General features: G+C 40.1%; 1 protein-coding gene across 1 annotated transcript; it reads left to right on the top strand.

Annotated features, from left to right (window-relative positions):
- Positions 1 to 34,020: 34,020 nt before the first annotated feature.
- On the top strand, positions 34,021 to 44,968 carry RRM2 (ribonucleotide reductase regulatory subunit M2). The gene is made up of 10 exons (XM_036751365.1): positions 34,021 to 34,229; positions 34,572 to 34,646; positions 35,046 to 35,189; positions 35,885 to 36,001; positions 36,332 to 36,465; positions 39,065 to 39,159; positions 39,813 to 39,946; positions 43,808 to 43,912; positions 44,027 to 44,140; positions 44,235 to 44,968. The coding sequence occupies exons 1-10, from the start codon at positions 34,131 to 34,133 to the stop codon at positions 44,385 to 44,387; spliced, it is 1,170 nt and encodes a 389-aa protein (XP_036607260.1). The 5' UTR covers positions 34,021 to 34,130; the 3' UTR covers positions 44,388 to 44,968.
- The last annotated feature ends 27,121 nt before the right edge of the window (positions 44,969 to 72,089 follow it).

Raw genomic sequence — 72,089 nt, 5'->3', positions numbered from 1 at the left:
CTTTTCTAAAGACCACCCTGAATCATTCACCTCTCTGTGTGCCCCTCCATATGCTTTTCTGATATGACTTCTAGATGGTAGTTTTGTTTTATTTTTGAAGTTTTATTGATGCCTCCTCCCCCTTTTTTTACATCATAGTCATTTCTGAATACATCCTTTCCTGTATTCACCTTCCCCTAAACCAAGGACATCTTTGTAACAAACATAGAAAAAGCTACCCCAAGGAAGCCATTGATAAGAAGAAAGTCTCCATATCCACCAAAATATATATAGCAGCACTTTTTGTGATAGCCAAGAACTGCAAACCAAGCAGATGCTCATCAATTGGGGAATGGCTAAACAAATTGTAATATATGAATGTAATAGAAAGTCATTGTGCTCTAAGAAATGATGTATGTGCTAAATACAGAGAAGCATGGAAAGATCCATATGAACTGATGCAGAGTGAGGTAAGCAGAGCCAAGAAAACAAAATAAACAGTAACTACAACAACGTAAATGGAAAAAACAATGATATACCAAAATGATAAATCGAGATTTTAAATTATAAAGAAAAGTATAGTTATTAATTATAATTTATATAGTTATAATTAATGACTATTATAATTATGGTCAAAATTATAAATCAATTTAACAAAATTATAAATAAACTATAGACCAAGTATGACTTTAATGAAGAGATATGACAAGATACCCCCAACCTACCTCTTTGTTGAGGTGGAAAGTCCACAAATGTTACATATTGCACATACTTTCCAACTTCTCAATGTATCAATCAGGAATGCTGACTCTTTAAAAAAGACTATTTCTTATATGGGATGGCTCTCTGGGTGGGGACAGGGATGTAAGAAATAGAAAACATCAATTAAAAACTTGTTAAAACAAACAAACAAACAAACATAGCTAGACCCTGAACTCACTTTTCCAGAGAGAGAGGCTCCCCCTTAGGGTTTTTAGTGGTTAGGGTAATTTGCTAATGCTACCTGTTCTAGGCCACATTTCAGTGGTTAACTGCCAGTGATTAGCACCCCAGTTTCATTTAACCAATTAACATAAATCGACTTTTCTTTCTTTTTTTTTTTTTTGAGGGGGAAGGCAGGGCAATTGGGGTTAGTGACTTGTCCAAGATCACATAGCTAGTAAGTGTGTCAAGTGTCTGAGGCCACATTTGAACTCAGGTCCTCCTGATTCCAGGGCAGGTGCTCTACTCAACTGTGCCACTTAGTTGCCCCCATAAATTAACTTTTATAAAGGGTTGCTTACTGTGCCTGACACATAGTAGACACTGAATAAATGTTTATTGATTGATTGAAGATATAAGCAGAATAGAAATTGCTAAGTATTTTTCTCCCTAACATCTGGTGGCACACTCTTCCCTATACCGTCTTGGTCCATGCGGAGAATTGCCTCAAACTTCAAGCAACTTCTACATAGCATTTACCCCACCAAATTCATGTACAAATTTGCCATAGTCAGTGGATGGATGAGCAGCAGTAGCTTTCTTTTTTGGCTCCTTTCAATTTATGATGGGTGGAACAGGTTGTTTGGAACTTTGCTACTCACTATCTGGCTTCTGGCCGATTCTGGCATGGACGCCAACTTCTATGCTACTGCTGGCTCCCTCTTCTGGCCTTTCAAAGTTAACAAAGTAGTGTTTCTTCACGTAAAAATAGGAAAGACTAGATGTAATAGAGACAGTAACAGCAGGGTCCTGGTAGGGAGATAAGGGCCTAAGGTTTCTTTTCCTGTGGAGAGCTTCTGGCATATCTCTCACAGGAATAGCAGTTGGTAGAGAATGAAGGCCAAGTGATTCACTTTGGCTGGTTAGTACCTTTTGAATGTACCCCAGTTCTGGCTCCATGGCCAATCAAAAGGATTCTTCTTTACTATGTATGTAGTGAATAGATCAGAACCAGTTACAGAACACAGTTGAGATCAGAGAGCAGGGCCCTTCCATTATATATTAGCAGGACTTTCTGGAAGCAGGCTCTCTAATTTCCTTGTGAAGATTGTGTCTTTGATGTACACTGTGTATGTGCTTCAGCTGCTCCCCCATACCCTGCCCCTGCACAAAGTAAAAATGTTGTGTAAAACCAATGGACGCATTGACTGCATCTGACATTGAATGCACCATTCCACACTAATATCCCCCACCTTTCTAACAAAAGGAAGTACTTTTCCATATTTCTTCTCTGGAGTCAAAATTGGTCAGTGCAATTAAATAGCATTCAGCTTTATTCTATTGGTCTTTTAGTTTACATTGCTGTAGTCATTGTATATATTATTTTACTGATTCTGTTTATTTTACATCAATTCATACACATCTGTCCATGTTTCTCTGAGTTCCTCATTTTCATTGGCTTTTTACAGCACAATAATATTCCATTACATTCATGTGCAGCAATTTGGTCAGCCATTTACCAATTGATGGGCACCTACATTGTTTCTGGTTCTTTGCTACCACAAAAAGTACTACCATGAAATATTGTATTGTATATAGGCTGGGTAATGTCTTTGACGTTGCTCTTGGCACACATAAGTCCTTGTGGCTAGCAAGCTGCAGCATGATTATGCCCACCATATAGCTCTCCATTGCCTCCAATGTTGGTGGTTCTGGTGTTTCATGGCTTCTCTCCATATTGTAGCACTAGAAGAATATCATTAGTCTTTCAACAACCACAGTGATATTAAGGAAAGAAAACTGAAAGACATAAGAATACTACTGGTCTATCTTGATTCTGGAGGTCTGAATAGTCAAACATTCCTTCCTCCTCTTGGTGTAGAAGTGGTGGAGTACAGGTGTGGAATGAGGTACATGTTGTTGTATGTGAGCAATGTATTGGTTTGTTTTGCCTAACAAAATTTTGTTACAAGGAAGGGTTCTGTCAGTGGTTGGGATGTGATAGTAGGACAGGGGGCACAGGCATTAGGGAATGATAGAAATATTTTTTAAAATGGGATTTGGGTTCATTAAAGCATTGAACACCTTCCAAATGCAATCCAACCCCTTGGGTAGGAAGCTTTATTTATCCAATGCAGCCTTTTATAGCAATCTGGAGAATGGAAAAGGGCCCTAGGGATCAGCTAGCCAACTTTTCATCTTATAGATGAAGAAACTGAGGACTTAATGACTCCTAAAATCATACAGCAAATAAATGGTACTCATCATTCTTTCACAACACCCCATTGTCTATCAATTTATTTAATTAAGCCAAGTTTGTCACTAATTTACTTAAACCAAACTAGACCAATGCTGCTAGGCTATAATCCCTTTATTTTTTCTGGAGTGTGTTTTATCACACACTCTACCATAGCTATTACAGACCTTCTGCTCTCTTCTCCATTTCCCTACACCAAATACTCTCCATCTCTTATGCAGAAGACATCTCTTCTCCGTTTACAGAGAAAACCTAGGCCACTCACTGAGAGCTCCCTCTTCTGTGTTACTATACACCTCAAATGTCCCCTATTGTTTGACCCTTATTGTCTCCTCTTTCACACTAGTCTCTGGTGAAGAAGTGGACCTTTTCCTGGCCAAGACCAACTCCTCTGCTTGTGTTCTTGATCCCCTCCCCTCCCACTTTCTCTGAGACTTTGTCACTTCTATCATTTTCTTTCTTTTCATCGTCAATCTCTCCTTATCTACTGGCTTCTTCCCAGCTCCCTACAAATAAGACCACATCCTATATATCTTTAACAAAACAAAACAAAACACCTTTGACTGACCCTGCAATCCCCTAAAGCTACTGCCCTATAATTCTGTTCCCTTTTATAACCACACTCTTAGAAGAAAGGGTCATCTATTTTCATTGAAAGGCAGCTAGGTAGTGCAGAGGATAGAATGAAGTCAAGAAGACTCATCTTTCTGAATTTGAACCTGGCCTCAAATACTTACCAGCTATGTGATTCTCCACAAGCCATTTAACCCTGTTTGCCTCAGTTTCCTCATCTATAAAATGAGCTGGAGAAGGAAATGATAAAGCACCCCAGTATCTTTGCCAAGAAAACCACAAATGGAGTTGCAAGGAGTCAGACATGACTGAAAACAACTGAACAACAGCAAAAACATTCACTGACTCCATAGTCTCACTTTCACGCCCATTTTTCAACATCTAGCCATCTGGCTTTTTACCTGGACCTGTGAGAGACTCTTAAATAGTTCATCTGCTTCCAACTTCTCTCTTTTCCACTCCATCCTTCACAGAGTGGCTAAAGTGAAATTTCTAAAACCTAAGTCTAACCATGCTTCCAACCTGCTCAAAAATCTTTTTATTGCCTCTGGGATAAAATGCAAAATCCTCAGCCTGACACTTAAAGCCCTCCATGATTAAGTTTCCATATTCCCTTCAAGCCTTTTTTTTTTTATTATTCTCCTTCAAACGCTCTGTCTCAGTCAAACTGTACTTATGGCTGTGCTCTGTACACATTCCACCTCCTGCTTCCATGACAGGTAGTCTCCCATGTCTAGAATGTACTCTCTTCCAGCTTCCTTCAAAGCATAGTTCAGATGCCACCTCATTTGTGAGGTCTTTTGTGATCTCCCTAGTTGTTAGTATTTTCTCTCCTTTGAAATTACTTTGTATTACTTTACACATATTTTGTACCTATCTCTTGATGGGTACATATAATCTCATGGTAAAATGTAAACTCTGTGAAGACAGAGGCTGTTTGGTTTTTGTCTTTGTATCACCAATATCTAGCTACCACAATTTCTGACACATAATAAGATGTTTCATAAATGCCTGTTGAAACTCTGAGGTACTACATGACATATCAGATTGGTTAACATGACAAAACAGGAAAATGATAAATGCTGGAGAAGATGTGGGAAAATTGGAACACTAATGCATTGTTGGTAGAGTTGTGAACTGATCCAACCATTCTGGAGAGCAATTTGGAATTATGCCAAAAGGGCTATAAAAATGTACATGCCCTTTGATCTGGCAATACCACTTTTAAGTCTGCATTCCAAAGAGATCATACAAATGGGAAAAGGACACATATGTATAAAAATATTTATAGCAGCTCTTTTTATTGTGGCCAACAAAATTGAGAGGATGCCCATCAATTGCAAAATGACTGAACAAGTTGTGGTATATAAATGTAATGGAATACTATTGTGCTATAAGAAAGGATGAGCAGGCAGATTTCAGAAAAACCTGGAAAGACTTGAATGAACTGATGCTGAGTGAAGTGATCAGAATCAAGAGAACATTGTACATAGTAACTGCCACAACGTTTGATGATTAACTTTGATAGACTTATCTCTTTTTAGCAATGCAAGGATCCAAGATAAATCCAAAGAACTCATGATGGAAAATGCTGTCCACAACCAGAAAAAGAATTATGGAGTCTAAATGCAGATTGAAGCAAATTACTTGCGCTCTCTCTCTTTTTTCCTTTTTTTGTTTGTTTCTTCTTTCTCTTGTTTTCTCCTTTTGGTTCTCATTATTCTTTACAACATGACTAATGTGAAAATAGGTTCAATATGAATGTATATGTAGAGTCTGTTTCAAATCGCATGCCATCTTGGAGGGTGGAGAGAAGAGAGATGGGGAGAAAATCTGGAACTCAAAATCTTATAGAAGTGAATGTTGAAAACTAAAAATAAATAAATACTAAAAATAAATAAGTGTTTGTTGAGTTAACCTGAATTCAAAGAACACTGAACTTTGTGTCAGGGGGATCTGAGATGGAATCTATGACTCTGCCACTTACTAATGGGACTTGGATCAAGTCATGTTGTAAAACAAGACTATCTACCAGCAGTAGAGAAAAGACTTTATGTACTAGAAGCAGATAGAGAAGAACCTACCTAGCTAACATTTATATAGCACTTACTGTGTACTTTTTAATTATTATCTCATCTGATCTTCATAACAGCCTTGTGTGGTAGGTGCTCTTAATTATATCCATTTTTTTTTACAAATCAGGCAACTGAGGCAGACAGAGGATAAGTGACTTGCTTATAGTCACGTAGCTAATAAGTATTTGAGGCCATCTTTGAACTCAGGTCTTCCTGATTCCAGGCCTGGCACTCTATCTATTAGAAGTGGACAGAGAAGACTATCTACTAGTAGTCAAGCTATTAAAATTCTAGTCCTGGATCTTCTACTTCCTAAATGTGTGGTCTTGGACAAATCACTTTCCTTCCTTGAGTTTTAATTTCCCCTCTCTGTGAAATGTGGCAGTGGAAGACAAAAATCTCTTAGGTCCTTCCAACTCCAAATTCTGTGACTCATAAGTTCTTGTGAACGTATCTTGTGAACACAGCCCAAGGAACATGATTCTTCAATTTTTAAAAAGGTGACTAAGATAAATATTAATGTAACTCTTTTTAAATGTACCTAATCTCTCTAACCCTTATACCACCAGTGTTGGGGAAGAGCTAAGATAAGCTGTTCTGGGAGAGAGTCCATCTGAGTCACTCTGAGGTTGTAGCTAGTAACCTTGACTTGAGTTAATACTACGTGATAGTAATCACTTTCAAATCATGGCCTTTAAAAAAACACTTTTAGGGTTAAGATAAAATAGTTTTGGATGGGCTTGGATACTCCTCCTCCTCCTCTTCTTCCTCCTTCTATTCCTCCTCCTCCTCCTCCTCCCCTCTCTGTCAATGAAAGGCTGAAAAGTAGGAGGCTTGAATTTCTGCAGGAAAAGAGATTTTAGCAATTTCCAGTTTGCACAAAGGATGCAGAATGTTGGTCTCCTGCTAAATGCATCCACACTAGCTCTGGCTCAGAAGTAACTGGGGCCAGAGCTGAAAGCTTGCTCTCAATGGCAATGGCACTAGCCATGCACAATCACAGCCTCTCAGAGTGACTTAAGAAGTCATTTTAGTTCAGCCCCATCATTTGATAGGTGAGAAAAGTCAGGCTCAGTGTTGGGGAAGGACTTGATCGCTCAAAGTCACACAGACAGAAAAGCTAGGAAAGCTAGGATTTGAACCCAGCTTCAACCCTTGTGTGTTTCCCATTATACCCTACCATTCTTCACTGGAAAAAGATCTTTTAACACCTGAATATTAAGAATAGGGACTGAACTTGTGATTTCACTGGTATAGGTCTGGGGTATGCTGGAGCCAGCTCCTGGGGCTCCTGAGAACTGATGTTAAATTTTCAATGTGAACATTTAAACTGAAATCAGCAAACGTTACAAATCAGGGCTTGATTTAGAGTTTTGTTGATTATCTAAACTTAACAAAGTGATGGAGCAATGTTAATCAGGTAGATTAAATTTAAAAGTATGATACACACAAATTTTTTGTAGGGAGAGAGACAGTTGTTAAACATTTACTAACCTACCTTTGGTTTTAAGGTACTCCCTGGTTAGGCAAAACTTGAACACAGGTCTTCTTGGCTTCAAGACTATTGTTTAGACACTAGATCATCTTTCCTCTCAATACCTAAGTAACTTTGAAGAAAATGCTATATTTTGAGCTATTCATTTGTGCTATAGAGGACATACAAGTGTTAGAAAAGCAGGTCTGTTTACCCAGTATTTGTAGTGTAACTGAAATAATAAGGGCTCACTTTCTGTAAGACGTATAAAACACTTTCCTACAAGGTAGGTAGTGTCAGTAGTATTACCCTTGTTGTACAGATGAGGAAACTGAGGCTCAGAAAGGTAGGGACTCAAAGGATAGGTGTCAGGAGTAAATGTCAGAGCTGGGACTTGAACCCACCTCAATTTAATTGAATTCATTATTTCTTCTTTTAAGAAATCTTTATTGATATCTTTGGTTTGCATCACTTTTATTTCTAAATATCTCCTTTCCTCCTCCCCTCCCCATCAAGACATTCTTGAAAAGAAAAGAGAGAAAAAGGAGGAAAAACAGTTTTACAAAACTAACCTATACATTTATCTTGTCTGGTGGTGAGTCTCCATGTATTTACACTCTTAGAAGGCAGATTCAATCTCTTGCTCAGATCACAACACATCTCCAGCACAGTAGGATCTGATAGAGCTCATGCTTAGCTGTTGGAACCTTTGAGAGACTTGAGTTCCTTTTATGTTATAATAAGGCATTGGAGTAGGACTATTTGTATATAGTACAAGGTGTTGGCACTTGAACTTTATTTTGAAGGAAGGCATAGATTCAGACGGAGAGATGAGGAACAAGTGAATTCCAGGCACAAGGGATCAACATTCTGGGTGTATACATGAAGGCCAGAGATGGACCATCAAGTTCAAGAAGTGGTTAGTAGTCTGTTTTGGCAGAACTGTAGGGCTCATGGAAGGGAATGGGTTTGAAATAATGCTAGAAAGATAGGTGGGAGACTGAAGGCCTTAAATGCAAAGCTAAGAAGAGTCTATTTTATTGCATAGACACTGAAGATTTTTTTGACATAGACATGTATCTTAAGATTATCTAGGTAGTTGTGTGGAGCAGGGCTTCTTAAACTTTTTCTACTCACAACCTTTTTTCACATGACAAATTTTTATGTGACCCTGGCTATGTAGGTATACAAAATAGGTGTACATATCAAACATTTATTGATAATAAATAATAAAGAAATTTATTTTAAAACAATTCTCCGATATACATATAATTTTACCACTTATTAAAGACAATAGCCTTGAATCTGAGCTGAGGTGTTTCTGGCAGCATTTGTTGGCATGATAGCATGCACAGTGCAAAGTTCATGTTGTGTGTTCAGAACCAAGGCTGCAATGAACTTGCACAGTGAAACATGGACAAGAGCTGCCAGAAACACATCAGATTTATTATATGTTTGATTTTGAACTTTTGGTCTTTGCTCATTCAGAAACCTTTTACTGTCGCCAAATTTTTCAAGACTTCCCACGTTCAGTTACAAGACCCCATATGTGGGGTCATGACCCATGGTTTAAGAAGTGATGAACTAGAGGATAGATTGGAGACAGGGACAGAGTAGGAGGCTATTGTAGTCTAGCAAGAAATGATAGTATCTGAACATGGGTAATGGCTGTTTGAGAGAAGAGTACAGATAGAAAAGATATGGAGGTAGAATTGATGAAACTTGGCAACAGTTTGGATATGAGGAGGGGAACAGGGAGAGGTGGTGAACCTGAACACCTGTGAGGATGGTGACACTCTCAACAGAAGAAGGAAAGTGTGGAGAAGGGGTAGGATTAGGGAGAAGATGACAAGGGCTTTCTTGGGCATTTTGAGTTTAAAATGTATGATATCAAGAAAGGGATATCCATTGTGAAGTTGGTGGTGAGTGACTGAATACAGGGATAGCTAGGTGGTACAGTGGATAGAGTGCTGGGCCTGACGTCAGGAAGACTCATCTCTCTGAGTTCAAACTGGCCTTAGAAACTTACTAGCTGTGTGACCCTGGGAAAGTCATTTCACCCAGTTTGCCTCAGTTTCCTCATCTGTAAAAAGAGCTAGAGAAGGAAATGACAAATCTCTCTAATATCTTTGCCAAGGAAATCCCAAATGGGGTCACAAAGAGTCAGACATGACTGAACAACAACAGATTGAGTTCAAGAAAAAGATAATGACTGGGTGTATAGATTTGGGAGTCATTTATATAGAGACTTGAGAAGTGTCAAGGAAGGAAAAGGCCTAGGATTAAGCCCAGGGGAGACCCACACTAATGGAAGGGACAGATGATGAGTCAGCAAAGAAGACTGAGAAGGAGCAGTCAGAAAGACAGAAAAATAGAATCAAGAAAGAACAATGTCATGGAAACCAAGGGGATAAGAGAGCTTATAGGAGGAGGGGGTGGGGTTGAATTAGTACCCCTCATAATACCAATTTGAGTTAGTCCTATTTCTCTAGGTTTGTAGGATGCCTCCTTAAAATGAGATGGAGAATTGATTAAGTTCTCATACCCTGCATTGCCTGATAAATGCCTCTACAAATGAGTGATTCTATGATAAATTGGCATTCACACTTGGGAGAGAGCTCATCTAACAAAACTTATAAATCCAAATGGGATTTATTGAAGGATGTATTTTATAGCTAATTGAGCTCTCCAACGGCTAGAGATAGGAATGCTGCTAATCTCCAATGTAATTATTGGGGAGAGGAGTGTTGATCAGGACAGCAGTTCACAGACATGTCTTTCCAGCTTTCCTCTTTTGCACAGTTAAGATCCCATCACTAACATGCTCTGGTCAGCTTTCCTGGCTTCCCAGGAACTCTAGGGCAGTGACTTCTGGGGAACCATCATGTTATCTATTGTCTCTGCTCCCAGATCTACGCTTTTGAATCTTTGGGCATTATAATTGACAAAAGTGGGGGAGAGAATCCCTTATATTTTGTGCAGCTCTTCACTTTTGGGTCTATCACTCCTATTTGACTCATTTCATAGGTGCCTTTGGGCCTTTTCTCATAGAGATAAGGAGCCTGCTCTTTGTGGTTTGGCTTGGCTCTGAAAACTTTTCTCAGTGGCCAGGAGTTTATCCTTCACACAGGTGGTCACGAGCTCATAAGGTGTGGGGAGTGCAGGTGGGGAGGGAACAGTAAAACAGAACAAAGGTGCAGTATGTTCATGGTCTGATGTGATTTAACTCGACTCTCCTGAGCTAGTCTCTAAAGCAGGCTATAGAGACAATGAGCAACATTCATCCAGGGCCCATTGTTAAATACTTAACATACCAGGCTGTTTTATAGCTATAAAATGGACCAGCATCTAATAAATGACTGAGGTGTTAGAATAAGCCCCAACACAGGGCTGATCAGTGTCAAAAGTGACAGAAAGGGTGAAGGGTTTGAGGACAAAGAAAGTCATGTGCTAACCTTAGACAAGTTTCCATAAAATGGATGCATCAGAAGACAGATTATAAGAAGTCAGAAATAAGTGAGCAGGGAGGAAGTGGAGTTGGGAATTGGAGACTTTTTAAAAATAGGAGTTGGAGAGGAAGAGGGAGAAAAGATCTATATTAGGATGATGGCTTGGGGTTGATAGGGTTAAATAAGTTTCTTTTTTTAAGGATGAAGTAGGTCTGAACATGTTTGTAGAAAGCAGGGAAAGAATCAGTAGAAGGGAGAGATTGAAAATGACAGGTGGGCAGAGTGAGAGTGAGCAAGTATGCATGTACTACAGACAGAAAGAAAGCGGGGGGGGGGGGGGGGGAGAGAGAGAGAGAGAGAGAGAGAGAGTACAGTAGATCAAGGCAAGATAGGACAGTAAAGGAGGAGAGATTGGGCAAAGATATAGTGGGGTTTTAAGTTAGGGGAAAAGAGGGAGCTCACAGTGGAAGGCCATTTTTTCTTGTAAGAAGAAGGATGAATAACTGTTGGATGGGGAACACTGGGAACTCAAGGAGAGAAGAGATTTAAAATGATTACTGAGAAGAGCGGGATGGTCAGTGAAAGGGTGGAGGGAAGCTGAAGTATTACCATATGAAGGTTCAGTAGAGAGATTTTTTTCAGTCATGTCCAATTCTTCATGACTCCATTTGGTCAGGATGAGTCTTCCTGACTTCAGGCCTAGTTCTCTACCCATTGTGCCACCCAGCTGCCATTAGATGACATAAATTTGGAGTGAACCCAGGCTGGGAAGAAGACTGCTCATCAGTACAAAAGTTCTATAGTTGAACCTTTTTGTGAGTTCGAAGAGGCACTGAAACCCTGTATCCAAGTCTAAGACCCAAGACTCCAATAAGCTATATTTCACAGAACTCCTTCCCTCTCCTCCCCCCATTTTTTTCTTTTGGGACTTTATTTATCCAGTATAGCTACCTATCATAATATATTGAATGGGAATTGGTCTTATAGATTAGGAAGCTCATCTTGGTCATTTTTCAGATAAGGAACCTGAGGCCCAGAGGTTTAATGACATTTCTTAAGTCCACACAGCAAGTTCATAGCACTTGGGCTCTTCCTACTATATTACACAGACTCTTTATTTACTGGAAAATAACAATTGCAAAAAGCACTGAACCTGCAATTTGAAGACCTGTTTGTGTTTTCGCATTTCTGCTTACTACTTGTGTGACCTTAAACAAGGCATGGTGTAGATAAAAGTGAGTTAAATTAAGAGTCAAGGGTTTAAAGGTTCTAGTCACAGGTCTGCTACTACCTAGCTGTGTGACTTTGGACAATTCACTTCTCCTCCTTTCCTTCTCTGTAAAATGAGGACTCTAAATCCTATGACCCTACGATCCACTTTGGTTTTTGTAGATGTGGCCTAAGGAAAATGTTAAGTGACTAAGATGCATGTTGCTGGAACGTTTCCAAAAGTGCCTAATCTCTCCAGCCCTGCTGCCACTAGTGTCCAGAGGAGGTGAGATAAGCCTTTTGGGAAGAGTCTATCTAGGATGCTCTAACCAGTAACATTTTCTTGGGGCACTACTAGGTGAAAGGATGATGGCTTTGACATCATTGTCTTTCAGACTTTTGGGGGCAAGCATAAAAGCTTTTTAATGGACCCAGATCCTTTTTTTTAAATTAAAAAAGAACATTTTTTATTCCGAAGTAGAGGTTAACAAGAGAAAATTTACTGTTGAATAGAAATAAAAATGTCTCACATTTCTAGCTTCTTCTTGACTCCACAGAGTGATAGACACCTGGGCTGCTTTTCCCCTTTGTTTTTTCTCCACTTCCCCCTTCCTGCTGCTCCCCCCACCCCCAGCCTCAAGCCAGTTGGGAAGAGCAAAATGGCTGCTCATACTTTCCAACTCTAATGATTCTGGTGAAATAGAGGACCACCAAGTTTTACCACTTGATGTGTCTCTACACCCTCAAGATCCATTGAGCAGTTATCTGGTCTGTTGATTTACCCAAGGGACCTCACCGTTTGCCCTGTCCATGCACTGTAGGACTTTGGGACTTTTTTATCTGCATTGCAGTCACACTGTTTTTATGTATTGTCTCCCCCAATCTCAGGGTGAGAACTGGATCATTTTTTTCCTAGTTGTACCCTGTAGTGCTTAGCATATGGTAATTGCGTAATAAATCCTTCCTTCCTTCCTTCCTTCCTTCCTTCCTTCCTTCCTTCCTTCCTTCCTTCCTCCCTTCCTCTCTCTCTCTCTGTCTCTCTCTCCCTTCCTTCCTTCCTTCCTTCCTCCTTTCCTTCCTTCCTTCCTTCCTTCCTTCCTTCCTTCCTTCCTTCCTTCCTTCCTTCCTTCCTTTCTTTTTCTTTCTTTCTTTCTTTCTTTCTTTCTTTCTTTCTTTCTTTCTTTCTTTCTTTCTTTCTTTCTTTCTTTCTTTCTCTCTCTCTCCCTCCCTCCCTTCCTTCCTTTCTTCTCTCTCTTTTTTTCTCTAGGGCTACTATCCCCAAACCCCTTTCACTCTGTGCTACTACTATAGTTCCTTAGTGGTTTCGTCTCCCCTACCTCTAAGGGTAACCTTGAGGGACTTAGCAGTGGTCTCTCTAGCACTGTAGCTCACAAACCCCTACCAATGTGCTTCTCCCTTTAATTATTAGTTGATATCAATTAGCCAGCCAGCATTAATTAGTTTTTAGAAACTGGTATTTACTTAGATGGTATACTAAGAATAATTGGTACAAGTCATCCTTCCAAATTTGGGGGACATTTCTCGTCTAAGTACGTATGGAGTTCAGGAGATAGTGGCCTTAGCTTAGAAATCACATGTGGCAAAGATCTTATTCCCACCTTCCAACTGCTGTAAGTCTGTTTTTCCCCTACGAATGGTCTTCATGAAGCACTCCTTAGGTATTCTTCTGGGCTGCTTGTGTCATCCTGAAGCTGCTTTTCTTTAGTGTGTCTAGTTTGTCCATGACTGCAGATACAGATGCTGCCATCAGCCACTAGCTGATATTCCAGACACACTGCTAGGCTTCATCCAGCAAATCTATCAACTATGTCATGCTGCCTCTTCAAGATCTCCTCTCCTCTAAAGAAGACTGGGCCCTGGGAACATTGCCCATGAGCTTCTTGTTCACCATGTAGAGAGTCACACGTGCTTTTCCAGGATTATTCCACCATCATCCAGTTGTTATTTTCTCTTGAGTCAGAAAAGTCCTCTCTCAGGAAGTTGCCTCTTGGGCTCTAGACATGGATAAGCATGTGGAACTTCTATTTGCTTGCCCAGGATACTCATTCTCTATTTATTTGGGGAAATATTACATCACAGAGGATAGAATAAAGGGAAGCATTATGGTATGGTGCTGTACTTGAGTAAAGAGCAACTGGCTTATTCATTTAATGAATTTTTACTAAACACCTTTTTGGTAGAAAGCCCAGTGTTCGATACAAACAAAAATTAGACATAGTCCCAACCCTCAGGAAACTTGGAAACTTACAATATCCTTGAGGGAGAGCATATATATATATATATAGATATATATATATATATATATATAGATAGATAGATATAGATATATATATATATATATATAGATATATATGTAGATAGATAGAAATGTGTGTGTGCTTGTGCTATATAGATATAGATTGATAGATAGATAGAAATGTGTGTGTGTGCTTGTGCTACCATGAAGTAGGCAGTAAAAGTATTGTTATCTTTATTTCACAGATGAGAAAACTGAGTCACAGAAAAGTGAAGTGATTCATACTGAGTCATACAGGCAATAACTCTCAGTGTCTGAACTCAAACCCAGGTCTTCTGACACCATGCACGGTATTCTTTCCAATACACCAAGCCTTGACTCCTGGGCCATGAAAATAACGGCAAAAGCTACGGCTAATCTGAGAAATCTAAAGGTTTACTTCATCACTGTGCTTGACAGTTATCACTTTTACTGTAATATATGAACCTCAAAAAATGTGTTACAAAGTTCCTGATCATTATCTGACACACACACAGACACACAGACACACAGACACACAGAATTTGATTAAAACAATGATGGTTTTATATATATTATATATATCTACATATACACATACACATATATATTTCAATGATTATTTCCTTTGTTATCCTATGTATTTTATTTTATGCATTTAAAACTTTATTCTGGGAAGGTATCCATAGGCTTCTCCAGATTGCCAAAGGGGTCCATGTCACAGGAAAGGTTGAATCCACCCCTGATCTAGAGTCTTATTTCATTAAGCCTCATTCTTCTTCTCTGATGCATAGTCATCCCTCTACCACATTCACTCAAATGTTCTGATCTTTTGTTCCTATCTGGATCTTATGTTGATGATCAGAGAGGGCTGATATCCTCTACTCTGTCTTGCTACAAGGAGTTACTCTGTTTTCATCTTATGAAATGTTCCTTCAGGCCTGATCCATTTTGTTCTTAATAGGGTAACAAGGTTTAAGGCGAAAAACAAGTTGTTTTCAAGAAGCTTAGTAATACTTGTGGAACAATGAACGTGTCAAAGAAAAATATTGTCAAAAAAATTTCTCTCTTCATTAAATGGGAGAAAGATTCTTGAATTTCTAGAACTTTATACATTATCTAGTCCCATCTCCCTCCTCTCCCCTCCCCCTACCCTGACCCATTTTGGTTAAGGAAACTTGGGTCTCATGGAGTTCAGTGACTCATCCAAGGACACTCAGCAGAGCTGGGACTCAAACCTAGATCTCCCAGCTAGGCCAGTGATCTTTCTATTGCTCCCAGCTGGACTAGGGGATCTGTTTCTCAACACGATGATGCTCTCATCTTCCTGTTTTGATTGCTTTGTTGAGGTATTTTCATGCTGGAGAGTCTCTCCAAAACAAGCTTTATATAGTAACAGTGGCAGGGATGATTTAGGGTTGTTCCTACGATTCGGTCTGGCAATGCAGGTTTAAAAAGCACGTACCTAGACCCTTGGTCATGTTGGAATAGGAATGTTGGGCAGTATTCTAAGCATATGTTCAGCCATCAGCTGAAGTACTTAACTTCATACATATACATATGGAAAAAAGTATTTAAAAATGGACCATTAATGCCAGGTAGAGACACCCAAAAGAGATTAACTGTCTTGAGATCATTTTTATGCCGCATTCATTAATTAGTTTAATCCTTGATTCAACAATAAATGATAATCTATGTAGAGTGTTTTGCAAACCTTAAAGAACTATATAAATATTATTGTTATTATTGTTATAGGTGGCACAGTGATTAGAGCACTGGGCCTGGAGTGAAAAAGTCCTGAGTTCAAATCTGGCCTCAGACACTTATAAGTTTTGTGATTCTGGCCTCTGTTTGCCTCAGTTCCTCATATGCGAAATGAGGATAAGAAAAGCACTTTCCTCCCAAGGTATTTTGTGAGGTTCAAATGAGATAAATTTGTAAAGCCCTTAATATACTGCCAGGAACATTGTAAGTTCGATATAAATGTTAGCTATTTTATGATTCTTGTTGTGACTGTTATTAAGTGTTATTACTATTAATAATTAACCATGTACGAGGTACTGTGGTGGATACTGGGGATGCAAAAAGAGATAAGAAATGTGCGCTTTTCTCTCTGAACTTACAAATAGATTCTGAAGAGACGTCCAGGCAACATGCCCTGAAATCTTTGAGGGGGGCAAGATAACAGATCACAATGACATATAGTCTTTAAGTTTTCAAAAAGCATTTTAAATCTCATTTGATACACACTATGAGCATATGAGGTAAGTTTACTATTATCTCTGCATTACAGGTGAAGAAGTTGAGGCTCATCAAGGTTAATTAACTTGCTCAGAGTCGCACAGCTATTAAGTGTCAGAGGCAAAGTCTTTCTGATGCCAAGGATGGTGCTCTATCCATTCACCCTCTTGGTGAGAAAAATCCCTTTCAGTTTTGATGTTAGGGATAGTGTTTCAGGGAATGCCCCTCAAACTCCAATATCCATTCACTGCCATGCAGTCATTTAGTCAGTCAACAAACTTTTTTTAAAGCAAACATTTGTTGAGAGGAATCATAGCCTGAGAGTCAATTGAACAGGGTTCTAGTTCTGGATCTGGCCCTAACCAGCTGGTCAATCTTGGCAAATTGCTTCACTTCTTCTTTCCCTACCTTTCTTCTGTAAAATGAGAGGGTTTGGTTATATGATCTCTAAAGTCCATCCCAGGTTAATATTTTCTGATCCTGATTCTATTCTTTGTAAAGCACTAAGCTAGGTACTAAGAGATAATTATGGTTGATATTTACATTGAGCTTTAAGATTTATATGACACTTTGCACATTATCTTATTTGACCCTCCCAAGATTTCTGAATTAGGAAGAATTATTATCTTTATTTCACAGATGAGCAACCTAAAGCTGAGAGAGGAAATGACTTGCCCAGGGTCACATAGAAAATGTCTGAATCAGAGTTTGAACTTAGGTCTTCCTGATTCTAAGACCAGCAACTGGACTACCCCTAATTGCCCTCAAGTTCCTAGGTAGAGGTGGGGTTGGTTATAAGGACTCAATCAAGTGAATTCCACAATCTGCTTGATAAAATTATAGGGTATAGACCTCTATCAGAAAGGCACTTCTCATGCAGAAGGATATTCACACTGGCCTTGAGGTGAGGGATATGAACTTGATGGGATGAGAGTAACTCTTAATGGGTATTTCTCTCCCTAGACTTTTACTCCATGGAGGATTCAATAAGCCTGAAAGAGAAATGCCTGACCACTTCTTTGGGATCAAGCCATCCTAGGATGAATCTGAAGATCCTTGTGGAATAGGAGCCCTTGCAACGTGGTCACACATGGACAAAATGTGTCCATTATCTGAGGACCCATCTAGCTGTTTGGAAAGGTTTATCATTTAAAGGTTGGTTGCTGAATTTGGGGATCACAGCAGCTCATTAAACTATTTGCTAAGATGGGGAACAGTTGCCATCTTCATCAGCAGAATTAGTACCCACAACAATGGAATTAGAGATCCATTAAGTAAAAAAGTTAAAAAACAAAAAATAAACCCCTGTCTACCTTTTCATGCCCATTTTGCAGATAAGGAACAAAGACTTAGTGAGTTTAAGTGATCTGTCCAAGATCATACAATAAGTATATGTCAGATACAAGACTCTGAATCATTGAATTTCAGAAAATCTAGGTTTAATACTGTTCTCCAAACTATAATCACTTACTTGCTCAGACACTTACTAGCTGTGTGACCCCAGGCAAGTTATTTTACCCTGTTTGCTTCAGTTTCCTCACCTGTAAAATGAGCTGGAGGAGGAAATGGCAAACCACTCCAGTATCTTTGCTAAGAAAACTCCAAATGGGGTCACAAAGAGTGAGACACAACTGAAATAACTGAACAACATCAAATACTACACTTCGAGCACTTACGGTACTGTCTGCCCTTCTTATTCTTGGGCCTGGTACTGATTTTCAAGGGAAAACTATGATGGCTGTATTCAAATAGACATAAGACACCTCTAAACTTTATCTCATGTAATGAGGCTACCCTGCTAATCTTGATGATTGAGCCAATATATCCAGCTTTAAGTTCTTATGGCATAGAAGTGAGGAAGATATAAATCTCCCAGACAGGTTTTTATTTGCCTTGCTATAGTCTTTTGGGCAAATGTGAATCCTCACTTTTCTACATGATTATGTTCCTTAGTAAGTCATTTTCACTGTGGGGTGCCTGGTAGTCATCAAATTAGGAGGAAAAAAATTGACTTCAAATTAGGCTCATTAGTTAAGGCTTTAGATCAACCCAAAATACAACTGTCAGACAAGAAAAAAGCTTCAGCACCACATGTAATTAGGCAGAAAAGTATCAGAGGCCTTATTGAACCAAGCTATTTCATCATTCCTTAATTTACCTAGGGAACTTTCTCCCTTCTAACCCTCTATTTTGGGTTCTCCATTGTAGCAGATCTCTAGCCAGAGTATGGTAACATGAAAAAATGACTCTGGGCAGGAAGATTGATTTTGCCCCAGCTCCAGCCCTACCTGTTTTTTTTTTTAACTAGTAGAGTAATCTATAATCATTCTGAGATAGATATGGGGGTATTTATTGATGGTGCTGTGCCTTGGAGATCTAGACTCTGGGAGCTATCCAGCTCTGAAGGACAAGCAGTACAAACTAGATGAGCTAGAAGACCAAGTTCATATTCCCATCCTGCCCCTGATGATATGGGTAACTATGGGAAGATCAGTTCATCCTTCTGAGCCTCCATAGTACAGATCCTTTAGCTCTAGCTTAAAGACCCATGGTTTCCGCCACGTGGGTAGTATAGCATGGAAGAGGGGTTCTTCACCTTGGCTGTGTAAGGGAACTCTTGGGCAATCTGGTGAAACCTTTCTCAGAATATTGTTTTTAAATGCATAAAAATGAAACATGTAAAATTACTAAAGAAACCAATTATATTGAAATAGAATTATCAAAATAACCTCTTTAAAAAACAAATTCATAGACCCCAGGTTAAGAACGCCATCTTTAGAAAATGGCTTAATGCATTACTGTGGTCAAAATCAGTTAAACCTGTCAGCCTTCTGGTGATGAATCTCTAGAGATTTAAGGTAGTCCTATGATGACAGGGACACACGCTGTTGCTAGACCCATTCTGAAAGCCCCTCCATTTTGGTAGGACCCTCTGGTGAGGTACTGGTACCTACGGGTCTACCTTATGTCACGATAGAGGGAGGCATCAATAAAATGTGGATGATAATAGCCATACAGCCTATTTCATAGGGTAGTTGTAAGGAAAGCATTTTGTAAACAGTGGTATTATGGAAATACAAGTTTTTATAGTTATAATTAATTGGAGTAGAAGAAGTAGAAAGTTATAATTAATTAGAGTAGAAAGAACAGATACTAACAGCTCTGGGATCTGGCCTATTAGAAAGTGAGTAAAGAACCCCTTCCCCCCCTTTGTTGGCCTGGGTTGGGGGCAAGACTTTGGGAGCCACTCCTCTTCCTGCCCCAGCTGGTTTTGACCCCAACTATTTACATGTCTATCCTATCCACCCACTTTACTAAGTTTTCTTTCTGAAGCAAGCTCTACCTGGCAAGCCAAAAAGATGGGGAGAAAATTAAGAGACAGAAAAAAGCTGGAACTAAAAACCCAGAAAACTAATACACTTTAAAATGAATATATTTAGATAAGCTAAGAGAGCAAATTTTTTCTGAGCCAAAAGGAAAAGACCATATCAAAAGGTGGTGGAGATGGAGTCAGCTTAAAGCATCTCAGTTTTAAGAATTTTTCATCGTTGTGTCTTTGTGAGGCTGATTTATATAACTCAGCCTTCTCTGCTTCCTACAGTAATTACTTACCTGAAAGGTGTAGGTAGTGAGATTAGCGCAGACCCTTTCATCATCTCCCTGTCTATATTTCACCCAGGTCCATAACCTTGTTCATTCCCTTCCATTGCTAATTATACTGCTATATATTTAGACATTATTTATCTGGGAGTCCGGTACATCATTATGGGTGGCTGGTTTAGTTTTTAGTTTTTTAGTTTGTTTTTTTCCTTCAGCAGCCTGGAAACTTTCCCAATAAATTAACAGTTTTGTGTCTACCTATCAAAGAAAAGCTATTAAAATGAAGTCATTAGTAACATTATCTGACATTGAGTTATGACCCACTGTCAAGAAACAACTTATTAATATTGAAACTGAAGGATTGGAGTGGTGATATCAGCTTTCCTTTCCCAAGCTGATAGCACCAGGGACAATGTGATCCTCTAAATGCAAATACAGCAAGTATTTATTGTGCTTCTACTGTGTGTAGAGGTCTGTGCTAGGTCCTGGGGAAGATGAGTCATAGTCCCTGACCTCACAGAGGTCATCAAGTTGCTGATGGTCTGTCAAAGTGTCTGATAATTAGCACATATTCTTCTTGTGGACAAGATGGAGAGATGTGGACTTGGTGATAATACAATTATTAGGATTCTGAACTATCTGGATGGCCAGATTCAGAGTAGTCATTAATGTGGCAGAGAGCAGGGAGTTTCCCAGAGATAGATATAGGCAGCTAGGTATCATAGTGTATAGGCAGCTGGATGTGAATTCAGAAAGACCTGAATTCAAAACCGGCCTTTGACATTTACTTGCTGTGTGACCCCAGGCAAGTCACTTAACCTCTTGGGGCTCTAGCCAACTCTCTAAGACTAAGATGCAGAGAAGGTCCCATCCTATGTTGGTAGAATTCCTATACCAGTGAAATCACAGGTTTATTCCCTATTCATATGTATACGCCATGGTACCAGGCATTGAATATACAATGAAAAAACAAAATCACCTCTGGTCTCCAGGAGCTTACATTCTAACAGCAGCTAGGAAGGGAGCTCAATATATACACAAATTAATATAACACAAGGTAATTGAAAGAAGGAGAGAGGACTAATGAACCACAAGGATGAGGGATGCAGGGTGGGAGCTGGGGATCCAGGAAGCCTTCACAGAAGAGGGGCTGCCTGAACTGAGGCCTGAAGGCAATGTAGGATTCAGAGAGGTGAGATGAGGAGAAAGTGCATTCCAGAAATGGAAGTCATGGTAATTGGGGTTCAAGTTTTTTTTTAAGTCGGTGAACTGTATATATCTGATTGATGACTGAAAAACTGGTACAAATATGCCAGCCTGTGATAAGTAGAATTCTTCGTGGCACTCTTTATATGGCAGAGCAGGATTCAAATGAGGAACTTGTAGTTTGCAAGTTAGAAGTGAATGGTTTTAAAAGTTGCCAAGCTCATCTCTCATTCTTTTCCTACTGTTTCTTCCTCATATCAAAGCAGGGTCATTCTTATGTTCTGGGGCATGACTGGAGAAGAAATAATGTATGAACCTCTCCTTGAGGTCCTCCATCTCCACTGTTCCTGAGATTTTTGGAACCAATATGCCATTTCTCTGGCTTTTCTCTCCTTGTTTTCATTTCTCTGCCACATGAGAAGTGTCTTCTCAGTTGCCAAGTGACACTTGATGTCTTACATAGAGGCAAGAGAGACAGATAGCATTCTAAAAAGTTCTTCAGATATTGTTCACTTGCTGGCCACTTGTCATATGCTTACAGATTGTCTTTCAGAGTGAATGGTCTTCTCAGCTTTCCTTGAACCTCTCCACTCTCCAGACTCTACTTCTTCTCAGTTGTGACTTTGAGACAAAGTCTGCCTGATCTCAATGTAGGCCTAGCCTGATTTCTGAGCACAATCTTCCCTTCTCTTCCATCCCACTTTTTCTTTCCCCTATGTTACTTTGTGGTCCAGCAGAATGCTCCTATGGAAGTCCTATTCTGAAAACTCATTGTAGTGTGGAAGGGACCTACATTCTGAAAACGATGCCAGTGGAATCTAGGCAAGTCCTTGGGAGCTGAAAAGATTTGAGTATGGGCTGGTAGCCAACTCTCTACCTATCATCTGAGGACTAGCCCCAGTTACATCCCGAGAAGCTTATCAGAAAGTTGCCTACTAACACCCAAGTTGCCAAATGAATTTTTTCTTTGCTGCAGAAATCTTGAAGACCCTTCGGTGGATTGCAGAGGGGCTGTGATCTGTGTTGGTCAGGGGAATTTGAATGCTGATAAAAATCACAAATCACTAAAGATGTGAAGTAGTGGAAAGATCAATGGACTTAGAATGCGAAGATAGACTGGTTCATGACCTAGCTCCTCTCCTCAGCTGGGTAGCTAGGTGATGCAGTGGATGGAGCCCTGGGCCTGGAGTTAAATAACATCTAAGTTCAAATCTGGCCTCAGCAACTTACTAGTTGTGTGACCTTGGACTAACCTATCTCAGTTTCCTCAACTGTAAAATGGGTGTTAATAATAGCACCTAACCTCTCAGGGTTGTTGTGAGGATAAAATTAGAAAATATTTGTCAAATGCTCAGCACAGTGTGAGAGAAAGTGCTTAACAAATGCTTGTTTCCTTTCTTCTTCATTAGGAAGATGTCAGTAGGTAGTCACCTCACAGTGGATAATGGATGGTATAACTATGGGATGGCAAATTTTTTTCACTTAATTTGTCTATGATTGGGGCTTTTTGGGGGGCATCTCTACTGACCTCCTTCTCACTCTCAAAAGGGCTCATTGTAGTTTTTCTTGGTCATAGAATGTTTAGGTCTACCCTCTGACAGATTGGTTACAGATGACTCTCGTATGACAAATTATTTTTCCTATGGTAAATGCTTGATGATTGATTGACAGATACACCACGGAAGAACCTTGATCTTATAACACCAGGGACAAAATCAATTTGATTGAATGTCTTTATATTAGGATTTCTTTATCAGGAAAATCATGGTATAACAGATGGCAAAATCTTCTAAACTCTATCTTCATAAAATCATGGACTCTGAGAACTGGAAGGAAACCCAGAGTTTATCTAATTCAACTCAAACCTGAACAGGAATTTAGTTTAATTTGAATGACTTTAGGAAAAGCATACTGTAAACGTTAAAGTCCTTTATCAATGTGAGTTATTATTATTAGGCAAGTTACTTCTGTTCTCTGGGTCTCAATTACTCTGTCTATAAAGTGAAGGGTTTAGTCTAGATCACACATTTTTAACTTGAGGTCCATGAACTTCTAAAACATGGGTAAGAGTATTTCTTTTTTTTTTCCTAAAAACATCCCCAACAATACCCACATTTTAAATTCTGAACTTAAACACCAAAAAAAAGCATTTCAATACTCCCAGCAGAACAGAGAGTTCTACATGAAATGATGAATCTCTATTTTATGTCACTTGCTTTTTTAAAAGGAAATAGTAAATTCTACATATTACTTTACATTACCTGCTTGTCTGCTTCCCTCAGAACTTCCTGGGCATTAAAAAAATATTATAGTGGCCCTCTTCCTTTGGACATCACTATTGTCTCTTCTTGTCTAACCCCGATTGACAGAGAAAAAAGTAAGGTAAAAGACTTTGTAAGAATAAGCACATTCAGACAGAAAGAATTTACAGAACGTCTGCATCTAAGTGTGTGTGTGTCTGCGTGCGGTGTCTCTGCAGACATGGCTGGTCATCACAGTGATACAAGTTCTTAAGTCTTTCAAAGTTGTTTTTCTTTACAATGTTGCTGTCTGCATAAAAGTTGTTCTCCAAGTTGGACTCACTTCACTCTGTGTCCGTTCATACACATCATGTTCTCCTTGCCTTTTCCACACCTTTAAAACCCCTCACAATAACCATTCCACCTACAAGATCTCCTTTTCATATTGAACACTCTCAATTGTATTTCAATATATTTAGTTTCCTTGGCAATCATATTTTATTTTATGCATCCAAAATTATTTTGAGAAGACATCTTTAGACTTAGACTGCCAAGGGTCCATGACACAGAAAAGGTTAAGAATCTCTGATCTCAATAATCTCTAACATCCCTTCTTGCTCTAACCTTTCCCCTTAGATATCTCACTTAGCACTTGATTTGCATTTATCTAATCCACTTATGGGCATATGTAATTTTATTGCACTTCACAGATGTTGTTGTTGTTGTTTCTTAACAAATTGAAGGTTTATAGTGACCCTGCACTGAGCAAGTCAATCAACACCATTTTTCCAACAGCATGTGCTCACATCGTATCTGTGCATCACATTTCGGTAATTCTTGCAATATTTCAAACTTTTTCATTATTACTATATCTGTTATGATCAATGATCTTTGATGTTACTATCATAATTTTGGGGGGCACCATGAATTTTACTCATATAAGATGGTAAACTAATTTGATAAATTTTGTATGTGTTCTGACTGCTCCATCAATTGGCCATTAACTGTCTCTCTCCCTCTCCTCAGGACTCCCTGTACCCTGAGACACAACAATATTGAAATTAGGCCAATTAATAACCCTACAATGGCTTCTAAGTGTTCAAGGGAAAGGAAGTCAATCCATGTGGCAAACTTCATTGTTGCCTAATTTTAAGAAATTTGCCACAGCCACCCCAACCTTCGGGAACCACCACCTGATCAGTCAGTAGCCACCAACATCAAGGCAAGACCCTCCAACAGCAAAAATCTTAGGACTCACTGAAGGTCAGATGATGGTTAGCAGTTTTTTTTAGCAATAAAGTATTTTTAAATTCCCCCCCCCCAAAGATATAATACTATTGCACACTTAATAGACTACAGTATGGTGTAAACATAACTTTTATATCCACTGGGAAACTAAAAAATTTGTATGACTCACTTTCTTGTGATATTCTCTTTATTGCAGTGATCTAGAACTGAGCTCGCAATATCTCTGAGGAACACCTGTATTGCGTAATATTGTATGTCCTTTAGATATTCTATCCTCTCTGAGTTTTCCTAACACTGCTCTCTCCTGGTTTTCTTTCTACCTGTTTGACCTCTTCTTCTTAGTCTCGTGGTTGGATCATTTTCCTTGTCTTGCCACTCCTTACTGACTGAACCCTAGGTCTGAATGCTGGGCCTGAACAGAATGTGAGAGCCGAAAGGAAACTCAGCAACCATTTAATCTAATTCATGCATGAAAGAAATGCCCAGTAAAACAGACCTACAAGTGGTCACCTGACCTCTACAAGAAGACCTTCAAAGACGGGAAACTCCTCACCTCTTAAGGGAGGCCATTCCACTTCTGTAGAGTTCTAATTATTAGGAAGATTTTCTTGCCCCTTAACCCAATTTGTCTTCTACTTATAACCTCTATCCATTGCTCTTAGTTTTGTCCTCTAAAGAATATTTGACCATCTTTGAAATATTTGAAGATGGCTAATCATATCTCCTCTGAGCCTTTGCTTCTCTAGAAAAAGCTTCCCCAGTTCCTTCAGCCAATCCTCCTAAATCATATATTCAAGACCTTTCACCATCCCGATTGCCCTCTCCTGGATACTTTAGCTGATTAATATCCTTCTTAAACAGTGGTTCCCAGAACTAACCACAATACTACAGATGAGGTGTGATGAGGGCACAGTGGCATAGTGGGACTATCCGCTTTTCCTGGAAGCTGTGTCTTTCTTAATTGGGTCAAGATCACATTAGCTTGTTTTGGCTGCCACATCACTCCACTGAGTCATATTGACCCTCCAGATATTTTATCTTTTCTTCTCTTTTCCCTGTTTAGTCTGTGTCTTCTTCCTCTTTTGATCTCATTAGCTTCCATGAGTTCATCTATGCAGGTAACTCTCAAATTAATCTACATATTCAAACTTTGCCTCTATCCTGACCTCCAGACTTGTAACACCAGTAAACTACTAGAGGTATTATGAATGTCCCTTAGGCATCTCAAACTCCAGTGGATTTGTGATCTCTTCAATGTGGAAGTTCTCTCCAGTGAGGCATATCTCCATTCATGCCTACCTGCTAATCCTGTGTGACTCTTGTTTATATCTTCTCCTAGGTTTGACACAAGCTGGGGTGGGATGTGTGTGTTTGCACCCAGAAAATTGCAGTCCTTCTTTACTTACACCTGACATCAAGAAGGTAATAGTGGAGCACTCTGATGGCCTATCTTTCATCCCTCACCCTTGACACGCAACCAGCCCATTTCTTCTTATTATACATTTCTATCATGGAATCTTTTACTGCTGCCATTGATAAAGAGCTGGACTTGGAGTCAGGAAGACCTGAGTTCACATTCAACCCCAGCTACTTCCTAGCTCTGTGAACTTGGGCAAGTCACTTAACCTCTGTTTGCTTCAGTTTCCTCAACTGTATAATGGGGATAATAAATAGCACTACATGCCAGGTTGTTGTGAGGATCAAATGAGATAATATTTGTAAAGTGCTTAGCACAGTGACTGGCACATAGTAGGTACTATATAGATGCTTTACTTTTTCTTCTTGAATGTTTTTTTTTAAATTTTTCTCAATTACCCATAAAATCAATTTTCAATATTTTTCAAACTTTTGAGTTCCAAATTCTTTCCCTCCCTTCCTTCTTCCCCTCCGCTCTCCTTGTGAGAAGGCAAGCACTTTGATATAGATTATACAGGTGAAGTCATGCAAAATACATTTCCATATAAGTCATGCTACAAAAGAAAACACATTGAGAAGAATAAAAAAAGAAAAACCAAGAAAAATAAAGAATGCCTTGATCAGCTCTTCCTCTGGAGGTGGATAGCACTTTTCATCCTAAGTCCTTTGGAACTGTCTTACATCCTTGTGAGACTAGTTGAGAATAGTTAAGTCATTCCTAGTTGATCATTGTACAATATTCCTGTTGCTGTGTGCAATGATCTCCTGGTTCTGCTCGCTTTACTTTGCATCAGTTTACGGAAGTCTTCCCAGGTTTTTCTGAAACCATCTTGCTTGTCATTTCTTGTAGCACAATAGTATTCCATGACAATTATATACCACAACTTGTTCAGCTATTTCCCAATTGATGGGCACCCTTTCAATTTCCAATTCTTTGCCACCACAAAAAGAGCTTCTGCACTATTATTATTATTAAAGGTTCCTCACTGGTTATATGGTGCAGCCTGTTCTCACTCATAATTCCATGCCTTTCTGTGTAAACATAATTTGTAATTCTTCAGAGAAGTATTAAAAATGTATTGCAGAGCTTCCTGGAAGAGATATGTAACCAATCAAAAGAGTTTGGTCTACAAATTTCGGCAAAGGAAAAACCAAGTGGATAAAAAAGTCTATTACCTAGACAAGGACTCTCATTTGGGTAGAAAACTTATAGTTTATTCATCATTATGTGTATTGGAATAGGCAGTACAGATGGATAATGAATTGGGGCGTGAGGCAAACAAAAGGAGGAAAGTGGCCTAGATTGCCTTCAGGAAACAAAAAATTCACCTTTAATGACCTCGTGCTTCCCATGGAAACAAAGTTCCATCTTTTTAACACCAACATTGTACCAACGATACTATATGAAATACTATATGCGTTATGGTATACATCAGTCATTGATGATTTAAAAGTCTCAAATGTAACATATACAAAGTAGAATTCATTTCCCCCCCTCTTCTTGCTAACTTGCCTATTTCTAAAGGTACCACTACCCTCCCTGTTATCCAGGTCCACAAGCTCAAACCCATTACCAACTCTTCTCCTTCCTTTCTCCTCTTCTTCCTCAATACCATCAATTGCCAACTCTTGGTTTTGTTAATTCTACCTCTGTGGCATTTCTCCCATATCTCACAGTGTCTTTATTTATACAATTGTCACCCTAGATGTGGTCATCATTATCTCTTATTTGGATTATTGGTCTCCTGTTCAGTTTCTCCCTTCTTCATCATTCCTTCATCTCACTTGTTCTGGGCTGGGTATTACTAAGGCCAGTCCTTTGGTCATCTAGGTTCAATAATGGAACACAATGAGACACTCATAAGACATTCAACAGTTAACAAAAAGAAATTTATTTAAACCTAGCAGAAGTATGTTCAAAACAGGGATAGGCACTGAAGACACCATGAGTTGGTTTATCTGAATCAAGCTCTCTTGTCTGCGTCATGATCCACCAACCAAGCCTTCCAGGATCCCTGGAGCTCCTCATGACTGTTTTGTACTCAGGTGATAGGAAGAGATGTCAATAACTTAAGCCTTTAGTCTCTTTAGCTGACCAGGTCTGGAGGAATATCTCAATACCTTTTAAGAAAAAACTAGCATAACTTGAATGAAGGAAGAGTGTGTGTGTGTGTGTGTGTGTGTGTTATGGTAGGGTAGGAATAGGATGCTGTTCTTACCATATCACTATTCAATTGATATTCCTAAAGCACAGGTCTGACCAAATCATTCCCTGTTTAAGAATCTTGATGGGCTCTCTAATAGCTCTTGTTTTGCATTTAAAACACTTATAACCAGCCTCCAACCTCTTTTTCTAAATTGACTTTATGTTTCTCCCCCTCACACACTGGAGAGCCAGTCATTCTGACCTACTTTCAGTTTTCCTTTATACAACATTCTATCTTCTGTCATGACCAATCAAGAAATTAACAAGTATTTATTAAGTTCCTACTATATAATAGACACTATGAGATCTAAATATATCCTTAAGTTCTGGGGATATAAATACAAAGAATTAAACAATCCCCTCTCTTAGGATTATATGCTATTGAGGGGAAACAACATTTATGCATTTAAGTACATACAAAAATATGTAAAATAAATACAAGGTGTTTTTGGAGGGGAAGCTAGGTGGTACAGTGAACAGAGTGGTGGGCCTGGAGTCAGGAAGACCTGAGTTCAAATCTGGCCCCGATACTTATTAGCTGTGTGACCCTGGGCAAGTCACTTAACATTCTTTGCCTCTGTTTTCTCATCTATAAAATGAGCTAGGGAAGGAAATGGCAAATCACTCTAGGATCTTTGCCAAGAAAACTCCAAATGGGGTCATGCAGAGTTGGACACAATGCAAATGACTGAACAACAATACAATTTTTGGAGGGGTGGGGTAGAGGTACCCACAGGTTGGAGTTGGAGGAATCCATGCCTTCACATATAGGCTATATCACATAGGTAAGTCACTTAATGAAACTGGGCTTCCTTTTCCTCATCTATAAAAAGAGAGGGTTGGATTAGGTGCCATCTCAAATCCCTTCTAGCTCTAGCTCTATGATCCTATGAGCCTAATGATGTTGTCAATGAGTTAACAAGCATTTATTGAGTGCTTACTATTTGCCAGGCATTGGGCTAAGTACTAGGTGATACAAAAGAAGGCAAAAACAGTGTCTGCCTTCATAACACTTACATTCTGATGGAGAATCAACAAGGAAAAAAAATAGGGATAGGGACTAATAGTACAGGCTAGCACTTCTTATGCAATTTATAATCTTAGAGAGTTGCATAGAACACTGGGAGGTTAAGTGACTTGTAGGGAATCAGAGCTATCCAAGGTCAGAAGTGGAAATTTTTGTGGCTCCAAAGTCAACTCTATCCACTAGGCCACAATGTATCAGTGATTTAGTTATATACAAGGTACATAAAGAGTAGATGGGAAGTTGCCTTAGACTGGAGGCAAAGATTTGGCATCTGAGGGGACTGGGAAAGGCCCCCTGTAAAAAAGCAGTGTTTGAGCTAAGTCATGAAGGAAACCAGGGATTCTAAGTGTTGGAGGTCAGTGGGTGGCAGATCATGAGGGACAGCCAGGCCAAAGGCTTGGTGATGGGAGATGGAACATACCTCTTGGAGTCTCTGGTTCCCTTTAAGGCTCACCTCAAATTCCTTTTCTTACTGGAGTCCTTTCCCGATTCCCACCATTATTAGTGTTTTCTGCCTCCATCCAATAACTTTGTATTTACTTTTCATATACTTTGTATTTACTCATCTATGTGCCTGTTATTTCCAGCCAATATAATGTAAACTCCTTTAAAGGTGGGAACTGTTTTGGAAGATTTTGTCTGGAGTTTAATAAATGCTTGATGAATTATATTAAATAGTTCTTTGAAGACAGAGATTGTATCTTATCAAAACTTTGTACCTTTTCCAGACCCTGATTGGTGCTCTTTATCCACTAAGTACCTAATAAGAGTTTGTTGTTATAGCATATTATAAAGGAAGGAAACAAACATTTATTAAATACCTACTATATGCCAGGCACCAAGCTAAACACTTTTTAAATACTATCTTATTTGATCCTCATGACAACCCCGAGAGGTAGGTATTATAATCTTTATTTTACAGTTGAGGAAAATGAGGCAGACAGTGGTTAAGCAACTCGCTGAGGGTCAGACAAGTAGTAAGTCTCTAAGGCCAAATTTGGACTCAAATCTTCCTGACCCCTGAACCAGCACTCTAATCACTGTATCCCTTAGTTGCCTCTGTAAAGAATACTGAATGCTGAGTCAGAGGACCTGGGTTCAAATCTAACTTCTATTACTTAATACATGTGTGACCTTGGGCAAGCCACCTCTCTAGACTTTAGTTTCCTCATATATAAAAAAGTGAGAGGATTGAATTAGGTGGTGGGTTTCTCCTGAAGTCTTCATTTTGTGGAGGGGCCAAGGCTGCTCCCCTCTTGGCCCTGGTTCTGCCTTCTGGCTTTCAAAACCTTGCTTCTGTAGGCCTCAGACACTTACTAGCTATGTGACCCTGGTGAAGTCACTTAACCCTGTTGCCTCAGTTTCCTAAACTGTAAATGAACCAGAGAGGGAAATGGCAAACCACTCCAGTATCTTTGCCAAGAAAACCCCAAATGGGGTCATGAAGAATCAGATACCACTAAAAAATGACTCAACAATAGCAACTGACTCCAGAGCCAGTAATCTTCTTTCTTTTCATTTTACTACTATGTCTTACATAAACAAAAAGTGAAAGTTTCTATCCTCAAGGAACCTGTATTCAGCTCTAGGGGAGGAAGGAAACAACATATATGCTCATAAGAAATAAAGTAAAAAAGTAGTGTTTTGAGAGGGATATATTAAGGTTATAATTGGATAATGTATGTCATACGTTGGAAGGGGGATTTGGGGTATATGGGTCACTAGATGGTATAATGAATACAGTGCTAGGCCTGGAGTCTGGAAGACCTGAGTTCAAATCTGGCCTCAGGCACTTTTTGGCCATGTGACCCTGAACAAACCTCTTAACTACTTTCTGCCTCAATTTCTTCATCTGTAAAATGGGGATAATAGTAGCACCTACCTCCCAGGATTGCCATGAGGATCAGATAATTGTAAAAGCACTTAGCATAGTACCTGGTGCATAGTACACATTATATAAATGTTAGCTACTATTATAATTTATTAGCTGTAGGGAACTGATAGTGTCAGCATTAAAGATTGTAGAAAAGTTTACATTGAAGGTATATCAGGTAGATGGGAAGTCTAGCAAAGCCAGGATTAGGCAGTAGGGAATGGAGACAAAATGTTGGACTATTAGGATGATAGCATGAGACTAGAAAGAAAGATTGAGGGAGCTGCTGTTTCAATGGAAAGAACACTTTATCGTAGTTACATGATCTAGGCTCTAGATCTATCTTTGCAACTTATTGATTCTAGTGACTTTGAACAAATCACTCAAATTCTCTGAACTTCAGTTTCTTAATCTGACATAGGAAGATATAATAAGGCTGTTGTGAAAATAAAATATAACAAATGTAAATGGCTTTGTAAACTATGACACACACTAAATGTGTGTATGTATATATGTGTACATATATACATACATATACATACATGTTAAAACAAAATAGAGTGATTCTACAGAGAAAGCAGGGGTACATTAATTATATGAAACATGTCATAAGTGGAGACTTTTTTTTAATGGGGGAAAGGGGAAGGCAGAAGGCACTCTGTCCAATCTCTTCTCTCTGAAATCTTCACCCCCATAAAATTCTTTGATTCTATCATAATGACATTCTCCTTTCTAGAATCAAAAGACTAGAGGAAAGTCTCTACAGCTTTATTTTATAATCAGCACAACTGATAGGATTGGGAGAAGGTAATTCTTTAAACGAAAAAGTTTTTCAAAAAAGTATATTTCTAGGCCAAGGGGTGAAGACTTAGACAATGCTGAGAATGTGTGAATACATGAGGTCTTTAAGTTAAATTAGGTTTTATATTTTTTCATACCTGGAATTTCTTATAGCCTTGGCTTTTATTTCATCAATCTCCTGCCTGGGTTTTTTCAGCTTGCAAGATACTATGTACTAACTATTCTATGAATCATAAAAGCCACACAAAAAAACAAGGTTTGCCCTTCCTTCCCTCCCTACCACACCCTTTGTCCTCAGTAGGGGAAAAAAACACAAATTGCAGTCTGTTTTGTACAGCTTCTTGGATTGAGACTCTACATTAAATATTCTAATAATGATAATTTAACAGTCCTCCGGAATTATCTTTAGTAACTTTTGCTAGGTTCGAATAATGCAATGAACCTGATTCTCTCCCCCCTTAATATGAATGGAGACTGGAGTTCAAGAGGCAGCATTGTGTTAGTCTGACAAGTAGAAATAGACATTACATTTTCAAACTGCATCTACTGATTTATTTCAGAGAAACATATGGGTTCTAGTCTCAGGTAGGTGGAAGGAGGGAGAAGTAATTCCTTTCCCACTCTTAAATCTATGAATCTAAGTGGAAAAAAGTAGAAATCCTGTCACTCTAGATTTCCAAGACTAATTTGAATTTTGTGACTGTTAGCAGGTAAGTATCAGATTCAAGGTCATCTCAAGGTCTCCATGCAAGATAACGTGGATTGTAAAGTAATTTCAAAATCACTTTCTTACTCTGTATTTCATTTGGCATGGTTTACTGGCATTTTCAGATGTTCTGTTGCGAAATCTTTTGCCACTCCAGAATGACAAGGTATAAGGAAAAGAGCTGAGAGTGAGAGACAGAGACAGAGAGAGAGAAAGAGAGAGAGAGAAGGAAGAGAGAGACAGACAGAGAGAAGGAAGAGAGAGAGAGAGAGAGAGAGAGAGAGAGAGAGAGAGAGAGAGAGAGAGAGAGAGAGAGAGAATATGTGTGTGTTTGTGTGTGTGGTGTGTCTGTCATACTGCGGTTTAATAGGATTTAGAACCTGGCGGGAATTTAGAGACTCATTAGGCTCAACCTCCTTCCACTTTACCAGTCCCTCAAATCTAGAAAACAGGATTAAACTAGAAAAAAGGAGTAACTTGCTCCAGGCCACGCAGAAAGTAAAGTTGATCCGAGAGGTTTCTAACCCAAGTCTTACGATTTGAGCCCCGTTCTACTTCATCAATGTCTTAGAAAGTTGACTATTTCCCAACTGAAAGCCGCGCTATTGCTTTACTCCGCAGTTGCAATTCACGGAAAATTCCTCAATCGGAAACGGAAGTTTCTCCAGACAAACGCGGAGACCACTCGGATTTTTAGTCGCTACTTTTGGAGAAAAAAACGAAACACTCTCCCTCCCCGCCCCACCCCTCCCCCACCGCCAAAAACCCACCTCTTTTTTATTCTTTTTCCTCCCGTCCTCATTTACCAGGAATCTTAATATAGCTTGTCAAAAATGGGTGTGGAAAGGGACATAGGTCAGTGGGATTTAATATAGGACATTTTTTTTTCCGCGCAAAGAAGGCAGCGATTTTCTGGGCTAGTCCCTTGCGGCTTGGCAGTTCTGAGGTACAATTAAATGCCCCGGCATCTCTGACGTCTGTCCCGGGTCGCTAGGATGCGCAGCAGGAAGTCCTCTCGGTCATTTCAAAGGCCCGGGAAAGCGCACGCGGCTCCGCCCCGGGCATCTCTCGAATCTCCCGCGCGACTCTTCCAACCAATGGTAGCGGGAGGGGGTGGGTTTACTCAGCCCTAGGGCCAATGAGAGGACGGTAAATGGGTTCGCCCTCCCCCGTTGATTGGTCTGCTAGGGAATATGGCGCCAAGTTCGAATGGAATATAAGGCTGGTCGGAAGAGCGCGCCGGTCACTTTGAATGCTTCAGCTCGGACCTGTCAGGAACGCCTGTCTCAGCTGCTTCTGACCAACTCTTCTGCTTCCTGCTCTCGCCTAACCCGCCCGCCCTTCAGCCGCCGCCATGCTGTCCCCCCGCGCCCCGCTCTCCACAGTCACGGACAAGCAGCAACTTCGCCTTTCTCCTCTAAAGGCGCTCCAGCTTACAGATAAGGAGAATACGGTGCGTGGTGTGTGTGTGTGTTGGTGTGTATGTTTGTATGCACGCGCGTTCCTTTTGCCTCCTTTTTTTTTTTTAAATCCACTGCACTTAGCACAGTGCCTGGCACTTAGTAGACGCTTAATAGACGTTTATTGAATGAAGTGTGTACAGGACAAAGAGAACCCGGCGGTGTGTGTGTGTCTGTCTGTGTGTCTGAACATCCGCATATAGGCGGGCGTGCCGCTGAGTGGCCGGGGCCTAGGAGAGGTGAGCTAGCAGCCAAGGCCGCAGGTGGGGGCAGGGGCGGCCCCCGCTCCCTGACCTCCGGCTCACGGGGTACGCCTGCGCTTCCTTCTTTTGCAGCCTCCCTCAGTGAACAGCACCCGCATCCTGGCCAGTAAGACGGCGAGGAAGATTTTCCAGGAGCCCTCGGAGCCGGTGAGTCGTCCTTGACTGCCGGGGAGAGGAGGCGAGGGTAGGGGTGGGGGCTGCGGGGAGAAGAAGCTGCGTGTTGAAATGCGGGGTGTGGGGTACGGAGAAACTGAAGCCGGTGGAATTTGGCGTTGGCGCCAAATTCGTCTTTGTCTCAGTGCAGCTGTTTCCTGGTTACCCAATCCCTGCTCCCTTCCCCGCCCCACCTCCTTCCTTTCCCCGCCCCTTCTCCTCCCTCTCCCTTTTCCCGCCTCGATGCTCCCCCTCTGTTCTCCGTCTACCCCCATTCACATTTGTCCCTTCCCCCCTCCTTACTTTCTCTGAACCCTACTTCTCCCTCTGCTCTCCTTCCTATGAAAGCTTTTTCATGGGACTTTTTAAAAATTTGCCTTTTTATATATGTAGGTAAAAGCTAAAGCCCTCCCCAGCAATGAAGATGAACCACTCCTAAAGGAGAATCCCAGGCGCTTTGTCATCTTCCCCATTCAGTACCATGACATTTGGCACATGTATAAGAAAGCAGAGGCCTCCTTCTGGACGGCTGAGGAGGTGAGATTCCCTACCCGGTTGTCAGGATTTGGGGAGGTGTCTTTTAAACTTTAACTACATTTCAGTAGCCTTTATTAGAAAAAAGGATCCCTTCGACCTCGTTTTTATTAGTGGAGATTTGCATTCATCTTACCCCTTATAGCCATTTTGAAATTTTTCCTCTTTAGTATAGTAGATTTCTTTAAGGCAGGCATGGCCTTATTTAAACTTTTTCTCATGGCACTGAAAGCCCTTTGTTGAATTTTATTGTGATACAGAAGAGGGCTGAGATTGAGACAGGAAGACTAGGGTTCCAGTCCTGCCTCTGAAAAACTAGCCATGTGACCGCAAGTCACTTAATAACCTATCAGCCTTTCTGGCCATTCTTTATAAATGGCGAGGGAGAGGCACTGATTCCATACTGCCAGGCCCCTACACTGATGAAATCACAAGTCTGGACTTGCTCCCTGCCTGCTAGTTATAACTACTGTCTTAGGGACTGAAGATACAAATATTAAAAACTGGTATAGTCTGGTCCTCAGAGTTTGCAAACTAATAGGAGAAGATAAGGCATGTTCTCATGTGAATGGGTGTTAGATTTTATAACTGATGTGCATGTGAGGAAAAAAGAAAAATCTTACATACTTCCCTAAGGGGAAGGGAAGTAAGGGAAGCTTAAATTCCTTTTGTACTGAAACTAAACTTTTGAACTTCAGGTGGATCTCTCTAAGGATATTCAGCACTGGGAAGCACTGAAGCCTGAGGAGAAATACTTCATATCTCATGTGTTAGCTTTCTTTGCAGCAAGTGATGGCATAGTAAATGAAAATTTGGTAAGTTTGTGGGAAGTATCTAGTCTCTTAGACTGAAAAAAAACATTCTGAAGAAAGACCTTTTCGGTTTTGAGCATATTGTCCTAATTTCCTTATAAAGTAGAAAGTAGCTTGAAGACAGGTAATGTCTTTATTCAGAAAATGAACATTTTTCACATATAATCTGTAAGCATTTTTGCCAACTGGTATAGGTGGCTTTAGGTTTTAACACTGATTCCAAAATAAGAGCCCTGGAATCTCCTCTTAGTCTCATGACTTCACCTTAAGTAGCTGGAAGTCAAATGTAGGTTGCAGCCTACTTAATGTTGAATCTTGATGTTTGTCCACTAGGTGGAGAGGTTCAGCCAAGAAGTACAGATAACCGAAGCTCGCTGTTTCTATGGCTTCCAAATTGCTATGGAAAACATACATTCTGAAATGTATAGCCTCCTTATTGACACTTATATTAAGGACTTCAAAGAAAGGTTGGTATTTGCTAGCTCTATAGATGTATTTGATTTTTAGGACTTGATAATTCGTCATTAACTGTATTTAAATATCTGGCTGGATATAAGGATTTTAATATTTTAAACTAGGATGAGCAGATTCCTAGGAATCAATAATATTTGGAAGAGTTCATAATTGGTTCCAGGTTATGAGAGATACAGCAAAAGACCAAATACGTTTCTTTTCTGTCTGTGTATTTGCTCTTATTAGACGTCTGTTTAAAAATAGACTGAATAATTATCTTTTTGAGATTAAGGGGATCTTAAAATCTAGTCTATGAACAGTAGTAGTCCAGCCTTCTCATTTTACAGATAAACCTGAGAGTGGAGTAATTTCCCTAAGGTAAACACCTAGCTAGTAGCAAAGCTGAGATGAAGTCTCTTGATTACTAGTTCAGTCATTTCTTCCACAAATAAATTAAGAATATTACATTAACAACTAGGTACAGTAGGAGAGATAAAATGAGTAGTATGTGGTTTCTGTCCTCAAGGGGTTTATACAATAAATAGGGAAAATTTTATATATATATATATATATATATATATATATATATATATATATATATATATACACATATATCATATGCTGACTTAAATTATACAATAAAATGCTTGTAGGAGCTAAAAAAGACCAAAACTACTTCTGATAAGTAAACAGAGAAGGTAACCATTAAGTTGGATTTTAAAGGTAGGGTATGTGGATGTGCAGGAAAAATCAAGGCGCAGAATTGAGAAAACAAAGTATGCTTTGAGTAGAGAGTAGAATATATAAAGTAAGGGTTAAGTAATTGAACACCTTTAATGGCAATAAGTTTAAACTTAGATCTTCCTAAAAGCCTATAGAACCAGGGGGGCTGAGGGAGGTAGGTTGAATTTAGATTAAGGAATAAGAGGGCTAGTAAGGTAACAGTTCAAAGAACTTTTATATGTGTCATCTTATTTTAGATCCTCACAAGACCTATGAAATCAGCTGGGTAAATATCCTGATTTATAGCTCAGGAAATTGAAATACAAAGAAGCTGTTACCTGCCTGAGGTGACACAGCTAGTAAAGGGGAAAGCTGTTTTTGATTGATATGATCCAATGTTCTTTTTACCATATTGTGTGAGGGTCTGAACTAAGGCAGTAGAGTGGGGAATGGAAAGGGACATGTGTGAAGGACATTACAAAGGAACAAACAGACAGGTATAGTTTAAGACTGAAGTGTTACTTGGGAGCCTGAGGGAATGGTATTCTCTGTTTACAAAAATAGGGAAATTAAGGGCAGCTTAGTTAGAGAAGATGAGCTATAGTAAAGGTTAACCATATTAAGTTGGATATTGGTTTTCTCACTCACTTTTCTTTCTATCTTATCTCTGTCTCCCACAGCCTAGTAGTGGATAGGGCACTGGATTTAGGTTCAAATCCTGCTACAGACACTTGCTGCATAATCCTGGGCATATCATTTAACCACTCTTTGCCTCAGTTTCCTCACTTGCAAAATGAGGGGGTTGGATTGTGCACAGCCTCTAAGGTCCCTTCCACCTCTAAGTATGTGACCTTATGATGTATATAAATCCCAGAATAAGTTAAAGCTGTTCACTATTCTGAGGGACCTGAGATCTACAGGGCAAGAATAAAGAATGGTACAACTTTGTTATTCCTCTTTATCTTCACAATGAGGCAGGCTTTTTTTTTTTAGTTATGATTTAAGATTGGTGTTTTGTATTTACTGCTACTTTGAAAATGTATGTACAAGATAAAATTCTGGTTAAATTGCTTTCCAGAGAGCTAAGAAGCAAGGGCCTATGGAAGCTTTTGGGTTTAAATGGTCTGCTCTTAAAATATGAATTAGCTTCAAATAAGATATAAAATAACCTTCGGTAAGACATTGAGAAGAGGTTCACATGGCCCCTGTTGTACTTTGTGGTGGGACTTGAACTCTTCCAAACTCTTGAGGTTGGTTCACACTGCCTCTCAATAGTGATTTCATTTGTACAGAGAATCTCCTGAGTAAAGATCTGCAACTTAGTCTTAAGAAAGTTGCCTAGAGCCCAGAGAAATTAAGTGACTTACCTAGGGTCATATAGGCATATATGTCAGAGGCAGGCCTTGAGTCCAAGTATTAAGTGGATAGCTCATTGTCCACTATACTTTTCTCTTGCCTCTCAATAGCAGGAGGCTGCCTAGGTGGCACAGTGGATAGAATGCTTGAGCCGGAATCAGGAAGACCCAAGTTCAAATCTGACTTCAGACATTAACTAGCTCTGTGACTCTGGGCAAGTCAACCTCTCTCTGCCTCAGTTTCCTTATCTATATAATGGAGGTTAGAAGGGGGGGGTGGCCTACTATGTGCCAGATACTGCTAAGTACTTTTTAACTATTATAGGATTGTTGTAAGGACAAAATGAGATAATATTTGTAAAGTACTTTGCAAACCTTAAAGTATTTTATAAATGCTAACTGTTACTCTTACTGTTTTAGCATTAAGGTTTACATTATCATTTTTGAGGTCAATGTCATTAGTTGTCCCTCTTCATTGAAGCTTGTAATTTGAAGAAAGATGACTTTGATTCCTAATGTTATACAAATTTCCTAGGGAATTTCTCTTCAATGCCATTGAAACGCTACCTTGTGTTAAAAAGAAAGCCGACTGGGCCTTGCGATGGATTGGGGACAGAGAAGCAACATATGGTAAATATATTTGGGGAACTTAAACTAAGAATTACATTTGGCATTTTACAGTTTATAAGAAATTTTTTCTTAAAATAACACTGTGTGAAATAGGTAATTATAATATAATGTAATTCTTACAATTCTAATACCTTTTTACAAATGGAAAAACTGAACGATTTAACAAAAGTCACACTGAGTAGTATTTGAGCTAGAATTTCTTAACTGCCAAGCATAGTGCCCATTTTGCTATGCTAAGTCATGTTAGTAGTTTGTTTTGTCTCCAGAGATGACATAGTTATTGATGTAGTAGGTATCTTGTCCTTTGGAAACTAGGCTTCCCATCATCCTTAGCTGCATGAAAATGTGACTTGTTTGTAGCTGTAGGAAATGAAAGGAGGGTTCTGTTATCACAATTTTTAGGTCTGCATAAAAGCTTTTATTGATCCTAATTTTGATGTACTGGTTTATGTTGAATTGTTCTTTTGACTAGATTTCCTATTTAAATAGACTTCCTATTTAAATGATACAGACTTTGCTCATGATTTTCAAGATCTTGATCCCATTGCATAAAATGGACAAAGGATCTTTTTTTTTAATCTTGTGCCTTTTGAGATTTAGAAACATTAGATGTTAATGGAAAGTTTGATTTTACCTTTTTTTTTTTTTAACAGGTGAACGTGTTGTAGCTTTTGCAGCTGTTGAAGGAATCTTCTTTTCTGGTTCTTTTGCATCCATATTCTGGCTTAAGAAACGAGGTTTAATGCCTGGATTAACATTTTCCAATGAACTTATTAGTAGAGACGAGGTAAATGTATAAACAAACTGAGTAATTCAATGTATGTCTCTGTAACTCTGATCGGGTTATCTAAATGAAAGTTACCCATGTGACTTGTTCTTGAGGAGTTTTAGGGTCATAAATTTAAAGCTTGAATGGACATCAGACCATCCACTCCAGCCACTCTTCTGTAGAGGTCAAGGGAGGTTGTGACTTGCTCAAGGTCACATAAGTAGGAAGCATTAAATGTGAGATTTGAAACCAGATCCTCTGTTCTTCCAGTCCGTCCTCTTTCCATCACACCACAGTGCCTCCCTTCAGTAATATCTTGGTTCCTTTACTCTGTGTGAGTGATTGTTGAATGTAATATAATACTAGTGAGTTCAGAGTTTTTGGAATAATTACTCTAGCGGATCTTAGAATTCTATACAGAAGCATTGCTCTATATTGGCACTAGTGGTACAATGTATATTGTTGGTGGGGAAAGAGAAAGGGTTGGGTTAGGTGTTGGTTTTTTTTTTATTATTATTATTATTATTTTCGAAGGGGGGAGGCAGGGCAATTGGGGTTAAGTGACTTGCCCAATGTCACACAGCTGGTGTGTCAAGTGTCTAAGGCCGCATTTGAACTCAGGTCCTCCTGACTCCTCTCTACTCACTGTGCCACCTAGCTGCACCTGTTTATTTTTTTAACATTATAAAATAGTGGTCATTCTCAAAGGTTAGAAACCATTGGCCCAACCAGTGCAGCTGCTTAAATTCAGATTACAGTTACAATGCTCAGTAGAATGCCGTACACATAATAAGCTCTTAATATATATACTGAATTGAATTGACTGAGGTTACAATGTGACTTTTACTCTTTCTCCCTCCTAATCCAAGTTCCTGACTAAAGAACTTTGAACTTGATTCCCAATATTCTGTAAATTCTAGATTTTCTTTCCAATGTTGTTGAAATTGTTAAAGAAGGTTTGATTGGTTCTGGTATCTCTAATGAGTGCATTTAGAGTGATTTGACAATGGTACAATGTTTCTTGAATTGAATGATGGGATATTAAATAAGATGATTATGTTTTGGGTGGCTTTTTCCATGGCAATACAGCTCTGACCTAAGTCCATGAGAAATTGATTCTCTATGTGAACTTTCAGTGAGTGAGGTCAAGGTGTGCTGTTTTGATGCAACTCATAAAATTAAATAGTTCATTTAGGCAGTCAAGGATAGAGCTCTGGGGTCTGATAAAGAAATCTAGCTTGACTCATTCTTTTTGATTAGTATGTAAGATGTGACAAATATTACTTCTCTTAAAAGTGCAATCTTCATATTTAGCAAGTGAGCGAAGCATGGTTATGAGGTCTTTAGATCAGTTTTCCAGACCTTTAAGATCAAAATGAACTTCTCAGTGGTGCAGTTGTTCACCTACTACAACAGGCAGTTAAAGAAAGGCATTTCTGGAACTGATGTTAATAACCCCAAAAATATTTCTTATTATTTGAAGGATTTGTAATAAGATGGATACTGTGTTACCCTGGGAAAGTCACTTAATTTCTTCGTGTACCTAGGCAACTTTGAAAATTCACAAAAACCAGAAGAGTTACAGATCTATAATGGTGGAGGGAGTTTACTACACTAATAAACTTAGGTCCAGAACAAAAAAAGACAGAGTACACACACACAGACACAGAGACAGGCTGTTCCCCTATTTTGTTCTAACTGTAAGACTCCTCTCCCTTCATTTTTTGGTCATCTATTTAATATGTTTTAGTGGAAAGAACACCCTATGAAATCAGAGGGCACCTGGGCCCAAATCCTGACTCTGCCATTGAAAATTACCTTGAGCAAGTGACAATCATTTGCCCGTTGAGTAGAAGTAACAATGAAAAAGCGCTGGATTTGTCAGAGGACCTAGGTCTGAATTCCAGCTCTGCCACTTAAAATTTATGTTCTCAAGCAAGTTATTTCACCCCTCTGTTCCTCAGTTTCCTAACAACAAGCAAACCTTTATTAAGTATCTACTATGTGCTAGGCACTGTGCACTTGAAAGTATACAAAGCCCCTCATGCCCTCCCAAAAAAACAACCCCACGGAATCAGTCCCTGACTATTAAGGAGCTTGCAGTCTAAGAGGGGATTGGCTTATGTTCTCTAAGGTCTCTTTGAGTTTATGATATGTGATCCTATAAATCTGTGACCTGTGATTTTGATTATTCTGGTTGTGGTATTTAATGATATTCATCTTTATAGCATGACTGGAAGACCTGATGTTCAAAAAGTGGGATGTTGTTTCAGGAAAAAGCTTCAAGTCATTGAAAGGTTATCACAAGTTCCCAAATGCATCCAGCTTTCCCTTATTTAGTTCTTGATCTTGTTTATTATCTTTAACATCTATCCAGGATATGTGTGCTTATGGCCGAGCTGTATGGCTGTCCATCCAAATGTATATCATTAGATGATAGATGTTCTTTATGCACTTGTTTTTTCCTTTGTGGGTAGTTAGACTGAAAATCAGTTTTAAACTAGTGTTTTTAGCTCTTGTTGCCCTTAGTTGCTAAAGCTCTGCTTGAAAGGGAGATGAGGTGTTTGTTGGCTGAGGCAGTTTCTAGTTTTCTTTTGGCTTTGTAAATGCCTTACATTGGCTAAATTTTCTTAGGAAATGGTGATGTCATGTATCTGTCCCTTTATCCACTTTCCTCTTTGTTTAGTCAGGTTAAACCTATTTTGATTACAAGTCATATTCTAATTTGATATCAATTTAATTTTTTAATCCAAAAAGTTAATTGGATGAAGACAATTTAGAAATGACACCCATATTAGTAGCAATTGAATAAAGACAATTTAGAAATGACACCCATGTTAGTAACTAGTTGTTTCCTGTCAAGAAAAATTTCATTGTTAGTGGGAAAAAATGAACTTGGATGTGGGCATGTCCAGTGAGTGCTTCCTGATTTTCTCAAAGTAAATATAGGTTTGATGTTTCTGATGTATCAAGCCCTGAGCCATTTTTCACCATTTTCTTATGTCCATATTTTCTTTGAAGTCACTGAGTTGGTTTAATTTGAAATGGCCCTATCAAATCCAGTTTTATTTTTATGAACCTGTAAAGTTTTTTTGTAGAATTTCCCTACCTCTTTGTCTTCTACACCAGCTATTGGTACATAAGCATTATTGTTTCATGGTGGTCTTTTAAGGTTATCATGAGCAGTCATTTCCATGGAGGTCTTTTTAAGGTTATCATGAGTATTGCAATTGACCAAGTATTCCATGAAACCAACTCCTTTATTTGTCTCTCTAAAGGGAATCCTTTTCTTAAATTGCAACTTTCTTATCTTATTTCATTTTTTAAAGTGAGACTATACATTATTGTTTATTTCTCCCAGTGGTGTGTCTACATGTTTAGTGAACTCACAGAAAAAGTACCTAGTAGCAGTTAATGTTAATATGTAGCCTAAAAACTGGTTCTTAGTGGCTTCTGCCCATTCTACTGTAGCTTCTGCCAAAGTGGAAGGGGATCATGGGGAAACTGTAACACTTTATTTTGATTTGTTTCATGTGTTGCTTTGTTTGGCCAAAGAGTTAATTTCTTTTTAATGATGAGCTACTCTAGAATTAGCTGGGCTGATCATCAGAACGCAGACAATCTGACATATGTACTCAAAATGTTTCCAGTGTGGTGTAGACTTTTCCAAAACTTTGCACTATACTGGCATTATGAGAGAATGCACCCAGAGGCAATTCCATGCCTTGGGGAGGTATCAAAATAGGCTTCTGTGCAAATGTACCCAAGTAGAACAAAGGCAATAATGTAATTTTTGTATTCTAAATCTTAACTGTTTGACAGAAAATTTTGTTGGCTTAATGATTTATCTTAGGAATATCGTTTTAAATATTCTTTTAGGGTTTACACTGCGATTTTGCCTGCTTAATGTTCAAACACCTGGTACACAAGCCTTCAGAGGAAAAAGTAAAAGAAATTATCATCAATGCTGTTAGAATAGAACAGGTAGGTAATATGACCATTTTCTCAATTTTGTTTCGAAATGTAAATCATTTTTAGGTTGTAGCTCTTTTTAAAAACTCTGACATGGGTTTTTTTTTTTTCCTTTTTTCTCTATAGGAGTTTTTGACTGAAGCTTTGCCTGTAAAGTTGATTGGAATGAATTGCACTTTAATGAAGCAGTACATTGAATTTGTAGCAGACAGACTTATGTTGGAACTAGGTTTTAGCAAGGTAAGGTATTAAATACTTTTTGTTGTAGTGCTAAATATGGTATATAAAGAAGGCTGGTCTGGATTCATATTGATTTAAATTTTGTGTCTTTCAGATTTTTAGAGCAGAAAATCCATTTGATTTTATGGAGAATATCTCATTGGAAGGGAAAACCAACTTCTTTGAGAAGAGGGTAGGAGAATATCAGAGAATGGGAGTGATGTCAAGTCCAACTGAGAATTCTTTTACCTTGGATGCAGACTTCTAGATGAACTGAAGATACGCTATCACTTAGCTGGTTTTTTTTTTCCACCTGGAAAATCAGCTGCTTTTAATGCTACACAGTGAAATGACTGTACTAAGAAATGGCTGTTATTGGCATTTGAGACTGTTGTGTAGCTACCTCAGAAAAATCTTGTTTAACGTTTGCAAGTGGTGTTGCTTAGGATGTGGTGGTACTTGACATAAGCTACTCAGATTTTTGTGAAAGATCTGAAAATGAAAGTGTTAATGCCTTAGCAAGAAGACTGGTCTTAGATGGCTTTCTGTAGCTTGAATGTCTTAGTCATTTTGACTTTAGAATGGGGAGACCCCTTAAGCTAGTTTAATGCAACAGATTTAAACCCTTGGTTTCTAGGCAGATCCATACATAGTTGGAAAAATGGCAGCCTCACTGCTTGCTGCAAAGCAGGTTTTAAAAGTTTACTTTATTCTTTTTTAAATAGTTTGTACATAAAGCTGGCACTTTACATAAAAATTAAAACACATTTGTACTATTGAAAGGTGAGAATCTTGAGTTACTAGACTGTCATTGTTTCATTCTACTACTACATAAAAGATCTGTGATTTTACTTGTGGCTGTTCTCTGTGATGCAAGATTGTAACCCTTTTGTGGGAGTCACTGTGCCTGCAAAAATCATTGCCTTATGGCCAATAAGCTGAAGAGCTTTTCAGAACTTCAAGTGACTGAAAAATAGATGATTGCCTGTATGCCTTCCTAACTCTGTAGCGTATGCCATAATTTATTCTGCTGCTATATACTTCAAGAACCCAGGATCATCCTGTTACCCAATTAAGCATCCAGAGAGGACATTATCAGAGGATGCCAGTTCTACAGGAGAAAGTGAGACCTGCAATTTCATTGGTACAGGGAACTCGAAGATTAGGGAATTCTCTCCTGGCAACTGATGCAAGTCCAGTTGCCTTTTCTTTATTTTAGTGTTAGAGTTGCCTAGTTAGTTACCAATTACATAAAATGCTGAAGATTCAATATCAGATTGAAAAGGTGTTCAGTGACTAAGACTTCAGGATCCTGGAATCTTGGAGCTAAAAGGGACCTAGGTTATTATACAAGTGGGAAGACATGTCCAAAGATCTATTAGAAATGCAAATTGAGCCTGAGATTCTACTATACCTTAACATAAAATTTAGACTTTATTCTCCTTAATGAACTTAAATTTATGTATTGAGCTAATTGACTACTAAAAAGGTGAAGAATTGAAATACTTAAGCTGTTAAGTGATGGCGTTTAAGTTGATATTGTTATAGTTGGATATTTTCTAGCTAGAATTGAAAATTTGCTTTTGAAATGACAAGGTGAGGGGGAGGGCATTTACAATGTGCCAGCTAAGAATTTGGGTAGTAGTTTTAAATTTGTGAAGATGAAAAGTTAGGGTCTTTGTAATATTTATAGGTTTAAAACCTGGTAAGTGCACTGGATTGGATAGCAGATGTGACTGCTCTTAAGTGAAGCTTGCCAAGATAGGTGAGGGGGTAAATAAGTTAGACAAGGAGCGACCAGGATATGGTTTGGTATCTGTTCTGGCAAGGTAGGCTTGAACCAGGTGAATTATATCAGTATTTCTAGTGTATCTCTCCTTTGGCCAAGTAGTTGGAGTGGACACTGGAGATAAATGCCTGTGGGACAGGGAAGAAATTCTTGGTGTACTCTGCCTCAAGGGTAGTGGGTTGTGACAGTCTGAAAGGACAGAATTTTCTCCCCCCACCCCCTTCCTCAAGGGGAGGAGAGGACAGTAGCCTTGCAAGAGATGAGAAGTGAGCAACTGCCCTGCAGACCAAGGGACCAGGGTTTGCTGAGTCATCCCAAAATCCTAATCAGTGTTGAGCCTCATGTTTCCTGGAAGTAGGGCAATAGTAATTTAGTAATAGCATATCTTTAGTGCTTTATAAACATGTACCCTTGGAAGTAAGTACTGTTATCCCTATTTTGCAGATGAAGAAACTGATATAGAGGTTAAATGGTTTGCTCAGAATAATACAGCATTGTAAGTATGGGGTAGGATTTGAATTTAGGTCTAATAACTCCAGGTGCTTTGCTCTATCCATGATCATTAGCTGCCTACGCTAAGTTCTCCAAAGGCCATGCTTCCTTCCCATTGTATGTTAGGAGATTTTGCCTTTAAATCAGGATCATCAACTGATCCTGCCCAGGTCTTAAAGTTGACTAGAAATGTTATGATAAGTCACTTGCTATTAATGTCTCTAGAGATAGGTACAAGGAAAGTCTAGTACAGAGGACTCACATTGCCCTCCCAGTCCTTTTCATTTGTGGCTCCCTTGTCTTGAAGAGATTGTGATGAACTGGAGTTTGTTATGGAATACCAAGTCACTTTCCAAATGGCAGATCATGTTCAATAGTCACATCTATAAGCATAAGTAGTAACTAGTAAGAATATTTACATAGTTCATACAAAGGATGCAAGATTTAAAATACATACATATATATATATATATAAAACCATCTAGGTCTATCAATTATAAATCTGTTGGTTTAGGTACTGAAACCATTGCTTGTCCACAGCTCTCTGAGAAATCTGGCTAATAAAATGCTAGGTAACAATTAAATCTGAAATACCAGGGCCTTGACCATCCCCTTCAATTTCAAGACATTCCTAGTCACATTCTTCCCATATTTGTGTTGGTGCTTGATGAGTTATTCTGGGTAATATTTTTGCAGTGGTGATGCCAACAAATGAAAGCATGAGTGAAGACAGGTTGGATTTTGAATGTTTCCCACTACTTCTGTTTCATGCCAGATGCACTGTGCTGGGAAACAATCTGTGTGATCCTGGATAAGTCTATTGAGGCTTCTGAGCTCAAACATTTTCTCCTACTTTGGTCTTATTGAAACCTTGAATATATAGTGTTCTATCAGACATGCTGTGTAAATGAAAATAATACGATGAACCCTACTAACATCTGAAGGGACAGTTGTGGTGAAGTAGTGCCAGCTCGGGCCTCAGGAAGACCTGAGTTCAAATCTGGCCTTAGACCCTTACTAGCTATGTGACCCTGGGCAAGTCACTTAATTTGCTTCAGCCTCCTCATCTGTAAAATGAGCTGGAGAAGGAAAAGATAAACCATTCCAGTATCTTTGCCAAGAAAACCCCAAATGGGGTCATGGAGAGTAGGACATGACTGAAATGACTCAACAACAAAAACCTATATTTAAAGCTCTTCTGAACCTGTAGAAGAGCCCAAAAACTTGTACACAGACCTGGCACCTTCATTCTATCTGTCCCACTAAATTTATATTACCAAACATTGGATTTGGAATTGTAAAAGACCTTAGAGTAATCAATCACCTAGTCCAAGCCTCGATGCTGTAGACTTAGAGACAAGGAACTGAACCCCAGAGAAGGAGAAATAATTTGTTCAATGTTACATAGTATGTAACAGAGCTGGGATTTGAACTCGGACCTTATGCCTCTAGATCCAGTATTCATTCTACATATTTGCCCCTCTGCTTAGTTACAGGATAAAGTCCCTGGAGGCAGGAATTATTATTGTATATCCTAATGGTAGGTAAGGGTTGAATGAAAAGAAAGTTTGAGGTGTTAATGATTAGTATAGCTTAATTTATAAACCTTCCTCTGTACTCCTGAAAAATTTGGGGTGCTTCCTAGGTCAGGGCCCTGGACTTTATATTTAGGCTAAATTCCCTTTTCTATAGGATTTTAAGGGTTTACAAAGTTCTGATAGCACAATAACCCAGTGAAATAGTCCAAAGTATTCCCACTTTACAAATTTGAAATGACTTGTCCAAGGTTACAAAGCTCTCAAAAAAGACAATAAAAAGGATTAAATCTGGTGCTTTTTTGGAGATAGGAAGCCAGAAGATCTGGCTTTTAATTGTGGGCTCTGCCATTTACCAGCTGTGATCCGGGGCAAGCTACTTCCCTTCTGTAATCCTCAGGAAATGGGGGTTTGACTGAGTGAACTCCAAGGTCCCTTCAAGCCGGTAAATGTTCCTTGAGCCTATTGATTGGTGTTTCCATCTTTGCATAGTCCCTGAGGTTGGGTCATTTTGTGAAGAAGAAGTATGCACAATGGGGTCAGAGGGAGAAACAATTCTCTTCCAAGAGAATTTTTAGCAAAGACTGATTTGGCACCTTGAAAAGTCAGTTCAGCTGAGATTTCATTGTGTCTGAGCTTTCTTAGCATACAAATTGGAAAGCAAAAATCCCTGTGACTGGCAGAGAGCATTCCTGATTTGAAATGGGATCTTACACTAGGTTGCATGGAGGGGCAAAGAGGCCTGTTGGAAGAGAAGCCCTGAATAGAAACAACCTAATCACTTCCAGGTTTTAAAAAATCTTGCTTTGAGCATTTTGCTTTATGAAGAAAAAAGGGAGCCTGTTCTTTGGTTATTAGTAGTTGGTATCACAGCATCAAGAAATAGAAAAGAAAAAAAAATTTATAGGACTCTTGGGATTTCCTCAAAATTCCTGAAGTAATGATGGTAAATTATGCATGGTTTAAGATAATAGATTTAGAACTGGAGGGGCCTTAAAGTCCAACCCGTTCATTTTATAAATGAGATCTGATTTTCCTGTGGGCATATAGCTGATAAGTATCAAAAGTGGGATTGTGAACCAAGGTCTTCCTGACTCCACGTCCAACACACTCTCTACTAAGCCACATTCTCTGTAAAATTGCTGACAGTGGGAGGCAAGACAATGGCACATGCTGAGTTGCCCCCAAATTGTGGTCCTACAGCCTTCAACCAGGATCTACAAGAGTCTGGCTTTTTGGTCAAAGCCTCCTGGCTGCTATTTGGGACCTACATGTTTGTGGAGAGAGAACCTTTAAAATATTAAACAGTGAGTGGTAATTGATTATTGTTCCCCTTGCAAGTGTTCCTTGGGTGGGATAATAACAGGCTCCTAAATTAATGAACTTGGTTACTTTAAAAAAAAAGTTTGTTAAATGCACATGAGCCTTTATTTCAGGGCCAAGTATTCAGGAGGAATAGAGGACTGTTTAGTTTTCATTGGTGAAAAAAGTGGTGTTTATTGTCTGGGTGGTACAGGTGCTAGGTCTCAGAAGGTCTGAGTTCTAGTGTGAGCAATGCCACTTACTAGCTGTGTAATTGTGAATTTCTCTAAGGATTGGGACCTTATAGGTCATCACAATTCCCTAAATTAACTGATAGGAAATTGAGACCAGGGGAGCTAAAATGGAGATGATAATATTTGTATTCCCCACTTAACTAGGGTTTGTAGTAAGTAGTCACTTTGTAAACTTGAAATCACTTTAGAAATGTGAGCAATTCCTGTATTTTTTTCCCACACTTTTGTGATCTATCCTTAAAAACAGTTCATTGTGAACATTCATGTTAACCCCACCTGTGGAACCCTAGTTGCTGATACAGTCTCTTTGCTGTGTCAGTGGGGCCTGTCAAGATTTTGTGTGGCTTGTCACCAGCTATCTCCTCCCTGAGGAATAAATAATTCGCCATGTCAGTGCAGAGGGTCAGGAAGCCTTGTGGTCTTTTTCTTTTCCGATAAGGCATCCTGAGTTGCCTGACTGTTTTGGCAGTACTCACAAGGCCTTGATACCAGGGTGGGGTGGTGTTGTCTGCTCGGCCTGTCTGACTCCCAAAGCAGGGGGCTATTTTTGATTCCTTAGTGACATGACCCCCATGAAAGACACTTTGAAAAACCGATTTCTATTCATGTCTAACTCTGGGGCATTCAGATTTGCTTCTTCCTCTGTCATCTTCAAACTAGATAAAATACACCATGGTATCAAGCTTTAGAATCCTTGTCATTTGCCAAAGGGCTCCCCGGGGCAAGCCACATGTATATATATTTTTTGTGCTATAGGGTAGTACTTTAACCACTGGATGGACTGCTCTCCTCATTGATTTCTATTCTCCCCTCAAGCAATCAATCCACTGGTTGGTCAGGCATATAGCCAGGGCCTAATAAATTATGTTCACTATCTATTTTGATCCTCACAGGAGTCTGTCTTGTGCAGTAGTTAGGGCAGGAATTTTTATTCCACTTTTACGAATGAAGAAACTGAAACTCAATGAAGTAATCTGCAGTCCCAGTTTCCTCAGGAGCTTTTACATAGGCTAGGCACTGGGGTAAGTGTTGGAGATGCAAAGACAAAAGTGAAAAAAGGCCTTGTCTTCAAGAATCTTACACTCTAATGGGGGTGGAGGAGAGAAAACATGCTTATATGTAGGGATATACAAAATATGTACAAAGTAGATACAAGGTACCTTAAGTGGGGCAAAGCACTACCAGGAAAGGCTTCCTGTGGAAGGTGGTGCTTAACCTGAGTCTTTTTTTTTTAAAGGTAGTTGTGGTTAAGTGACTTACCCAGGGTTATACAGCTAATGTATCCAAGGTAAGATTTGAACTCAGGTACTTAACCTGAGTCTTTTTTTGGTGGGGAGGCAGTTGGGGTTAAGTGACTTGCTCAGGGTCACACAGCTAATGTGTCTGAAGTAAAATTTGAACTCAGGTCCTCCTGACTTCAGGGCTGGTGCTCAATTTACTGCACCACCTAACTGCCCCTTAAGCTGAGTCTTGAAGAAAGGTCAAGGGTTCTAAGAGATAGAGGTAAGGGGTGGGAGGACAGCCAATGCAAAGATATGGGGATGGAGAATTTGTGTGAGGAACAAGTAGGCTTGCGTAGTTGTATCCTTGAATACTTGGTTGGGAATAATGTGAAGAAAATTGGAAGGATAGGAAGGGGCCAGGTTGCGAAGAGCTTTAAATGCCTCACAGAGGACTTTATATTTGATCCTAGAAGTAAAAGGGAACCATTCGAGTTTAAGGTGGAGAGGAGGGGAGGGGTGATATGGTTTCCCTATGGTTTCCCACTTTGGTGGCCGTGTGGAGGATAGGTTGAATTGGGGAAAGACTTGAGGCAGGGACACTGATTAGAGTTTCACAATAGTAGGTGATGAGGATTTGAACTAGCTTAGTGTGTGAATAGAGAGAAGGGGACTTATGCACAACATATGGTAGACATAGAAGCAACGAGATTTGGCAACTGATGGGATAGGTGGCATGAGTGAAAGGTGAGAGTCGAGGATGACATTGAGTTTGCGAACATGGGTGATGGGAAGGATGGTGTCTGAATTCCTCAAGGAAGGAGAGACATCTGGAAAGGCCAACCACTACAAGGGTTTATTAAGCCTTGTGAGGGAGGTTATGGGAATGACTGGTCAGTCCAGCCCAGTGGCAGAGTGAGGCTCACTGCACCCACTCACCCCGACATGCACAGTCATGCACGCGCTTACACTAGTGGTAATCAAGGAGAGGGAATTGGGTGGTGGTCCACATAGGAGGACAGAGACTCATCCCCACCCAGTTACTAGAAGCCTTCTCCCCATGCACCATCAGCTTTAGGCCATCTCCAGGTGGAGAGCAGCCTTGTGCTGTTAAAGTTTGGGCATTTTATTCTCTCACAGGGGCTTATCAGGAGACAGGCAGCCCCAGATTTCTACCAATGGATTTTTAAATGTTGCCAAGTGTTCTTGCTGGAACACTTTATCACTTTATTGTTAGGGGTGAGGGCCCAGACCATTAGTCTAAGGCTTGCTCCCTGCTCAGAATTGTCAACAGCAATAGGAAAGTTTGGAAGAGGGGAAAGTTTCTGGGGAAAGATCAATCTGAGACATGTTGAGTTAAAGATGTCTCCAGTATATCAATTTTGAAATGTCTAATAGGTAATTGGTGATATGGGACTGAAGCTCTGGAGAGATCCTAGGGCTGGATTTATAAATCTGAGAATCACAGGCAGAGAGGGGATAATTGAATCCCCAAGAGCTTATGAAAATGAATGAAGTAGAATAGAAGGGCAAGAGGAGAGGGCTCAGGACAAGGCCTTGGGTCTGACATCAATGTAGATCCAGTAGACAGAGAAGGAATGGCTAGGCAGGAGGGAGAGGAGAGAAGTGACAGGGTAGAGTATCCAGGAGAGACATTTAACAGTGTCAAAGGCTGCAGAGGTCAAGAAAGATGAGTACTAAGAAAAGACCATTAGATTGGCTAATTAAAAAATCATTGGTAGGGCTTGGCAAGTGTCACATACTGAGTAAAGATCTTTTTTTTAAATGGAGTTTAGCTGAGGAGAAGAGAGATATAAGATGGTAGTTAGAAGGGATAGTAGAATTTAATGATGGGATGGGAGAAACTTAGGGTATACTAAAGATTATCAAGAGAGTGGAGAAAATAGAGGAGGAAATCTGTTAAGACAGGAGGGGATGAGATCAAGAGTGCACATGAAAGAATTGGTTTTGGTAGAGAGAAGAGCTACCTGCTTGCCTGGGACTGGAATAAAGGGAGATATCAGGAGAGATGTGAAATAAGGAGAGGGGGAGAACAGAGATCCTCTTATGTGGGTCCTTAGATGAGAGGGTGGTGGGTAAAGATGTTGTACAAGCCTTGAAGAGAGAAAAGGTTTGTAACAATGGTTGTGGTGAGAGATAGAGAATTAAAGAGAAGTAAAAGGATTGCTTCACAGCAGTGAGGGCCTATTTCAGAACAGGGCTCAAGACTGCAACAGCCAGGTGTAGCACCTGGAGTCAGGAAGACTTGAATTCAAATTCTCCATTAGATATCTAGCAGCTGTGTTACCCTGGGCAAGTCATTTATCCTCTCTCACCCTCAGTTTCCTCATTTATAAAATGGTGATAATAACAGTACCTACTTCACAGGGTTGTTGTGAGGAAAATCAGCACTTTAACAAATTTTAAAGTGCTGTATAAATGTTAACTACTATCATTAAGAGAATTTAGCCAAAAGTAGGGTTGATAGTTTGAGGAACTGAAGAATTAGAGGTCATGGGAAGGATGGAAAATAGATTTAGGAGTAGTTCAGCAGAAGGAGAGACGAAAGATTTTGGACATCGTGATTGATAAGGAATTTTGGGGTTCTTAAACATAGAAGTGGAACACTTATGGGTGATGGCATCATCACAGGTATGACCAGCTCAGGAGTAGTGGAGGTTTAGGTCATTGGAGTTGAGTTGATTGAAGGACTGAGAAGTTAAGGTATATGAGGGAACATCAGCATGTATACTGAAATTCTCCAACAAGAGGGCAGGAGTTATGGTGCAAAGGCATTAGAAGGGAGGAAACTAAGTAGGGGCTTATAAGTATCTGGTCCCTGGCTCTGACTTCCCTAAATCAGTGAATACAAATGGCTAATGAAGATGCTTAAAGTACCTACATAGAGGTAGAATGGTCATCCAAGGGGTTGGGAAAAGAGGAAATCTTCAGGATTCCTCACTGTTGGGCAACAGTTCTAATATTCCTTCACCAGAGGCTTCTCCCAGGACTCTTCATTTGACCATGGTCTACCAGCCAGTAGGTGGTGGTGGAGTTGGGACTTCCTTAGTACTTCTGATTCTAAGTGTACTTTCTACTGCCCAACACTCTAACTAGAAAGGCTCTGTTTATGCTGGTACAGTGATGCTAGGTGGGTGACCCTGGGCGAGTCACTTCAAAAGGCCCCTTGGAACAAATGAAAGAACTGCCCTCTTTCCCACCTGACTTTAGATATCACAGGACTCATGATATGTGGGAGGAAATGTAAGGCTGATGTTTGGCTCATCTCTTTAATTCAAGGGTTTTGATTTAAAGAAATTAAAAAAAAAAACAAACAAACCTGCCCAAAACAACACAGAAATGGGTAAACAGGACTCAATTTGTAGATGTTTACCAAGAAAGTGAGCCTTTCATTCCCTTGTCTTTGATTGAATTGGAGCATGCAGCCACTGATGCTGTAATAAAACTGAGCTCCCAACAAGCTGCAGCTGCTAAGGTCTCCCTCCTTTCATCGCTAGCCCTACACCAGGGCAGCAGTGTGCTGGGAGGGATGCTCTCCTAAATGTCTATTCCGCCTCCCTCTTGACAGGGATCCCTGCAATGCTATTAAAGAAATCTCAGGCAGAATCAAAACAAAAGGTAATTTCCCTTTGGAAGGGCACTGATATATTATGCTGAGCATTGGGCGTGAAGCAAAGCAGTCAGCAGGCTGGCTGGGGGACTAATCATTATTTTCGGTTTCAATTGCTGTTATTGAAAATTATACCTTTGGTTTTGTTGCCATGTATGTAGTCACATCCGTTTCCACCTTCCTGGCCAGTTGTTATGGGAACTGTTATGGAAATGGAGGATTTTTAAGCATGTTAAACTTACGTCAAGAGACAAGGTCAGCTTTTATTTCCAGGCCCTCCAGGGTGCCTCCCCCAAAAGTCTTCCTTTAATGATGGAGGTGATCCAGATTCAAACCCAGACTCTTGATTCTTGGTTTTTCCTGCTGCGTTCAAAGAAAGTGAGACGATAGATTTGTATGAGATATTATGATATAGGGGAAATTCAATGAGATAGTATAATATAGTGGCAGTTTTTGTCTTTTCTTTCTTATTCAATTAGGGTTAAGTGACTTGCCCAGGGTCACACAGCTAGTAAATGTCTGAGGCCAGATTTAAACTCAGGTCCTCCTGACTCCAAGGCTGGTGCCCCATCTACCGTGTTGCCTAGCGACCCCTATGGTGGCAATTCAGTACACACATTTGCTAAGACTATGAGCATGACCTTATTAGGTCCTGAAGGGGACAGAAGGATCACAAGCCATGACTCCTGCCCTCTTGGAATGTATAGGCTAGTAGTAGAGCTCAGGCACACAGACAACTAGGTCACAAAAGAGCAATGGCATATGAGTCAGATAAGCAGGGTTCTAATCCTGGCTTGGCCTCTAATTTATGGTATACAAATAATTTTCTCTTCCTGGGACTCCGTTTCTTCACCTGTCAAGTGAAGGGGCCTGTCTTCTAGTCTTGGCTCTGCTGTTTCCTAGCTTTCTGGGCCTCAGTCTCCCTATCTGTAATATAGTATTTTATAGCCAGGTCTGATTCAGACGCATTTGGTGTTTCAGTTTTGGGATTAGAATGAATCGAGTTAACAAAATGAGGTTTACTTAGCTATAGCATGGAAAATATATTTGGCAAAAATAAAAGAGGAGTTCAGTCAGATACAGATTCTTCTTGGGCTGCCCTTTTACACCCTAGGGGATGCTTAGCCCTTTGGACTAATCAATTCTCAGCCACAGCTTCGCTGCCTTTGGGGAAAATTAGCTTAGCCTACAAGACAGATAATGTTCCCAACACATATGGGGAAAATAAACCTCAACTATGTCAAAGGGTTTTTCGTGATGATATCACTTCGAAAACCTTAAAGCATTGTAAAAAAACATGGCTCTGCCATGACTAGTGTTGTTTGATTTTGGGCAAGTTTCCCTATTTTCCCCAGTTTCCTCTTCTGCAAAATGAGGGGGAGGCAGTGGGTCAGGGGAAGAGGGAGTATTGTAATTTGTGGTTTCTTAGGTCACCTAAACTCCTGAGATTCTATGATTTTGCTTCTTCCAAATCCCTTAAAAAGAGCTCTTAAAGAGGGGCTCGTGGATGCTCACTAAAATCACCTGCTAACCAGATCGACTTCTCTGCCCCATTTACTTGACCTAATGTTGTTCAATGTTTTACCAGCAGGGGGAGATTTCTGAGATGAAGCGAAATCGAGGTCTTGCTCCTTTCTGTTCAAAAATACAGGTTTACCCTAATGTCAAGAGATTTAGAGCTGAAAGACCCTTCAGATTACCTAGTCCAACCCTGTCATTTTACAAATGAGGAAATTAGTCAGTGGTGGAACTAGGATTTGTACCATCCTGTTACCCACATCCAAGGAGCAGCCAACTCTGGTGTAACCCTTGGCCCCAAAGGTCAATTAATTGTATGGCACACTTTCCTCATCAGTGGAGTTTGATTACACAATGCCTCTGCGTCTGTGTGAGTTCCTTTGGAAGAGAAAAGAGATCCTGGATTTTCTGCCTTCCATCTTTGAAAGAGAAGGTGTAGAATCAGTGGTGGAACTCAGATGAATTAACCACCGGTTCTCCATGGAACTGGAGCTGAGGCTCAGCCCTCACTGCTGACCTGGTGGGTGTAGGCCCCGCCCCTGCTAACAATTGGTTGCTGGAACTAAACCTCAAATTAGGTACGGGTTCTACTGAACCAGTGCGAACCAGCTGAATCTCACCACTGTCAATTCTCACCTCTCTTTAGGGCTCTGAAGTGAGGGAAAGATTCTGACATGAGAGGAGCTGGTACTCTCTATTATGTCCCTATCCCCAGACTGCTACACTAGAGGGAATTTCCTTTTGGGTGAGATCTGGGATTCTATCAGTTGGACTGAGCTGTCTTGCTCCCAAAGGGAGAGCTCATTCAATATGTGTATGTGTATGTGTACGTGTACGTGTACGCGTATGTATACATGCATATGTGTATACGTATGTGTGTATACTTACATATACATACATACACATACATATACACATTTATACTTTCCCTGATATCTGTTTTGTTATCAATTTAGATAAAAGAGCTTGTTTGCTATTTGCTATGTGTGTCCATTGTGGAACTGTCATCTGGGAAGGGATTTAATTCTTAGATATAAAGCTGGGGGCCCTCCTTTCCCATTGAGAAACAGGGGTGTCGCTTGAACTAAAACTATTTCCCCTAGACTAATAATATTTTAGGGTGCAGACTGATTTTATTCTACTCCAGTATCCACCTCTATCCCAGGAAAGCAGAGTGGCCAGCCTCTGGTTCCAACCTTCTGCTTCCTTTCGGTAGAGAAGGAGACATTAGAGATGTCTATTCTTCCCTCCCTGTGAATCCTGTCCGGGCAGGTCTATGTGGACATATATAACCTACATGGGTAAAAACAATAGAACAGTACTACATGCAACCTGCAACACCCCCCCTTTAACTAGCAAGAATGCCCTTTGGGGGCATTATACTTACCCTGCCCTAATAGCCCTAGGAGAGTAAGTGTGCCTGTGGAGGGAGGTTATGACACAACATTACCTGGGCTATTCCTTCAGGGAACTGTGTATGTAGAAATGACAGCTTCACATCCCCATCCCTCTGCTTCCCCCCTAAGTCATAAACTTAGTGTCCTTTTGTCACCAAATTTCTGGGTACGTAGTCAACTTGGGGGTTCTGGCCAACTTGGAAAATTCTCTTTTAAAGATCCCTGTTTAGTTTGGTCTCTTTTCTCCCAGGGGATGCTTTTGTGATGAGAATGAGCAGTCTGGGTGTCTGAAGGGGCAGGGATTAGAAATCCATATTACTTGTCTCCTACTGCCTGGCAAGGACATTTGGCAGTGATGTTTGCTTTAGGGGCTCTGAGAAGGGACTATCAGTTGCCCTCCCCTCAAGAGTGCAAAAATCTTTGAATCTCTCTCATTCAGAGAGATTTGACATGTTTCTGTCCATTTCTGTAGTGTTTCCTTATGTTCTATGCTTAACTCATTGCCTGTTAACATACCCGCCTCTGCTCCTTCTGCCCTTTCCCTTTTCATTTCAATTTCTCTCCCTCTCTCTCTCTCTCTCTCTCTCTCTCTCTCTCTCTCTCTCTCTCTCTCTCCCCGTTGCCCCCTCTCCCCCTCCCTCCCTCTCTTTTTCCCTCTTCCTCCCCCTCCCTCCCTCCCTCCTTCTCTTCCCACTCTCTCCCCTTCCCCTCCCTCCCCCTCTCCTTTCTTCTCTCCTCTTCTTTTTTCTCTTCTGTTTTCTTTCCCCTTTCTTCTCTTCTTTTCCCTTTCCTCTACTTTCCCCCCTCTCTCTTGTTTTCCATTTTCTCCTGCCTCCTCCTCTCCATTTCTCTTTTTCCCTTTGTCAGTCCCTCTCTGGCTCTCCCCCCTTTTAAAATCTCTCCCTTTTTATCTATTTTCTTTCTCCTCTATCATTCTCTTTTCTCTCCTCTACCTCTCACTTGACTAGTATGTCAGTTTATTAATAACAGAATAATGAGGTATGCATTCAAATAAGATATTCATATCTTAACAGAGATCAAGGATCTCTTAGAGATAATATCTCACTCCATAGAAGTGACTCTGTGTAAATTTTAGACTTACAATCATAGTCAACTTCAATACTCAGTGATAAAGCTATGTTTTGCATGGAGTGCTAAGCTATTGCTAATCTTGCTTTCCTCCAATACCTCGTGTTAGAAGTGTAGGTGCCCCCACAGGCTTCCAAGGGAATGGTGGGTTTCTGTCTCGAAGGTTGCCAGTGGGAGCTCACCCTGGCCAGCAGGTAGGCACAAGCTCTGATTTCGATGTGAGCCAAGGAAGGGACACCCAGCACCTGCTGAAAGCTTTGTGTCATTTCCTTGGAATGATGAGATCAGAGATCAGGTCCCAGTTCTCCTTGCCAGAGAGGATGTTTTCATTTGATTTACTTTTTGGAACCTGCTTGAGTCCAGATGTTCACATAGTTTTGTGAGGAAATAAGTTTGAGGCAGCTGTCAGCAGGAGTCAGATTTGCTCTATCCTATCTCTGAAACATTCTGAGATTCTCCCCTAGGTAATAGTCCTTTTTCCTTCTTCATGACCTGGAACATTCAGCTCTGCAGGCTTCTCATCTACAAGCATGCAGGCCTTTTTAAGATGCTGGCCTCCAAGTTGCCCATAACAAACAAATCATTCTCTTTTCTTCTTTTCTTACAAAGGCATTCTATTTTAGTTACAGCAGAGGAGCTTGGAAATATTAGGGCCAGTACTTCCTTCCCAATGAAAGGTTTCTTTAAATATTTATAGCTTTGTCTCTTGAGCAACCAAGTAGTCATCCTGGGAGGTTGATGATGGGTCATCAGGAGGACTAAGGGGGATTCACCTCGGTTCCCTGTGAGCCAGGGACCATTCTTGGCGTCATCAGGAGGAGGCCTTCAGTATTTCTGAGAGGAAGTTTAATTATAAAAATGAATCAGCTCCTCATACTGTGTCCATAACCCCAGAGATTATGCCTATTTGGCATTTCCTTTTCAAATGCCACTCAGATGCATTTGCTTCAAAGATGGTCCTTTGTATTTTTTAGCCATGTTTATGGCTTCTGGGTTCAAGCGCTGTGGTTTCGTAATTCAGCTGCCACTATGTTTCTCGGGGTCTGAGAGTTATTTAATTAAATGTTTTGTGGAAGAACAATAAGGAATCTTTGGGAAAAACGACAATAACCACCACCTTCCTCCTGCTCCCCAACCCTTCAATCCCAGCACAGACCTTGAAGGAAGCCTTCTTAATAAGCATAGTATCATAGAAGGTAAGAGGAAATTGCTGACCATCTAGGTAAACCCCGACTTGGGTTTTGTCAGAGGGCTTTGCCCTGAATGATGGTAGTCACCGTGCCAATTCCCCCTATCCAGGTTGGGGTCTGAATTCTTCAGACTAGGCTCCAAGCTGTCATTGTTCGGAATCAGCTGCATTGTCCTGGAAGCCAGGCCAATTACAGAGCATGAAAGGCAGCCCTAGGGAAGAGGGGGTGATCATTGTGCTAATTCTCCTCCTTCCTTGGCATTTTTTCCTTTCAAAGCCTGTAACAGTTACAGATCCGCCCGGTGTTCCTGCCAGGTTAGGATTGTTAACATCTTTTCACGGAGGAGAAAGTGAGAGCAAGCAATCATCATAGCCGACCTGTGTATATATAGCACTTTGTTTGAAGAGTACATTTGCTCATTTTATTTAGTATGTAGTTTCTGCACACATGTGTGTACATCTTGTCACCATATACGTACATTTTGTCCTCCCTCTTCTCTCTCATCTTCCCCTCCCCCCATAAATTGTAAGTACCACAAGGGTAGGGACTGTGCTGTTTTTGTATTTGTATCTCCAGCTTTTGACATAGCGTCTGGCTCCTCGTAGGCACTTAAAAAAAGCTTGTTGATAGAATGACTAAGCCTTACCACAATGCTGAGGGGTTGGTGCCATGGGCATTATTCTTGCCATTTTGTATATGGGAAAACTGAGACCCAGGGAGGTTAAATGTCCTACATGCGGTCACACTGATAGCAAAAGGTAGAATTTGAACCCAGGGCTTCCTGACTACATATCCGGCATTCTAGCCAGTGTTGCCTCTCATATACGCTTGTGGATGACTTGTCTAGAAATCAAATACCTACTGAACTTGGGAGACAGCTCCTTAGGTCAGTTTGTTCATTCCTCTGCCTTCATGGCTAATAGCTCCTGAGCCATCCATGATGGAACATCAACGTCTTGTTTTGTTTTTAAAGGTCTCTGTGGAAGGTTGCAGGTCCTCTCTGATTAGCGCAGTGACTCATGACCCTAAAAAGAGAGCTTACTGCTGCTTAGACACCAGTCTCAATACTCATTTCCTCTGTGAAGCTTTTGCTGACTCACTCAGTCTCCACAGATCTCTCTCCCTTCTCCGAATCTTTATAATAATTACATTTCTCTGAGGCTTATGAAACAAACACTTTCCCCCAAACAACCCTGTGAAGTAGATAGGCCAAGTATTATTATCACTATTTTACAGATGATGAAACTGAGGTCCAGAGAGGTTCAGTAGTTTCTCCAAGGTCATAGACCTAGTAAGTGCTACAGCCTGAACTGTAACCAACATCTCCAAAGACTCCTGACTCCAGTTTAGGTCTCTTTTCGTTATGTAACACTTTCTTTCCCATTCTCCCATTGCTTCGGGAATGTCCCTCCTCAGCAAAGCAGAACAGGCCTAATTCCTCTTTCACGCTATAAGCCTTCAAACACTTTAAGACAATTATGAAAATTTAGGTGCCCCCCCCCAACCGCCAAGTGAAGTGAGTTGCTCAAAGTTGTACAGTGAATTAGTATTTGGACTGAGACTAGAACCTTGGCATCCCAACTTCCTTCACATTGAACTGCCTATCTGGTGGCATATACCATAGGGAATAAAAAACAGGATTTGGGGAAAGAGCCATTCTTGTGAGTCATAGATTATCATCTCAAAAAGCCAGTGATTGATAATGATGGTGATGACAGAAGCCTGTTGGCAAACCTGAAAGATTCTCCCGTCCTTCCGCCATCCCATTATCACAACAGTACCACTTGCCTCCTTCCCTGATTGGTGTTGTGGGCCATAGCATCAGTGGAACTGAAGAGAAGGGGGCTGTCTATACCTCTGGAAGTCAAGACTCTGTGAAACCGACCTGAAGCAGATTGAGTTAACTTTGCCCCCAGGAAGATTGATCTGGGATTCAACTTTTTGGGGACAAGGTTTTAGAACTTAGGCAGATGAACTCTAGAGATCCCCCTTGCTGATAGCTTTCATCCCCTGACCAGTGTCTTTTGCTTACTTTTATTTTACTAAGACACCTAGCTGGTGCAGTGGATGCATTGGGCCTGGAAACAGGAAGACCTGAATTCAAATCTGGTCTCAGATATTTACTAGGCGAGTGGTCCTGAGCCAGTCACTTAACCTCTGCCTCAGTTTTCTCAACTGTAAAATAGGTATCATAACAATATCTCCCAGGATAGTCATGAAGATCAAATGAGATATTGGTTAAAGCGTTTAGCATGGTGTTTGGCACATAGTAGGGAGTAAGTACCTAAGTACTTATTCTCTCCCCCTGCTTTTACTTTTCCAGACCACTTTTTATCACTTTGGGGATTTTCTTTAACTGAGATGGTTGGATGTTTTTGTTAAAGAAATTATTTATCTGAACCCCTCAGGCCCTGAGTGATTCATTGTACTATAGATGGAACCACAATCTGGATACTTGGTGTTTTCTGGGTCTTGGCACATTGGAACCCTACTCTATAGTGTGGGGGAGGAAAAGGAGTGCACTTTCTTTATTTTAATGTATTAAAATCCCCAGGGGTTCTGTTTCCTCAGTTGATGTAAAACCTTTGCAGATTGCAGATCCAAGCAGATTGAGTTTTGGATGATCTCTTGGTACCTAGAATTTACAAGGAGATTGGCCCTTGAGTTTCTGTAGTCTCATATTAAAAAGCTCTGGGCTTGAAGGTAGTAAAGTAATAATAACATATGTATGTAGTGTTTAACGGCTTTCATATACACTTCCTCATTGATCCTCACAACAACACTCTAAGATGAGTAGGGCAGCTATTATTATCTCTGTTTTACAGACAGGGAGAGTCATTTTCCACTGAGTTGCTTTCCTGAACTACATCATATAGAAAAACTCATTTTGTTTTTGCACAATGGTTGGACCAATTCAAATGCTAACAAAAGACTACTAGTTGCCCTCATATCTGGGAAGTGGAGCAGAGACAAGATTGAAAAGAAGATCACAAGCCAAGTACTGAAATCCTTGGGAAAAGAGGCAGGGGGATGAGAGGCAGGCATATGGCAGCAAATAGGGTGATCTAGTGACCCTCAAAGGAAGAGAGATTGCAGAGTGATGGAAAGAGAGAGAGGAAGAGACAGAGACAGAAAGAGACAGAGACAGAGAGGAGGGAGAGAGAGAAACAAAGATGGAGAAACAGAGGCAAAGAGATAAAGGCAGAAAGATGTATAGAGAGAGGTAGGGGAGAAGGGACAGAGATGGAGAGAGAGGAGAGAGAGAGGGAGACCCTCCCAATTCTGAGTTGGAGACCCATTAGGGAGCCAGTAAAGACAACTGAAAAGTGGGTAGGACTGATTCTGGGATTTGAATTTGAGGGATGAACCTTCTTTCATAGGATCGGAAGATTTGGAGATGGGAGAGATCTCTAATTCTCTTTTATAAGTAAGGAAACTAAGTCCTGGAGAGGGTAAGCAGGGCAAGTAGTTTAACTATCTGGAGAAGTGATTTCCCCAAGGCTATACACGTAATAAATATGAAAGCCAATATTCAAGCCCAGGTTCTCTGACTGCAAAGTCAATGCTCTTTCTGTAACACTCCATGTATACACTTTCCAATCACCCTTCAAATTACATGATTCAGAGTGTCATCTCCCTGGCTGTTGCATCCACTGGGTCTATCACAATAACCTCTTAAGCAGATTCAGTTCAATTCAGTTAGAACCCAAGTCTCCAGTTCCACCATAAAAACAGAATGACAGGGCCACAGCAGGGAATTGAATCAGGCATTAAATGCTCTTGGCACTCATCCCCAGATGGCTGCTGCCCCCACACATGTCTCCTGGGAAGCCATAGTCTTGGCTCCCAATTAACCACTTTATCTCTCCCGTCTGGCAGCAGGAGGAAACATCAGTCATTCACAGAAAGTTGCTAGGGAAACTTGCTACAGTTCTAGAGAACATTGGGCTTCTCAGCCCTGAAACCTTAGTTGGAGAATGTTGGGTTTCTTGGCACAGGAACCATATGATTGATGAAATTTCATGCCACAGCAATCGTCATCATCATCAAGTTCCAAAGGGACACAGGAGCCAAGGACACAGTTTTCAAGTCAAGGCAAGGCAAACAAGAATTTATTAAGCACCTACTATGTGCCAGGCACTATGCTAATCACTGGGGATACAAAGAAAGGCAAACACAGTTGCTGCCCTCGGGGAGCTTACAATTTAGTGGAAGAAAACCTGCAAACATCTATGCACAAATGAGATATATGCAGAATAAATTGCAGATAATCTCAGAAGGAAGGAACCAGTATTAAGGGAGATTGGGAAAGGCTTTTTGAAGAAGGTGAGATTTTAACTGATCCTCAAAGAAAGCTAGGGAAGCCAGAAGGTAGAGACAAGGAAGGAGAGAATTCCAGTTCCCAGAGGACAGCCAGAGAAAAAGTTGGGAGATGGAGCATCTTGTGTGAGGAATATTAAGGAGGGCAGAGTCATTGGATCATAATAGTAATATGTAAAAAAAGTAGACAAGTAGGAAGGGGACAGGTTATGAAGAACTTTAAATGCTATGGAGCAGGGCGGTTGGGGAACCTGCGGCCTGGAGGCCACATGTGGCCTTCTAGGTCCTTGGGTGAGGTCTTTTGACTGAGTCTAAGTTCTACAGAACAAATTCTTTTATTAAGGGGATTTGTTCATTGAAGTTTGGATTCAGTCAAAGGGCCACACTAGAGGGTCACATGTGGCTTTGAGGCCACAGGTACCTCACCCCTGCTACAGAGGATTTATTTTGATCCTGAAGGCAATAAGGAGTAACTGGAGTTTATTGAATAGGGAGTAACATGGTAAGACTTGAGTTTTAGAATAACTGATGGCTGAGTGGAAGATGGACTGGAATAGAGAAAGACTTCATTTCTCCCCAGATGACTTCTGTGTTTTTCCAACCCCAAGTGTGATCCTTCATGAGATTTCCCTCACTGTCTTTCTTTCTTTTTTTTTAATTAATTAGAATTGATTTTCTTTTCTACCTCCCTCCATTTGGGAAAAAAAACCCCACCATCACCAACAAACCAAAACCCTTGTAACAAATGTGTACAGCTAAGCAAAACAAATTTCCATATTTACAAAGTCCCAAAATGTGTCCCATTCTGCCTATTTAGTTGATCACTTCTTTGTCAAGAGTTGGGTAGCATTCTTCATCATCAGTCTTCTGGGATTCTGGTTGATCATTGTGTAGATCAGAGTTCTTAGGTATGTCAAAGTTGCTGGTTTTTGCAATAGCGTCACAGAAAAAATTGGTCTCCTGGTTCTGTTTACTTCACTCTGCATCAGGTTACACAAGTAGTCCCAGGTTTCTCTGAAAACAATTCCCTTCATTTTTTATATAACCCAGTAGTATTCCATTATACTCATTTACCATACTTTGTCTAGCCATTCCTAAATTGATGCATACCTGCTTATTTTCCAACTATTTGCTACCACAAAAAATATCTGCTATGAATATTTTTGTACATATAGGACTTTCAGTGCTTTTCAAGACTTCCCATGCTTGAAAGTGACTCATGCTTCAAACTCAAACATGGCTTCTCCCTCTATCTCTATCTATCTATGTATCTATGTATCTATCTTTGTATCTATCATCTATCTATCTATCTCTTACCTACCTATCTCTCTATTTATTTCTCTCTATATCTACATATATATCCATTCTTGTGATTTTATTAGTGCAGAGAGCTCCCAAGTAAAGAAATTCCCTCCATCTTCAATACAGAGTCTCAGAGAGGTGCACAGAACATGAACAGGTTAAGTAACTTGCCTAATAAGGACATGGGGGTATCTACATCTATTTAGGGGATATAGTTCGAAAGAGAACAGAGCCTTCAAAGAACTTAGTGGTGGTGATGGTGGTGATAGGAATAATGCAAGGCAGACCAAGATAAGCCCAGAGGAGAAGTACAAAGTGCTATCAATGGTGACGTTACTTTCCTTGGACTGAGTTTTGTACTGAAAGGGACAATCAGATCTGCTATGCCAAGGTTCTTCTCCTAAACCTAAATCTATCTCTGTTCTTTACATTTGGAAACCTAAGGTTTTCAACTCTGGGAACACGAGAGACAGAAATAAAGGGAGGAGAGGACTCAATTTCCTTCCTTCCCTTTCCCTTTTGCTATTTCTTCATTGTTGATATACAAGTCAAAGAAGAGAGTGAACCAAACGATGAGTGAGAAAGTTGGAGGTGGTAGGGATTTAGGGTGGGGAGAATTAGTTGAGATTTTAGTTGGAGCAGAAAGGACGATTTAACAAGTCAAGAAAAGCCTCCTCCAATTGTACCTTCACCTCAAATATGTATTGTTTCTTTTTTTGTCAGTTTAAAAGATGAAAATCTCTTCTTTGGAAATCATCCAGGAACCTGCTGTTGGAGTTATTCCACTTGAAATGAAGAAGGGAGGCAAGGCAGGCAGGCAGGAAGGCAATCAGAGGTCATTCATTAGTGAGCTGGACTTAAGAGTACATCAAGGCTGACTGGAGGCTTAGCCGGGAGAGGAGAATTTTTCACTGGCTGGGTAGCTGAGCTTTGAGAGGATAACGTGAAGGAAAATTTGTCCATTTATCATTGCTATCTATCTATCTATCTATCTATCTGTCTGTCTGTCTATCTAGCTATCTATGTTTTCTATCACTATCATCTATGATCTATTATCCATCTATCTCCCTATCCATTGTCTCTTTCTTTTATCTATAACATCCTTTTCTCTCCCTCTATCTCTGTCATCTATCTATTATCTATATCTATCTATCTATCTGTCTATCTATCTATCCATCCATCCTTGTGATTTCATTAGTGTAGGAAGCTCCCAAGTGAAGAAATTCACCCATCAGTGCAGACCAGCAATTTTTCTTCAACATAGAATCACAGAGAATTTTGCAGAGTGTGGACAAGCTAAGTAACTTGTGTAAGAAGGACATAGAGTCAGTATGTGTTAGGGGCAGGACTAAAATCCAAGTGGTTTTGACTCTTCTGGCTCTCTATTCACTTGGAGTCAAGAAGATGCTGATACAATTCCTGCCTCTGACATATTGTAACCAAGGACCAGTCACTTAATCTCTTAGTTTTACCTGCCTTGGGCAACCCTCTCAGACTACAAATTACAGATGACTTGCTGATCTGCATTGGTGGAGGGAGCTTCCACCCTGAGAGATCCCCATACTAATAAAACATAGATTCCAACCAAATACACACACATACATTTATGTGTGTCATATATCCTTTTTCTCCTGGACTCCAGCTTAGCACTACCAATTGCTTGCTAGATATTTCCACTTTCTCCTACATCCTTGTAGAATCCTTCAAAGTTCTGCTTAACTTTTACCTGCTACTTGAAACCTTTCCCTATTGTTCCAATTTTTAGTATTCTTTTCCCTCAAATTGCCTTTTATTTACTTATTTGTGTATGTGTTATATCCTCCAAATAGAATGTACCTTGAGGTCAAGGACTTTCATTTTTGTTTTTGTATCCCCAATATCTAGGGCATGGAAACTTGTCCATAATAGGCACTTAATAGTCATTGATTGAGTGTATGGAATAATAGCCTATATTTAACCACCACCAACAAGCATTTATTAGGCACCTATTTCATGCAAAGCAGTATGTTAGGTGCTAGGTGGAGATAGAAAATTTAGATAAGGCACAGTGTCTTCCCATGTAACCCTCCCAGTTTAGTAGGGGGATACCACACAAACACAAGTAACTTATATTACGTGGTAAATACATTAAAGAAATACAAAACAAAGTGCTACGGGAGGCCCAAAGAATGAAGGTCCTTAGCTAGTGTGGGCATCAGGAAAAGTTTACTGGAAAGGCTTTAGAGAAAGACTAGGCTACTTTTCCTTTTCCTATAGACTAATACTTTTAAAAGTTTTTGTTGTTCAGTCATTTTTCAGTCACGTCCAACTCTTTATGACCCCATTTGAGTTTTCTTGGCAAAAATACTGGAGTGGTTTGCCATGTCCTTCTTCAGCTCATTTTACAGATGAGGAAACTGAGGCAAACAGGGTTAAAAGACTTGCTCAGGGTCACCCAGCTAGTAACTGTCTGAGGGCAGATTTGAACTCAGGAAGGCGAGCCTTTCTGACTCCAATGCCAGTGCTCTATCCACTGCAGTTTACACAATACTTTATTTAAAAATTATTTTTTTATGCTTTTTTCGCTTTTTTTATACCATAATCACTTCCCAAAACCCTTCCCCCCTCTCTTACAACAAAGCAAAATAATTAATTAAGCCAACTAACACAATTACTTTGTCTGCCCTTATAATCTATCGCCTTTTCTGATTTAATTTGCTTCACTCTGTATCAGTTCAAATAGTTCTTCATGCATATCTCTGAATTTTTCACATTGATCCTTACTGTGCAGTAATGTTCCCTTCTATTAATCTACCATAATTTATTCATCCATTTTCAAATGAACGGGTAGCACTTCTTTTCAGTTCTTTGCTAACATAGAATGCTGCTATAAATAGGTCTATGAGGCCTTTATTTGGGTCTTTAATCTTCTTGAGGTTACATATATCCAGTAGTGGGATCACTGGATTCCAGAACATAATTCTTACACAATTTTTCTCAAATAATTCCAAATTGCTTTGCAGAACGGTTGGATCGATTCATAATTCTAACAAAAGAATATCAGTTTTCTTAACTTTCTGAAGCTTCTTTAACATTGATTGGTTCCCTTTTCAATCATCTGCTGTTATTGTTGAGTCATTTCAGTTGTGTCCAACTCTTCCTGAGCCCAATTGGGGTTTTCTTGGCAAAGATAACTGGAGTGGTTTGCCATTTCCTTCTCCAGCTCATTCTACAGATGAGAAAACTGAGGCAAACAGGGATAAGTGACTTGCCCAGGGTCATCCAGTTAGTAAGTGTCTGACACTGGATTTAAACTCAGCAAGATGGCTCTTAGGCTGATACTCTATCCCCAGTGCCACCTAGCTGCCCATCATCTGCGACACCATTGAAATCGTAGGACCGGGTATGATATGAAAACTTAGAGCTGGAGGAGCATGGTGGTACAGGCCTCTAATCCTTGCTATTGAGAGGTTGAGGTTGGTGAATCATTTGCACTCTGCAGTTCTGAGCTGAAATGAGCTAAGCCAATCCAGGTCATAAATGAAGCAGGTCAAAGCTTCTGATATAATCTGTAGTGGACTCGGCCCTGTGAGTTGCTGCCGTACTTTTGGCGTGGATGAGATAGGGAGACTCAGTTAAAAAAAATTTGTTTTTGAAAGAAGAAACTTCCAAATTGCTTTAATTTGCATTTTAATTATTAGTGATTTACAGCACATTTTTCATGTGATTGTTGACAGCTTGTATTTCATCTTTTGAAAATCATTTGTTCGTATTCTCTGATCACTTACCAATAGGGAATAGGCTCACTTCTGCTCTCAAGCAGCTCCCACACAGCTTGTCTTTCTCCTTCTGGCTCTTTTCATGGTACAGGGGAATTAGCTCACTGACTGCCCCCAGGATCTATTGCTCATCCAAGGGTCTCCTGACACAAAGCGTTGACACAACTAGAAATGATGAGACATGGCAACATTTGCCTCGTAGCTTCTTTGCTCAGTTCAGTATCTTGGTCTGTAATGGGGAGGCCATGAGGCAAATGTGGCCCATGTCTCAGCACTTCCAGTCGCATCAACACCCTCTGTCTGAGTTGTCCCAATTAGAGGAGGCTTTTCTTGCACTTTTACAGTTGAGGAGAGGAAACACTGGAGGGGAGACCAGAGAGAAGATGAGAGAACGGAAGAGGGGGAGATGAGGGAAGAGAGGAGAGGATGGAGGAGAGAAGGAAGAGGGGAAGGAAGAGAAGGGAGGAAAGGGGCAGTGGGACAAGAGAGGTGGGGAAGAAGGAAGAGAGGAAAGGGAAAGGGAAAGGAGGAGGGAGAAGGAGAGGGTGAGGAAAGGAGGAACTGAGAAGGAAGGAAAGAGGAGAGAGGAGAAGGAGGGAAGGAGGAGTATCCTCTCCCCACCCCCAGCCACTTTTGCTCTCTGGCCCTTTGATTCTGTATAGAATTACTTTTCTATTACTTTTTAAAAATAACGTTTTTTTTCCAATTACATGTGAAACAATTTTTAACATTCATTAAATTTTTTTTTAGTTCCAAATTCTCTCCCTCTTTCCCCTCTCCTTCCCTGAGATGGCAAGCAATTTGATATAGGCTATACATGTGCAATCATGCAAAACACATTTCCATATTGGTTATGTTGTGAAAGAAAACTCAGACCAACAAGAAAATAAAGTGAAAAATAGTATGCTTCCATCCGCATTCAAGCTCCATCGGTTCTTTCTCTTTTCAGTTGCTTATTTATCAGCTGTTCTGTAGGTATTGCCCTTCTCCCCATTAGCTAAGGGAGAGAGAAAGGCATAATGGGAATTGAACACAGGGTGTTAGGGGGTATGGGACCCTGAAAGGGAATGGAGCTAGGATAAAGAGAGGAAAGAGGAAAGGGTAGTGCTATTGCTTCTCTCTCTCTCTCTCTCTCTCTCTCTCTCTCTCTCCTCACTATCCTCTATCTCTTTTTATATCTCCATCTCTCTTCCTCCGCCTCTATCATTGCCTTCCTAATTTTACTGAGGGCTGTCAGTCAGCCAGTCAGTCAATAAGCATTTATCAAGCACTTCCAGAGTGCCAGGCACTGTGTTCAGCCCCACAGATAAAAATAAAGTAAATTCTAATGAGGGAGACACCATGTAAATAACTAAGAGCATTTGACAGAGAGTCTGTGTGGGTTTGAAATCTACCTCCTGTACTCTTGGCCAAATTGCTTCATCTTTCTGTACCTTGGTTTCTTTAGTTGGTAGAATGCAAACTCCCTGAGGGTAGAGGCTGTTTCATTTTTTTCTTTGTAGCCCCATTATCTAGTGCATTGCTTGATAAAGAGCATGTGATTAATAAATGCTTGTTAAACATTGTGAAAATGAATAATTTTGGACGCCTCAAGAACTCGAATCAGTGTAGGGATCAACCAAGATTCCAAAGCACCAGTTTTGAAGCACGCTACCCTGACTTCTGAAACAGGGGTGCTGGACTAGATATACAGGATGAGACATACAATCAGTACATTCCCAGGTCCCAGGAGAAGGAAGAAAGTATGCAAGAAACACTTCTAAGAGCTTCAGTATGCACTATTAGCACTTTCTTCATCATACTCTAAAGACTAGAAAATCACAAAACAGTAAATCATGCCCTGAACTTTAAAGCGGGTTTGAGCTGGCTCTAGCACATCCCTGGACATGGCTAATGTGGGAATTTCTTTTGCTTGACTATGCATATTTGTTATAAGAGCTTTTTCTTTTTTTTCTTTTTCTTTTTGTAGTGGGAGAGGAGGTGGGAAAGAGAAAAAATAAATGCTTGATGATTTTTAAAAATAACATTTAATTTTAAAAATGTTTGTTGATTTATTGTTTTGTAAAGTGAGGGAGGTGGAATAGAACTCTAAGATGCCATCCAGCTTAAAATCTTACCTCTAGGTCACATCCAGAGCTGGTGCTGGCACTTGGGGATTTGAGTTTAGAAGAATAAAACCCTTTCTTCTGTAGATGAAGAGCACAGGCCCAGAGTGTTGGCCAAGATCATATAGGTAAGAATCAGCAGAGTCTTAATTTTTTAAGCTTAGCGAGCTATGGTGACCCTTATGTCTCTCTCCTTATAGCCTGGCTTCCTTGCCTCTTTGATTATTCTTTTTTTTTTTTTTGAGGCAATCAGGGTTATGTGACTTGCCCAGGGTCACACAGTTAGTAAGTGTCTGAGGCCAGATTTGAACTTGGTCCTCCTGACTTCAGGGCCAGTGGTCTATCCACTACACCACCTGGCTTCCCCAGCTTTCTTGTTTCTTGAAGGATGACTTGGGTCCCTCACTCATTTTTTCTGTTCTCACCTGGCAGCTGTATTTTACCTGCCCACTGTAGGAAAAAAATGCAGATGGAAGAAAGATATTGCTCTGAGTAGTAAGGCCTTGTCACCTCTGGCCATTAGGACTTTCTCTGGACAGTAGCATCTCTTCAACTTTTATTAAAGTCATACTCTAGACTCCAGTGAGAGATCAATACTGTGACCTGGGCATATCACTCTCCTATTCTGGGCTTCTGTTTTCTCAACTCTAAACTTTTTTTTTGTTTGTTTTTTGCAGGGGGGAAGGCAGGGCAATTGGGGTTAAGTGACTTGGCCAAGGTCACACAGCTAGTAAATGTGTCAAGTGTCTGAGGACGGATCTGAACTTAGGTACTCCTGACTCCAGGGCCGGTGCTCTACTCACTGCGCCACCTAGCTGCCCCTGTTTTCTCAACTCTAAAATGAAAGGGTTAGACTAGATTAGCTGTTCACCAACGGTGGTCAGGGAACCCCTGAGGATTCCTGAGACCCTTTTAGGGGTTCTGTAAGGTCAAAACTATTTTCATAATAACATCAAGATATTTTAGAATCTAATATGGTAAATATTGATCAATATAACTAGGTCACAGCTAGAGCCAGCTCTAACTGGCTCTTGAGATCTGCTTGTTAAAATGTCAGTGTGAACATTT

Source organism: Trichosurus vulpecula, chromosome 3 (assembly GCF_011100635.1).
Source record: "Trichosurus vulpecula isolate mTriVul1 chromosome 3, mTriVul1.pri, whole genome shotgun sequence".
In the NCBI taxonomy this organism is placed as follows: Eukaryota; Metazoa; Chordata; class Mammalia; order Diprotodontia; family Phalangeridae; genus Trichosurus; species Trichosurus vulpecula.
This window is presented reverse-complemented; position numbering and strand designations above follow the sequence as displayed.

What these genes read in the sequence shown, in the direction of transcription:
- RRM2 (XM_036751365.1), top strand. Translation starts at nt 34,131, where the DNA reads ATGCTGTCCCCCCGCGCCCCGCTCTCCACAGTCACGGACAAGCAGCAA. An exon ending in CCTTCTGGACGGCTGAGGAG is followed by an intron (nt 35,190 to 35,884) that starts GTGAGATTCCCT and finishes TTTGAACTTCAG; the next exon opens with GTGGATCTCTCTAAGGATAT. An exon ending in TGGAACTAGGTTTTAGCAAG is followed by an intron (nt 44,141 to 44,234) that starts GTAAGGTATTAA and finishes TGTGTCTTTCAG; the next exon opens with ATTTTTAGAGCAGAAAATCC.